We start from the raw sequence: 64957 nt of genomic DNA, 5'->3' as shown, positions 1-64957 counted from the left end.
CAGGTTGGCCGCCGCGCTCAGCGCGCCCGCCGCGGGCAGCAGCAGCGGCGGCGGCGCCTCGTCCCGGGAGCTGTTCATGGTGCTGACGGCCCGGCCCCGGCTGCGGTGGCGGTGGCGGTGGCGCCGCGCCGCGTGCCCAGTGCGCCTCCTCCGGCCCGTCTCGCCGCCCCCCGGCCCGCCCTCTCTCCGGCGAGGGAGGCCTCCCCGGCGGGGGCCGTGCAGGCGCCGTCGGGCGGGGAGCGCGCGGCGCACGCAGCAGGTGAGCGCAGGCATGGCGGGGCGGGGGGGTAGCCGTGCCCCTCCGCCCGAGCCCCAGAGCGGGGGAAGCCGCCCCGCTTTCCATCTGGGTCCTTTCAGTGCTCTTGGCTGCCGCTTGAGCGCTCAGAATGAGCGGGGGGAGTAACTTTTCTGGGGGTCTTCCCTCCCTCCCCCCCTCCCTCCCCCGAGTTGAGGGCCACGCACCAAGGCGGCCTTCTGACCTCCTGCCCCCTCCTCTCCCCTGCTGTGCTCCAACTTTGGTGTGAGGGGTGGGCTGGCCCTTGGGGAACGCCCTGAACACCAGCTTCCGGGAGGCACAGTTAACGCCAGCCGTGTGCCCTGCTGGTCTTGTGGGGGGCGGGGACGACAGCAGCCTCCCCCAACCTGGAATGATGGGATTTGCAGTCCCAGGCAGCTGGAGGGCTGAGCGAAGGACCGTCCTAACGGGTGAGGGGGCTGGGAGGGGGAACCCCTCATCGTGGGGTTCCAACTACCAGGTGGCTGACTCCAGAGCGCTCAGGTTCTTTGGGTGGTCCTGGAACCCGGAGGAGGGAAACCCACCCGTGGAACGGGCAGGCGCGTCATCTGGCAATGCCTGCTCAGTATCGATGGGAGCCACCCTCCCGGGTCAGCCTGGGATGATCCTCCGGGATCTGGGACAAGGATCCTGGCCCCACGTGCCAGCACAGTCTGCACTATGCCCAGAAGCCCCCTGAGAAGCAGCTCCCTTATAAAAAGGGGAAGGGAACAAAATGGCTCCCCCCCTCACTTTCCAAAGGTCACTTAAACTATGGGGGTGCCGGGGCTTCAGTGCTGCTTTCTTTCCACGCTCTTCTCCCTCCCTGCCGGCTCCTCCTGCAGCCCTTCTTTTTCTGCAGCCCACTTCATCTGCTCACACAGACACCTCCTCGAAGAACAGGCATTCAGACAACGCAGCAGCCCAAGCTCAGGGGTTAAAGGCAGGCTGTTGCTGAACCTTGGTTTCTTGTGTTGTCTGAGCCCAGACAAGACCACAAACCATGGCTTGTTAGCGCCGCTGTGTTGGGATAGGATAACCCGCCTTTCCAATTGCACTTAATTCACACACAACCCTTGAGTGCTGTGCTATGCTATCGTAACCTTGTCTCTGAAAACAGCTCTGCCCCTGGAGAAGAAAGCAGGGCTGCGTGGAGGCTTGGCCCACACCCAGTCCCCTCCCCAAAGCCCCACCGAGATCTGGTTGCCACTGAGGGCTCGGGAGGATGCACCTGAGTGAGGATGCGGCAGTGGAAAGGTGGGCAAAAGGGGGAACCATTCCATTTTATCTCAGAGCATTTCTCAGGCCAGGAGCTTACACAGCTTCACTGTGTAAGAGAAGCCCTGACTGGATCGGACCAAGGTCTGTCTAAGCCAGAGTCTTGGCCATCGCCCCTCTGCCTCTGGGCAGCCCACAAGGAGGGCAGCAAGGTGGTCCACCCCCCGCCCCCTGCAGCTGGACCCGGGGGGGGGGGCACTGCCTCTGCTCCCTTTAGCAAAAGTGAGCTTGCCGCACCTCTCAGTCGTCCAGCAGCATCTCTGTATGACTGCATCTCTCCGTCAGAATTTGCTGCATCTCTCCGTCATTCCACGCATTTAATTGTATGTCATGCAACAAAACTACTTTCTTTTGTATGCTTGGAATTTATTGCTAGACACTTGCAGAGAGCGACAGTTCTAGAGGGAAAGAATAGCACTTCCATTAACTTTGGCCCCATTATTCACAGTTTTAGAAGCTTTTATCATGTACCTCGTTTGTCATTTGTTTTCTGAACAGTAACATCACCTCTCCAAAAAACACATTTCCATTTCCCTTCTGCAGGGCTAGCTGCTGCATTCTATAATGTGCAGGTGAAGCTCACATTAACTGGGTTCAGGAAGCACAATAAACCACAGTCAGGGGTTCTGCGGAGGCTGTTGTTGTACTGTCACCTCTGAACCCAGCTGTGCGAGCAAGCCATGGCTTGGTAACTACAGACAAGCATGAGGAGAGCCCGTAGTTGGTTGCTGGCTTGGGAACCATGAGTTGTTCACCAGGGTTTATTAACTTGGCTGGGTTCAGGAAAATGGTAGCCAGTGGCTAAACAACAGTCCACTGTTCAATGACAACCCACCCACAACCTTGAATGGTATTGTCTGAACCCATTAATGGAGGACAGATGATGCTGCTGGAGCCATTTTTATTTTTCAGAGAAATCTCCCAGGGAAGTGAAGTTGAAGTGTTCTTGGAGTCTGTGGTGTGCGCTGTGTGTGTGTGTGTGTGTGTGTGTGTGTGTGAGAGAGAGAGAGAGAGAGAGAGAGAGAGAGAGAGAGAGAGAGAGAGAGAGAGAGAGAGAGAGAGAGAGAGAGAGAGAGAGAGAGAGAGAGAGAATGAGAGAGAGACTTTCCTTTGCAGGAGATATTTGATTAATTCTGGGTGGCATTTTGTGGCACTGAACAGATCGCTCTCAGCACCAGTTTCTGACCTGCCCAATGGGCATGCCAGTGGCTCATCTCTCCGGCGAGTTGTGATTCCAAACAGAATAAGGAGAAAGGGGCAAATCTGGGGGATTCCCAGCCCTTCCTTGGTAAGTGACTTGCTTGCAGATCAGGTTAGCTTACCTCCTTAACAGGTAGGAAGCTGAAACGTGACCCTTGAGGACGTAAGAGAAGCCCTGTTGGATCAGACCCAAGGCCCATGCAGGCCACACACACGGTGGCAAACCGGCTGCCCACAGACTCCCCCAAGCAGGACGGGAGCCGCTCCTGCCCAGCCCCTCAGCACCTTGTGTGTAGCCTGCAAGGCTAGTAGCCACGGACGGCCTCCTCCCCTAGGAATCTGTCCAGTCCCCTTGGAAAGCCACCCGGATCGGTGGCCACCACCACTTCCCATGGCAGCAAATGCCATAGTGTAGATGCTGGGTGAAGAAGGACTTTCCTTCATCTGTCCTAAACCTCCCCGCGGTCGACTTCATGGGATGCCCTCTTTGGGTGCCAGTGTTACGGGAGAGGATGGAAAAGGTCGCCATCTACTTTCTCCACTCCATCGCTGCTTTAAGCACCCCTCTCATGTCTCCCTGTCCTCACCCTTTTCCTAAGCGGGACAGTCCCAGATCTCATAACCACTCCTCAGAGGGGAACGGCTGCACCCCCCCCCCCCCGATCCTTTTTGTTACCTTTCTCTGCACCAGCTCAACTCTGTCCCTTTCCAGGAAAGGTTACTAGAAGTGAGTGCAATATTCCACCTGTGCTTGCACCAAGGATTCGTGTAAAGGAAGTGCTGAGGACACAAAGAGAAAGTTCCTCTTGCTCGCTGTCTGACCACTGCCCCGGCAGGTACATCAGCCTCCACCTGGAGATCCCAGGCTCAGCTGAATCGAGCTCAAGCCAGACATCAGCATCCTAAATGTGTATTTACCGCACCCCCACCCCCGAAAAAGATTCATGTTCCCCACGGCCTGCTTTTCATGTCCATCTCTTTTGCCAGTGCCATGAAGTCGTTGCTGAGGCGAGCTGGGATTCTGGACCCAAAAATGCATTGGCAGAAGCCGGCAGCAGAATGCCTGGAGGGTCAGGGAGAGACGGGGCTGGCCTCCAGAATTTTTTAAAAGAGGATGCAAAACCAACAAGCTGGCGGCTGCTGCTTGCTTTCTGGGATGATTCCTGGAAAGAGAAGGCACAGCTCCCAAGATCTCTCCAAAACACTGTGTTCTCCTGGAGTCCCCCAGGTACCATCTGTTGCTCCAGAGAGGCTGACCTGGCCCCTCCACCTCAGCCAGGCCCCGTTGTTTCAGGAAGCGGGGGGAACTGCACAGCGTCACTGCTCTTCAGGGTAATTTTCCTTGGGTCCAAATGTCATGATGACACATGTGCATATAAAACCCATCTGAAGCTGCAGAGAACCTTCATAAAGGCAGCTGGGGGTGGGGGAGTTGCCCATGACCCCCACAGAACCTAGAGACAGGAGGTACCCTAGGATGTGGAAGGAAACCGTGCCTGGGCATCTGGCTAGGATAAAGGGGTGTGCTGCTTCAGGGAAAGGGACTCTCAAAAGGGACTCTCTGGAGAGGCAGTGTGGTGTGGTGGTTAAGAGCTGGGACTGGGACTCAGACGATCTGGGTTCTAGTCCCCACTCGGCCATGGAGCCAACTGGGTGACTTGGGCCAGTCGCAGACTCTCGGCCCAGCCTACCTCACAGGGTTGTTGTGGGGATAAGATGGAGGAGGAGAATGATGTAAGCTGCCTTGAGCCCTTTGTATGAAAAAGACAGGATACAAATCGAAAAATAAAAAATAAAAATAAAATCTGAATGACTCCCTGAGCAATAGGAGGTGGGAGAAGGACAGGCCATGGCGATAAATCCCAAGGCACAGAGGTAGCGGCAGGAAAGGAAGGATCGACGGGCCGAGCAAGAGAAGAGGAGGCTGGATAAATCCACAGGCAAGACCAGGCCTCTGGGCATCCTTAAAATTTGGATGGGTGGCACCAAAAAGGGGTAGGGGGTGTTTATTTGATTAGGAGGCCCTTTAAGGACAACACTGCTAATTTTAAAAATTATTTGTTTGTCCAAAAAGCTGGGTGGGGGAAACTTTAAGGGGACTGTCTGCCCTGCCCTCTGAGCAGTAATCTCCAAAAGGATGAAAAAGGCTCTTTGTGGGCGGCAAAGCTGAATGCCCTGGCAGGGGAGCTGCGCGACCAAGGGGCAGAGACGCTCAGGGTCTCGGGTATCTGGGATATCCAACCTTCCTGCACTGGTCAGGACCAGCCAGCCACATCTGGGGCCAGTCCAGTGGGGGCTGGGCGCATCTTTCCTGCAGCAAGCCAGCTCAGGCGCAGAATCGGGGCCTGGCCCCTCGACGAGGAGCGATTCGCCTGAGTTCAGCTCCCTTCCTTTCCTCACCCCATCTCTGCTAAGAAAGCCCGCGAGGGATGTCCGCCCTAGCTAACCTCCTTGTAATTGCTTGTCATCCTTCTTCATCAAAGTGCTGCACTGAAACTTTGGGGCGGGAGAGGAGGGGGAAGAGCCCAGCAGCTGAAGTGCCAAGCGCCTCACAGGGTGCCCCTCCGCTCTCTGCCCACACCGCCCGGCGACTTGGAAGCACTCCCGAGAGGCGAGACTCGCCTCCTCCTGCGTCCACTCAAGCCGCCTCGCTCAGCAAGGGGCTTGGACATGGCCGGGCAGGCGGTGATCATCAGGCGCCCCTCCTGTGGGGAGAGAAGTGAGGAGGTGCAAGACGGCGGCCCCAGGAGCAGCCGGCCAGGGTGGGCAGGAGGCAGCGCCCATCGCTTCTGTGGCGAGCCGCCCTCGACTCGCGTGGGGGACGGACCATTTCGGACATCTGCTGTGGGTCGGCTCTCCAGGAGCAGCGGCCAGGCTGGGCTTCTCGGTGGCGGGGGGGGGGGGGCAGGAGGAGACCAGCTCTGCAGACAGTGCCGGGTTGCGCTTTTGCTGCTCCAGGCATTTCCACGAATGTTCCCAGAGCAGCCGACAGAATTATGAAGTAAGGCAGGGGGACAGGAAAGTGCTGCCTGGATTCAGGCCTAGGCTGGGTTGCTGAGTTCTTTCTGTGTGCTCAACCAAAAGAAAACCGGATCTGAATGCAAACAGCAACACATAACAAGAAGATCATATGAAAAGGTACAGAACAAATTCAGGAGAGGTGTCTGAACTCCTTTCTGAAAAGCTGGGAGAATAGGGACCAGGGAGGGGGCGAGAATGTTCCAGAATTGGAAGCGCTGCAGGGGAAGGCGCTTTCACACATGCCGGGCAAATGCCGCAGCCATTTTGCCGCATCTTTTCATCCCTGCATGCACACAGAGCACCCCCCCCCCCCCCCCCCCCCCGGGTGAGGACATTGCTTCGTGCATCTGGGAAAGCGGACAGCGTTCCAGAAAACCTCGTGCTGGAATAAATTTGTGGGTTCCCAGTCTCTTTGCAGAGCTTTCTGAATGGCCATAGAAAGCTGGAGGTTGGCATAAAATGGGCTACTCTGAATTCACAGTGCGTTGCAATCGCCCTTTGTATTATCTGTCTTGATGGGAAGGGACCGATCTGGCCATGGGATGATGGCCACTAAAGACCGGAGAAACAAGGAAAACCACTTCGGAATGAAAAAGCACGTGCGAATGAGAGAAGCAAAAGATGTGCAGAAGAGCAATGAGGTGGATGCAGGTGGACGGCAAGGGCTTTGCAACCCCCCCTCCCCAAAAGATAGAGTTTGGCTTGAGACAAGGGTAGGTGTCCCAGCAAGACCCCTGGGAGAAGACCGTCATGCTAGGGAAGGTCGAGGCAGAAGAAGGGAAGAGACGGAGGGACCCCGCGAAGGAAGCCACCGCTCTGAGTTTAAAGCAGCTAAGAAGGGTGGCCTGGACGGGACTTTTGAAGAGGTTTCACTCTTAGGGTCACCCACAAGTCAGGGATGAGTTGACAGCACACTGCAACAGAAGGGTAGGTGGTCTCGTACCCCCATATGTTTTGGACTATGCACCAGTCATCTCACACCACTGGCTGTGAATTGTGAATCGCAATCCGAAACATTTCAAGGGTCATGGGCTGCCCTTAAGGTGTCATAAAATACTTTGTCTATCAAATTATCGACAGCTTTTAGAGAAATACCAATAACTTACTGAAGTTATTCCAAAGCGTGGTTCTCCTTCCGCCCATCCCGCCCCATTTCATTCTCGCAAGGACCCCGTGAGGCGGGTTCGGCTGTGGGGCAGAGACTACGCCAAGGTCATCCAGGGAGCTAAGCAGGGACTGAGACCTGCGCCTGCCCAGTCCTGGCCCATCACACCAAACGCGATGCCGCAGTTGCTTTCTGAAACGGGATCAGAAGCGACTCGAGTCGACGGGAGAAGTTACATGCCCTTGGGTCACGGCGGGCTCCTAATGAATATGGTCCTGTGTACATTGTCCTGTATGTTGCAGTCCTTCTGTGCTGAGCACCCAATCACCGATTGCTTAATTGGCTTTTGGAAATGCATGAATCGCACTGGAGTCCAGAAAAAAAAAAAAATGGAAAGGAGGAAACAGGTGTCACGGGTAAGCCATGAAATACGCCAAATCAATCCACTTGATGGCAGGCATTTATAATTGTAGCATTAACAATGCAATTAACCAAAGCACCCAGTGAAACCCATTTGTGCAAAAGTTATCTGCAGACTGAAAAGCGGTTTGCTGTGGCTAAACAAAGGAGAACCTGTCACAGAATCGACTCTTGTCAGTCCGATTACAATGTTCTCTAAAAACCGACGCAACCCCATCCACCTTCCCTAGATTGCATTGGCACCTCTGAAAAACGGCTCACGCCTGTCTGTCTTGCATCATTTTAACGGTGTGATACACACCTCGTTTCAGGATGTCTGGCTGTGACAGGCAAACTCTGAGACTCAATCAAGACTTTGATAGCTGCTATTGAGCAGCTCCCAAGACAGATGTCTTGAAAACAGTAATTTGCAAAGAGAAAGGAGGCGGGGAAGGCTTTAGAATGTCAAAAATCATTTTATTAACTGGTAGAAATTTGACACCTTAATATGTGGGTTGATTTACCTTGAAAGGGAAAGATGCCCCTGGAGAGAAACTCCGGTCATGCTCAGAGGCAGAGAGGGATGCGCCTCTGTGTCTTGCCTACAGTGAGAACATCTGGAGAAGGTTCCCAGGAGATGCAGCTTTGATTGGGAAGAATTTCATTAAAATAGCAGCAGATTTTCTACTTCTTAATTTCTGAAAGCTTTTTTTGAGCAGCACAAGCTTGATGGCCGAACAGCGCATAAAGGCAAAGAGAAAAGCTTCTAACATAGCAGAACGTTTCTCACACACATGATGTATATAAATATTGGTGCAGCTGTTTCAAGCACAGTACTTTAGTGATCCACAGAACAATTCTGCATGGCAGGGGCGGGGAACTTGATGTTTCTGCCTGCAACGCCCATAGACTTTCTCCAGCACAGGCTGATGGGAGCTGGAGGCCAAAAACCGTTGGAGAGCAGGCCTGCTGCCTCCTGGTTGTGGGGATGGGACGGGAGGGTTCCCTGCAGCCTCCAGGGATGGTTCTTCTTGTTATTGTTTGTTTGCGACTAAGTCGTTCCTGACCCACCATGACCCCATGGACAACATTCCTCAGGCCTTCCAGTCCTCCACCATCCCTGGAGTCCACCCAAGCCCACACCCACCACCGCAGTGACCCCATCCAGCCACCTCCTCCTCTGCTGCCCCCTCCTCCTCTGCCTTCCATCGTCCCCAGCATCAGGCTCTTCTCCAGGGACTCCCTCCTTCTCATCAGGTGGCCAAAGTATTTGAGCTTCAGTACCTGACCTTCTAAAGGGCAGTGGGTTCTGCTCTTCTAAAGTTAACCCTTTGAGGAGTGACTGATTTGATCTCTTTTCAGTCCAAGGGGCTCTCGGGAGTCTTCTCCAGCACCACAATTAGAAGAATCCTCATTATACACAGCACGGAAGAGCTGATTCCAGGCTCACGGGATCTGACTCGCTACTGGCTAGAACTGCAGGATCAGCCTGGTGCAACAGATGCCCACTTAGAACGAGGGCACTCTGAGTCCCTGCCCCCGTCGTGGTTGCTTCCAGCTTTCTTCATTTCCGCAGTATCATTTAGCAGGGCTGGGACAGGCTGTTCAACAGGTGGGAGCCTGGAACGCTGCAGGTCTGCCCCCCGAGGTGGTGCTCTGCCCTTTCCGCCTTGCAGGCCGGGATTTCCTCCAGCCGAGGCAAGCCGTCTCCGGGGGCCCCTGCGGAGCGTGTCAGCCCGTGACTGTCCGCTCTCCCCTGCAGCTGCACAGGCGCCGGCTCCCTTGCCCCTTCCGGCTGGCTGGGCCAACGTGCGCAACCCAATACTCGCCACGGTTCATTTCTAAGCATCGCGGCGCATAAAGGTGCTTAGGACTGCAGACCTAAGTACCGTTTAGGTTCCAAAGGCGCAGGGGCTCAGTTTAAACACACATGCCCCAAACCAGAAAAACAGCCATACTTACCTGAGTGAGGAGACGGGATCTGCCATCTCCACAAGGGTTATAATCAAATCTTTGATTACAAATCTTTCTGCATCTATATTTAGGCTATTTTAGGTGCTTTATTCTTAAAAATCACTCCCACCATCTGTATAGAGCTTTATAATCTACAGTTTAGAATCTTCAAAGCACTTTACGTATATTCTTGCCGTACAACACACACAACAACCAAGCTTGATGGGTCAACGTTTTATTTATCTATTTATATCCATCATTCATAAAAATAGCCAAATAAACATCAATAGCATTAAAATGGAGGCCCATCAGGCACAGAAGTTATATATCCCATACATTAATCCATTTAGGGTCCCACCTGACCTCACCTGGGGGGCCACACAGAAATACTCCATGTAATCAGTTTTGCTTCTAGGGAAAGGCCTGGCTTGATTTGATCCTGTCATTCCTAGCCGTTCTGTCTTTCACCCACCTACCTTAAGCCCTTTGGATTGAGCGGGGTTTACCCCAAAATAAAAGCTTTCTGGCCCTCTCGGCCATGGTTCTCCTCTGCCCCCCCCTCCCACGACCCTCCCCACACTCCCTTCCACCTCAGGCCAGCCTCTCTCACTGGGAGGCAGCGGTGCCGCTGGCAGACGGCCATTCGCACTCAGAGCGGAGTTCTTAATTGCGTGCGCCAGACCCGTCTGAAAGCGGCTGGTCGCAAGCCCAAGCCCTTTTGTCGGACGCTGTGCAGAAGAGACGAAGGAGGAGGCTGTGAGGGGAACTGGGATGGAACACCTCCCCTTAACCCGGGATGCGGCCACAGCTGGGGCAGGGGCAGGAGGCGCGAAGGGGCGAGACGCTCAGTGCCTGGATCAGGCCACATCCCCTTCTAGAAGAGGGCAGGTTCAGAGAAAAGGGGAGGGGAAAGGAAGACCCCTCCTCAGATCGCAGCTGCTGCTGTGAGCAGCTTCCCGTGCTGCAGATCTCGGTTCTACCTGCCTGGGTGAACAGCCCAGGTGAGCAGGGCTGGCCACGCAGCCTCTGCCGACGCAGGTCGCCCCCCCCCCCCCCGGCAGCTGCAAGCTCAGCAAGCTCTTCCACAGGCTCAGCCCCCCGCTGCAGCGCTGGCCCTGGCAGGAACCGGGCATCGAGTGGGGCCCTGCACCTCTTTCTCAGAAATATTCTGCCATCTTGCTGCAGGAACTGACGCGCGAGTCTTTTCTCCAGGCCATCCTGAACCTCAGGTAGACGCCTCTCTGCAACAGGGTGCGGGCCGCATCCGGCTCTCCCGATTTTGCAGCCTGGCCCGGCAGAGGCCCCGCGGTGGCCAAGCCCTCCCGCGCTGGCCCTACCCTTCTCTGCCTGCCGGTCCTTGCTCTTGTGCCACTTGGGCACCAACCAAGTGGTTCTGGATTTGGGGACGGGGGCATGGGGAGGGTCCCGATACTCCGGAAGGGCCGCCACACCGTTCTTGTCCTTGTCACTTAGTGCGAGGGCTTCGTGGCAGTACTTCCTTTACGAGCACATCGCAGGCAGCCTCAGACACCCACTGTCAGCTCTGGAGCGCTGGCCCCCTCATTCGTCTTCCCGGATTCTGCATTCCCTGGAGACGTTTCTCTTTGGCTGCCATTCCCCATCATTCTTTAGCGAGATGGAGCTGGCCTTCTAATTTTGTGTCTATCAGAGAGCTTTTGAAGAGGTGGGGGTGGGGGGTGGGGTCGAGTGCCTGCACCACGATTTCCGTGCTGTTCCTTCCTCCCCAGCACCTAAATTGGAGTGCGCGCTAAAACGCTCGCCGGCTTGAACGCTCAACGCACTGAACAGCGGGCTGGCCGCAGCGGTTCCTGCCTCACACGCCACCCATATTCCCGGCCTGGGAAGGGGAGCAGGTCCCGAGGAAGAGGGCGGCAGCCCCCAGGCCAATGCCAGTGTGGAGAACCAGTGTGGTGTAGTGGTGAAGAGCACAGGACTGGGACTCAGACGATCCGGGTTCTAGTCCCCGCTCAGCCATGGAGCCAACTGGGCGGCTTTGGGCCAGTTGCAGACTCTCAGCCCAACCTACCTCACAGGGTTGTTGTTGTGGGGATAAGATGGAGGAGGAGAATGATGCAAGCTGCCTGGAGCCCTTTGTAGGAAAAAGGCAGGGTATAAATTGGAAAATAAATAAATAAATGCCATCGCCAGAGGCTGAACCCAAGGGAAGGCTGGGGCAGTGGCTTTGGCGGCAGGGCAGTGACTTGCCGGGCAAGAATCTCAAATTGCCCAGCCGTCCATCGCCGGAACATGGCCTCCAGTCACTCGGGGGGGACCTCAGGACTGCCCCCCGCCCTGACAGTCCTGGCTTCCAGGTCTGGCCCCTGGAGGCTTCCCAGAGAGCCCCCCACCCCCGGGCTCCGGTCCTCAGCTCCTCTCCCCGGCCACCAGTGGCGGAAGTTCCTGCCACAGGAAGTGGCGATGGCTGTCAGTTCAGGTGGCTTGCAAAGGGGACAGGCAGATCCATGAGGAAGGAGGCTGTTGGTGGCTGCCGCCCTTGCGGGCCAGGAGCTGCCTCCCTTCCCGGAGATGACGTGCCTGCACCTGTCGCTGAGGGACCTGGGCAGGGGGAGGCCTGGCACCCACCCTGCCCGAGGGATCCCGTGGGCAGCTGGCTGGCACCGTGTGCACGGAGCGCTGGGCTGCACAGGCCCGTGTGCCAATCCAGTGGGGTTCCTCTTAAGCCATTTATGTCCTGCCGTTTATTGTGCAATCCTATTCTGGGCAGCCTGCTGCCTCCTCAGCTTCTCACGCCGCAGTGCACGCCCCAGAGAAAAGATCGTGAGAAACCTCCTCCTATGTGGCCTTCACTGCTCAGCAACTGCAGGCAGCCTGGGAGGCTGTGGGATGATGGGAGACACGTGATCCGGAAACACAGAAACGGAAGGACCGCACCCGCTGCCCCCAGCCCGGCATCCCAGCTGCCTCACAGTGATTTTGTTGTTGTTAGTTGCAAAGTCGTGTCCGACCCATCGCAACCCCATGAACAACATTCCTCCAGGCCTTCCTGTCCTCCACTATCCCCTGGAGTCCACTCAAGCTCACACCAACTGCTTCAGTGACCCCATCCAGCCACCTCATCCTCTGCCGCCCCCTCCTTCTTTGCCATCTATTGTTCCCAGCATCAGGGTCTTCTTCAGGGAGTCCCTCCTTCTCATTAGGTGGCCAAGTACTTGAGTTCCATCTTCAGGACCTGGCCTTCCAAAGAGCAGTCAGGGTTGATCTCCTCCAGGACTGACCAGTTTGATCGCCTTGCGGTCCAAGGGACTTGCAGGAGTCTCTGCCAGCACCACAATTCAAAGGCCTCAATCCTTCGGCGCTCAGCCTTCCTTATGGTCCAGCTTTCACAGCCATGCATTGCAAGTGGGAAAACCGTAGCCTTGACTGTACGCACTTTTGTCAGCAGGGTGATGTCTCTGCTTTTTAGTATGCTGTCTAGATTTGCCATCGTTTTCCTCCCCAGGAGCAAGCGTCTTTTAATTTCTTGGCTGCAGTCCCTGTCTGCGGTGATCTTGGAGCCCAGGGAAATAAAATCTGTCACTACCTCCATTTCTTCCCCATCTATTTGCCAGGAAGTGAGAGGACCGGATGCCATGATCTTAGTTTTCTTAATGTTGAGTTTCAAGCCAACTTTTGCACTCTCCTCCTTCATCCACATCAAGAGGCTCTTTAGTTCCTCTTCACTTTCTGCCATGAGTGTGGTATCATCTGCATATCTGAGGTTGTTGATATTTCTCCCAGCAGTCTTAATTCCAACTGGAGATTCATCTAGCCCCGCCTTTCTCATGATGTGCTCTGCATATAAGTTAAATAGGCAGGGTGACAGTATACAGCCTTGCCGAACTCCTTTCTCAATTTTGAACCAATCAGTGGTTCCGTGTCCAGTTCTCACTGTTGCTTCTTGACCCGCATATAGGTTTCTCAAGAGACAGATAAGATGGTCTGGTACTCCCATCTCTTTAAGAACTTGCCACAATTTGTTGTGATCCACACCATCAAAGGCTTTAGCATAGTCAATGAAGCAGAAGTAGATGTTTTTCTGGAACTCCCTGGCTTTCTCCATGATGCAGCGTATGTTGGCAATTTGATCTCTAGTTCCTCTGCCTCTTCGAAACCCTGCCTGTACTTCTGGTAGTTCTCGGTCCACATACTGCTGGAGCCTAGCTTGTAGGATTTTGAGCATCACTTTGCTAGCATGTGAAATGAGTGCAATGGTGCGGTAGTTTGAACATTCTTTGGCATTGCCCTTCTTTGGGATGGGAATGTAACTGACCTTTTCCAATCCTGTGGCCACTGTTGAGTTTTCCAAGTTTGCTGGCATATTGAGTGTAGCACTTTTACTGCATCATCTTTTAGGATTTTGAGTAGCTCAGCTGGAATACTGTCGCCTCCACTAGCTTTGTTGTTGCTCAGACTTCCTAAGGCCCATTTGACTTCACATTCCAGGATGTCTGGCTCGAGGTCAGTGACCACCCCATCGTGGTTATCAGGGATGTTAAGCTCTTTCTTGTATAGTTCTTCTGTGTAATCTTGCCACCTCTTCTTAATCTCTTCTGCCTCTGTTAGGTCCCTGCCATTTTGGTCCTTTATCATGCCCACCTTTGCATGAAATGCTCCCTTCATATCTCCAATTTTCTTGAAGAGATCTCTGGTCCTCCCTATTCTATTGTTTTCTTCTAGTTCTTTACAACATCAAGACCCCGGGAACCAAGCAGAATGAATCTCCTTTGCCCCTAAATTGGGTGGAGAGCTCTAAGAGGCCATGTTTTGGCAACCCTGCTTAAGGATTAAGCCAAGCTGGGCAAGTAAACTGGGATGAAAGAGTGATTGGCTTCTGGTCCGGGGAGAAGCCGCAGCTGAAGAAACTGCCGCCAAGCCTTTCTTGTGCCTTTTGGAAACATCTGGCTGGCCGTTGCTGGAAGCCGGATACTGGGGTGGCCTCACTGCCCACGCTCCCCTTACGTCTTGCCTGGCAGGTTCTTTGTTTCCCAGTTTCCTGTCCGTCTTTTACCGCCTGAGCACCAGGCTGACCTGGAATGGCCCCAGTTCCTAACCGATTTGTGATGCCTCCTTTATTACTGTGCTCATTAATTGCTTCTCTTCTGGAGAGACTGCTCACCTGAGAGTTAGCCGCCGAGCCGGAGCTTAGAGCTGAGCCTCTTTTTATTGCTCCGTTCCTGGAGCATGTGCCTTCACAGGGGAGCGAAGCCAGCTGCCCACGGCTTGGTTCAAAGCCTGGATTTAACCCCTGTGAGTCAGGCCCGAAACGAGTGTGAGCCCAGAACTTGCCAGAGCGAGACGGGTTCTGGAAGGCGGGACTCACCTGGTCTGACCCTCCTTGTCTGGGTCATGAGCATTGCCCCGTGGCCACCCCAGAATGACAGGCCAAGCCAAGGACATTCCCATGTTTGCTGGGATGGTGCTGGTTGGGCTGCAAAACCCAAAGAGCCAAACTGGCGTTCGATTTCAGTAAAGTCAGAATCTGGCCATGTAATTTGATGATACCAGACTTCCCCAGGCCGATGCCCCCGGAGGCGTTGGAATGCCACCCCAACATTTCTGCCATCATTCCTGCTGCCGGTGCATCTGGATGACGATGAGAGAGGGTGTCGCTTGGTTCCTCACAAGAGGAAAAAGGCAGGATAGAAATGCGATGCCATGGAAATGCAGTAATTACATGTTCTCCAGAGATGCGTTTCCAGTACGCCAGTAGAGCAGCTTCCAAATCAATGTGTGTGTGGATCGAGGAGGGGAAAGGAGAACATGCACCCCCAGAAAATACTTAAAAAGGTGGGCATAAACGAATCTATACATCCTTGGGGACAAAATCCGAGGATTTGCACAAATCTGTGCTAATTGTGGAGCGGAGCCCTGAAGTTTGCACAAATCTAAAATTAGCTGCTGGAAAATGTAAGCCTTTAGATAGGTCACCAAGGTCACCTTGGGACGAATATATGAGCCAGGTAGAGCCTTCCTCAGACGCAAGGTGCAGACTCTAGGATGAATGCGAGGCGGTTCCCTTCACTTCCTGAAACGGCTTTGACCCCAGGAAGTGGGAGGGAGCCCGGGTGCGGCCTGGCAGGCTCTGCCAGAGCCGGGAGAGAAATCCCACGAGTTCCATGATGAGAGCCGTCATTCTTGTCCTTAGAGGGACACCCAACTGGTCCCATTTGCAGCCACCTCCACGGATGCCCTGGCCTATTCGGAGAACTCGTGGACTGGAGAAGCAGTTTGTAAGCGTTCCTTTCCTTGCTTTTCAACCATCTGCATCCGTATTTCATCTCTGTTTTCAAGGAACTGTATCTAATCTTTGCCACGTGGGTTTCCGTACCTTCCTGTTCTCAAACCTAGAGATGGAGTATATTGGCTGGACCAGCACCCTTAGTCAGAACATACGGCAGCCTTTAGCAAAACTGGAGATTCGTTTTAGGGGGTCAAAACCCAACTCAACCAAAGAGTTGGAGGAAACAGGTCCTCCAACTGCAAAACCCCGTGGCAGTAAATTCTGCCCTGGATGGCTAAAAATAGCGTTCCCTGAGGCTTAAACTGTCCTGTGATGAAGGATGGTCCCATATCATACCGCAGCCGACTCAAAGCACCTGACACAGAAAACAGGTGCATGCACTTCTCCTGCCTACCCTCCCTCCCCCCCTCGCTTTTGTCTGCAGTGTCAGACTTCAGGTTGCAGCGTCCCCGAAGCAGCGACTGCCTTCTTGTCCAGCCTGCAAAACCGCCTTGCTCTGAGAGCTTCCACCGGCACCATCGCGGCAAGCGCTGGCGAGAGTCCTGCTCCCTGGCAAAAAAAATGGGTGCCCCGCTCTCTCAGAAAGATGGGAAGCTGGGCGCAGTGAGCAAGGATTTCACGGTCAGGTTCGTGCCTCCGGGTTATTTGCGCCCCAGGCTCGGGTGAAGCTGGAGTTGATGGAAGCGCAGGAAGGGAGAAAGGCAGGTAGGTGCAGCCCTGCCACCCGCTTGCCCTCACGAAGGCAGCAGCAGGAGTCATCCGGATGTGGGCAATTAGGGGTTATTTCGGGCATTGATTTTGCTCTTGTCCAGAGGAAGTTTCAGCCTTTGAATTGCCTCTCTGGAGGAGGTGGGAAGGAGGTTCCAGTAGAGAAATTGCTACACTTGAAGCGGCACCTGCTTAATTATACGGCTCAGCCGCTTTTGTACTTTCCTGAGGAATGAGCCGCAGATTTCAGACCTGAAGGTCCACCTGGCCACTCGGCCTCCTTCCCTGCAGAGAAGATGCAAGAACTCAAATTTCAGGCCGAACTGGGCGGACCTACCTGGCTGGGATCCAGACTAACACCTGGGAAACCTTGGCAGCATCCACGTGAGCATCCTTCCCGGGAAGAGAGGGTCCCCAGTGCCTTGTAGCCGATGGCTGGAAGCAGTCCGTTTGCAGGGGGCAAATGGCGGAAAGGGGGCCGGGGAAGCAGAACCACGCCTGGCCAGCACCAGGTCTTGGGGGCCCTTTGCCAGACCCCTTGCGTGAGCCCCCTCTTGGCACACCGACCTTCTGGTCAGTGTTGCCAGGGCCTCTTCCTCATCACGGCTGCCGGGAGCACAGAATCTGCAGCACCTGGCGCTTCTTCTTCGTACCACCACTGTTCCCTGGGCCTGAGGAGGGGGCTGAGCAGGCCGCAATTTGGAGGGGATTTTCTTGGGGGGCCTCAGCAGGTGCCCAAGCATGCTGGCTGCGGGTGCCAGCCAGTCACCCCCAGCTCAGGGTGGCACTGTGCATGACACCTTCCCAAAGGCCTGTCCGTCACAGCCCTGCTCACGCTTGTAAACGGTGCCAGCTCTGCAGCTGCCTGAAGAAGTTCATGAAGGAAGGTTCCAAGGAGAACTATTTCACTTTCCAAATACTTGAAGGGAGGCCAGGAACTCTTCTCCTGGGGTGGTGTGAGCTGATGTCCTGCAACTGCAGGGGGTTGGACTCGATGACCTTCATGGCCCCTTCCAACTCTGCTATTTATGATTCTATGATCACCCAAGAGTGCTGGACATGGAGCCATGGGCTTAAGTCCCAGGAAGCCAGATTTTGGCTAGGCATCAGGAAAGTCTCCCGACCGAGAGCTGAGCAGCGATGGAACCCATGACCAAAGGAGGCTGTGGGCTCTTCTACCCGGGAGGCATTCAAGAGGCGGCTGGACCCCCTTCTCTCAGGGGTGCTTGAACCTGGAGCCAGGCTTGGGCTTGGTGGCCTTATGGGACCTTTCTCTTCTGTGATCCTGTGATGCTGAACTGACCCAGAAAGCCCGGGGGAGCCTTTCAGCCAATCATTTCCATGGACACCCAAGAGAATTGAGAAGGCTTTTTGACCTCTGTAAGTCTGATGGTTTCCCCAGCAACCCACGGTGCTTAATAGGCCCACTTCTCTCACAGGTGCCACATGCAGCCAAGGCAAAGGGTTGAAGCTGTTTCCTCTGTTCCAGCCATCCAGATGTTTTGATTCTCAGCTCCCAACAGCCTCAGCCAGCATGGCAAATGGCCAAGTAACTGGAAGTTGTGGTCCAAACCATCGAGAGGGCACTGCGAAATGCGTTGCAATCTAGCTCTTCCCAAAGCGTCAGTGTTTTGAAAAGCAAGAATAGAATAGAATAGAATAGAATAGAATAGAAGAGGAGACTGAAGCCCCATCTAGTGAAGCATGAAATCAGTGGATTGCCCCCCCCCCCTTATGCTAACCATCAAAGCAAAACCTTCCTAGCTTCTAAATCGGTGGAGGGCAGGGCCAGGCACAGAAAGGGAAAGCAGCACGCAATGCACAGAGGGGCCCAGGTTCCACAACCTCTTGCCATTCCCCCTGAGCTGCATGGAATTGTAGTCCGGCACATCTGGAAGGCAGCTGTTGGGGAAGGCAGCTCTGGAGTTGCTGCCATTTACATGCCCTCTGAAAGCGCAGCCACAGGGAAGTTTAATGTCCCAGATGGGCTTCTTATCCCAGCCAGCGAGCTGGTTAAGCCTTCTGGAGAAGCAGTGCGTCATTCCGGCTTCCAGTGATTTGATGGACGAGCTTAGCCGCCCGGGAGAGCCGCCTGGACTGGCCGCAGGGGGGCAGCCGCTTTGCCTGGCTGCTCTTTGGCCGCCTGTCATGGTGAGCCGGGAGCAGAGGGCCTGGGGGCAGGTAGAGGGTCCCACGGCATGATGGCTTTGGCCTGGAGGCTGACGGTGGCGAGGGCGTGAGCACCACGGATGCAGCACGCCTGTCTCACATTTCGGGGTGGCAAAGAGAGGGGTTGCCTGCGCGGAGAGGAAGGCGGCCTCGCGTGCGAAGGTGCGACGGAGCCCGGAGCAGGTCGGCTGCAGGCGTCATGCTGCAAGGAGCCATTTTTCTCCCTTGCCCTGGGGAGGTCGTCTTGATGGACTGACGGACTGATGGATTGCATTTATATACTGTCCCATTACTGGCATCTCGGGACGGTTTGCAACAAGCACAAATAAAATAAGTTTAAAATGGTACAGCACCCAGTGATAAGTATAAAGCGAGAATTAAGACCGATCAACCATTAAAATACTGGGGAAATAAAAGGGCTTTTACCTGGCGCCAGAAAGAAAACCACGCTGGCACCAGGCAAACCTCTCTGGGGAGTGTATTCCACCATCATGCTCCACGAGCCTCGTGTTCAGCTCCGTACAGGCTTTTTCGTGCGGCTTTTTCGTGCGATCCGGTTCTTGCCCCTCGCCACGGTCACGCAATGTGTAAAGATTATGTTGTAAGACACAAATTATTATGTTGTGAGCCGCCCCGGGGCTTCGGCAAGGGGCGGCATAGAAATGTTTTAATAAATAAATAAAATAAATAAGATGAACCCAGTTAAGGCAACCGACTAACAAAACTTTTGTGGGAAGGCCCAGTGACAGCATGCAGGGTATCAGGGGCGCGCTTGTCCTCCTGAAGTAACTCTGCTGCAGCCCTTTTTTAATAGCCCAAGTTGCTGCTAAACTGCTGAAAGCGCTTCCAGATACTTGCGCAATCTGGGCTGGCTTTCTCGGCTTGTCTCCAGGGAGTGTTCAGAACTCATCTGTCAGAGTCTGGCGTTCTATGTGACTGCTTTTTGCAAGGTGTGTGGAGCATGGAGAGAATGTTAAATGCTCCTGTCCCGGAGAACATGGGAGAACAAATGCTGGGCAAGGCATGGAGCCACCAGCTGTAGCGGCAGATGGATCCTGATTGCAGCTGTACACAGAGCTGGACCTGGGGAGGAGAGGGCACCTTCCTCTTAAGGGACAGCTGCCTAAATGAGAACACCCCACCGCATCAGAGAATCATAGAACAGCAGAGTGTGAAGGGGCCAGAAGGCCGCCGGGCCCAACTCCCTGCTTGGTTAAACCATCCCTCTCAGATGTCTGCCCAGCTGCATCTTGAAGGCCTCCAAGACGGGAGGCCACTGCTTTCACTGTATTTCTCTAACAGTCAAGAAGTTCTTCCTGATGTTCAGCTGGAATCTGGCTTCCTGGAACTTGAATCCGTCATTCTGTCTCCTGCACTCTGGGATGATCAAGACGAGACCCTGGCCTTCCTCTGTGTGGCAACCTTTCAAGAACTTCTACAGTGCTGTCTTATCTCCTCTCAGTTATCTCTTCTCAGGGATAAACATGGCCAGTTCTTCCTGTCTCTCCTCACAGGGCTCTGGCTCCATTCCCTGGATCATCCTTGTTGCCCTCCTCTGAACCCTTCCCAGCTTGTCTGCATCTTTCCCAAACTGTGGGGCCCAGAACTGGACACAGGACTCCAGATGAGGCCTCACCAGTGCTGAGTAAAAAGGAACCAATACTTCACCTGATTTGAAAGTGATACTTCTAGCAATGCATCCTGAGATAGTGCTTGCCCTTTTCTGCAGCCACATCATATTGTTGACATTCAGCCTGCAACCTACGGCAATTTCAAGATCCTCCTCATTGGCAGTGTTGTTGAGCCAGGAAACCCCAGGCTGGTTTAGTGGGCTCACCTGCCCTTTGGAAGGCTTCGGACATCTCTGTGGGAATATGGATTGCGGCAGCGTTGGATGGACTGGCCACTTCCTTCTGGCAGAAGCCTAGTGCCCACTTCCTAGAAGTCAGAACATAGAAACAGAGTGAGTCAGAAGGGGCCTCCCGGGCCATCTAGTCTGACCTCCGGCTCCAGCAGACTCCCCTTATGACATGCCTACCATGTGCACGTCCAGCCTGTCCTTGAACACCCACACCGATGGGGCCTCAACAACCTCCCGTGGAAGCCCATTCCACGCCCTCGGGGTCCTGACTGTCAGGAAGTGCTTTCTGGTATCTAAATGGAACCTGGGTTCCCTGAGCTTTGCTCCGTTGGAGCACATCCTGCCTTCCTCTGCAGGGGAGAACAGGTCTCTGCTCACCTCCGTGTGACCCCCCCCCTCACATACCTGTATGTCACCAACAGACCCCCTTGGCGTCTCCACTTCTCAAGGCTGAAGAGACCCAGTTCCCTCAGTCTCGCCTTATACGGCATCCCCTGCAAACCGGCCACCAACCTTGTGGCCCTTCGCTGCACTGACTCCAACCTGGCCATATCCTTCCTGTAATGAAGGGCCCAGAACTGAGCACAATACTCCAGTTGCGGGTGCACCAGAGTTGCATAGAGGGGCAGTGATACCTCTCTCGATCCAGAAGCCACACTTCTGGCTATGCAACCAAGGGTGGCGCTCGCCCTCTTGGCCACCGCATCACACGGGTGACCCCTGTTCAGCCTGCAGTCGACCAGCACCGCAAGAGCTTTTCATGAATGTGGTCATGCGCCTGCAAAGCCATTAACGGCCCTCAAGGCAGGCCTGTCTGCAGTTAGTTTATTTTCCATGCCACGACGATACATGGGGTGGGGGTGGAGGAAAACTCTCAGGGCTACCAGCGTGGGGGTTGTGGCCACCAGTCCTGCACAGGTGCTTCCGAGGGGCATGGGGATGGGTTCTGATTCGCATGCAACTTTGGCTATCGGCTGGTACAAACACGGGAGAAGTGAATAATTCGAAATGGAGAGGCGCTGAATTTCGGAGCTGTGCAAGGCGGCACAGGCCCAAGGCTCAGAGCGGCTCAGCAGCATCCAGGCAGCCACTGCAAAGGGGCCCAAGCTGGTGGCACATGGGCCGGCCGGCCGGACTTGATAAACCATGTGGTGCTGCAGCCATCTTCAGAGGCAGCCCCACGCGAGCACGCTGCAGTAGGAGGTTACCAGAAAACGGCTCCGTGAAGTCCTGCAGTCGCAGTGCAAGACGGAGGGGGCCTGGGGAAGCGGACCGGATTTTTGCTCCGGTAAATCCGGCCCGGCTCAGCACGCGGCGCCTCTCCGCTCCGCATAAATTTGGAAATGGCGCCATCTACTGGTCCAGGCTGCGGGTGCACAGAGGCGCTTTCACGCGCTGGCTCAAAAGGCGCCATCAGCGAAGCCGGGCTTTTCTTCTGGCCGACCGGTCAGGGTTCGCCAGGCAGAGATACACGGACTCTAACCTGGCTGGCAGGATGCGCAGCCATTTGCACCTCAATGAGTTGCTGCACGCCTGATCCCGAGGGCAGCACCGCGTCCCCGTGAGAGCGTCCTCTTCCACCAGTTTCCCTGTCCCCTTTAAAGGCTGCCCAAGTTGATTGAGGGCAGCTACTTCATCTGGGAGAAGAGGACTTTGCAGTTCAAGTAGTACCTTCTTTTAATGGTCCAGAATAGAAACAGAGAAACAGAGCGAGCCAGAAGGGGTCTCCCGGGCCATCTAGTCTGACCCCCGGCTCCAGCCAGCTCCACTCATGACATGCCCGCCATGTGCATGTCCAGCCTATCCTTGAACACCCGCACTGGTGGGGCCTCGACCACCTCCTGTGGAAGCCCATTGCACACCCTCGGGGTCCTGACTGTCGGGAAGTGCTTCCTGGCATCCAAACTGAACCTTGGTTCCCTGAGCTTGGCTCTGTTGGAGTGCGTCCTGCCTTCCTCTGCAGGGGAGAACAGAAGTATCACATACAAAGCCCTAATAAGAAATCACGTAAAATTGATGGGTAAAGACAACATTTCCAGAACCAAGCCGAGGGTTTCACAGTGATGCAAACTGCGTATTTTGCCCGCTTTGCCAGGGACGCCTCTCTTCATTTTGTCCCCAACTCAGCAGGGTCATTGACTGTGGATAAGGAGCAAACTCCTTGAGATTTACATACCACTGAAGGAAAAGATGAGAAGACACGATTTCAGAATCCTCTACTGAAAAATAATTCTGTGCCAGGAATTTTATCGATTGACAATTTCCTCCTTGACACTTTTTTTCCTGTAATACAGCATTACTTGAATTATTTGCCGATTCATGATCCAGGTAAATACAGACACTGTATATTGCTAATTTTCAAGGCAAGGAAAATAGATTGCACTGCAGTCCTTCAGCAGATCTTTTTATGGTGGTTTTACAAGCCCTTAATTTAATGCTACATAATTTGGCCAAGGCAGCTACTGCAGCCAGTGTGTTTCCCGATGTTTACTCTGAATGAAGTTCCATTGATCAAAGGTCCCCTGTGAGGTTAATCGGTAGTTTCTCCTTCAGGTCATGTTGTGTGTTCAGTTGCCCAAATCCAATACTTCAGATGTGCCTTTCTACAGTTTCTCGGTCTTGGCTGGCGGGATGCCAGTCGTACCACAAACGGGACGCTGCTGGGGTCCATAAGAGACCGTCTCCTGCATTTCTTTCCTTTGCAAGGGGAAAAGGCTTGCATCTCCAGATTCAAACTAGAGTCGGGGTAAGTGAAGACAGCTAAACTCCACCCCATCTTCCTGATTCAAATTATCCCTTGGAGCCACTGTTTCTACCGCGTGGAGCAAAGTATTGGAGCTTGTATGTTCCCTGCCCCCGCCCTACAGGACGAACAACGGGGAATGAATGGGGTTGAGAGAATGGCATGCCTACCATTGTATTCTGGTATTGTGGAAGGTTTCAGCTTGGCCACAGAATCATAGAGTCATAGAATGGCAGAGCTGGAAGGGGCCATGAAGGCCATCTAGTCCACCCCCTGCTGGTGCAGGACACCAAGTCACACCCTCCCACTCAGGGGGCTGCCCAATTTCTTCTTGAATGGCTCCAGTGTGGGAGAGCCCACCACCTCTCTAGGAAACTGGTTCCACTGCTGTATTGCTCTGACACTGAGGAAGCTTTTCCTGATGTCCAGCCTGAAGCTGGGTTGCCGCAACTTCACTGGATTATTCCATGTCTACATGGTGGTTTTCCCTTACAGTTCCCCAGAAGCTTTTCCCAGGCAGCCAGATCACGGACTCGTTTTGAGTGTGTTGCATGCAAGGAGTCGGCTGCGTTCCAGGAGAAAGGTAACGAACAGCCTGCTTTTGCCAGTCCCGGAGAGACTGTTTACGTTCTTCTCAAGAAACCTGGTTGCTTGGGGAGGGCTGCCTGGGCCCTGCCTGATCCAGGAACTCCTTTAGCGGAAGCAGCTCAGGACTCCGTAAAGGAATGTGCACTCGGCCAGAAGCTGCCTTAAAAGTCAAATCTTGGGGATGCCTTGCCAGGGGCCCCCAATCAGGGAAGCAGAAAGGTGGTGTAGGGGCACCCTTTGGCTGGCTGAAGTCTGTCATGAGGGGTCTACTCAGGAGGAAGGGGCTACTACAAGGTCCAGCTGCAAGGGATGTCCCAGCTGAGAACTAGGAGGAGGAGGACCTGCTGTAAATGGCCCAGAGAGTTTGGGCACTTGGGTGCTGCACCGTCTCGCAGTGAATAAATGTCTCCCCATCCTCTAGCAGCCTCTGCCAGGCCATTAGCTCTTTTGCACCCGTTTCCTCTCACTTTGCGCTCATGGACAGTGGCCTTTATGGGAGGAGAAGGTTGCAGCCATCGCAGTTTTAATAAGGATGTCGTAAATGACAAATGTTCCGGGTCAGCCCCCGGTGGATGGGGCTGCTGGGAAGAACAGCAGAGCCAGGAAATGAACACAGAGCAAGAGAAGCTTAGTGGGGGAAGCAGCGGGGTGGCCGCTCCCAAGGAAAGCATGACCTCACCAGAGCCCCCACACTCTTCTCGGGTGTCCTCAACCCTGCAGGAGTCAAGCAATCAAGGAGAGATTTCATAGCAGACGGAGCAGTGGGCGAAAGTCCTGCAGGCTGCAGGCACCCAAGTAAAACAGCAACAGAAAAAGTTTGATAGATTAGGAACTGCTTCTGAGTTCCCGAGATCTCTGCCATCGTTGGAGGAAGAATGTGGGGCTGGATCACCCCTCTGGCTGGTGCGGCTGCTGATATTCTTCTTCTCAGGTGAAGACGGCCTTGCAGATCCATTTAAATTTATGCAGGCAGCTGTTGTCATTCCATGACTTCAACACTCCGGTTTGGAAGTGGACACAGTCTTCCTGCTGCTGCGGTGCTTGATCCCAGTTGTCAGGTTGTCCTGATGACCAGAAACTTGAAAAAGCAAGAGGGGTGGAGGGGAGGGGGTGTTGTGTCATGGCGAGGAGACCAAAAGACTTCCCCATATTGGTGGGAAGCAGTGCAGGAGCCGTGTGATCACCCGTCAGGCACATCCTGGCAAAACCTGAGTCCCGGGGAAACCAGGCAGAGCTCCTTGTCACAATGTGTGCAACTGGGGTGTGTGTGCAACCTGTTGGGAGCAGGAACCGTGTGGTGCAAGCCGGGGCTTCAGCTCTGTGGCCGCTGCGCAGGAGACCCGCTCCCCGGCGCATGTGCTCTGTGCCGGCAGCCTTCGTTTGTGCTGCTGCAAGTGCCGTGGACGAAGGCTGCCGGCTGCCCCACTGAGGCTCGCAGGCTGGGAGGGGCGGATTCTGCAGGGCTTCATCGCAACGCTCGGGCGAAGCCAGCCAGCGTCTCCTCTCTCATCCTCCTGCCAGCAGGTTTGGACTCTCGGGTGTCTGTGCCTGCAGAACTGCCGCATGGCACGTGCCAAGCGTCATCCAGTGCCTCCCCGTATTCTGGGGCAGGGCTCCTCCTCCACAGCCCTTTCCACTCCCTAGAACTGCCGCACAGGCCAGCCAGGCAGGGAGCTCTGGCACCAGGAAGTTGCCCGGAGAGGAATTGGCTTCCTGCGACTCAGCAGGTGATCTGAGCCAGACTGCAAGGAAAGGGACAAAACCAACCCAGGCTTCCTTGGGGCCGGGACATGGACTTCAAACATGCTGCCATATTCGCATATACTATTAGATCATATAATCTTGTGGCTGCCTAGTTATCCTGCCTAGAAAGCTAGAAATGTCTCGTGTTTCGCACTGACAGCTGGCAGGAGTGCGGAGCGTCTGTCCAAGGCACCATGTCGCCTGGGGAGCTGGCAGCCCAATCCGCGTTGACCGCCAAGGAACACCGGCTTGTTTCCCTCTTTCCTCCCATTTGTGCAGAATGAGGAGCAACCTGGAATAGGTCTCTGGGCGGGGGATCATCAGGATGCCAAGTTCCAAACTTAGAAACTTTATAAACATGGATAGAAATGAGGGAGAAAACAGATAAAACATTCTACGTTCTAGATAGCTTGCACTAGACCATTCCAAATTTACTCGTGAGGTGCAAAGTTCACTCACGCTGTTCAACAGAGGCTCTCCAAAGCCATCGGGCACAAGCCTCATCTTATCATCATGCAGACCTGCGGTGCGTCCTGGCAGGCCTTCCTGCACGAGGCATTTATCACGCGCTCGTCATGGTTGCTCTTCAGACGACTGTCGCCCTCCAGTTTTGCTTCTTTGTCTAACCAGCCCTTTCTAAGAGGGATTTTTTTTAAAAAGCAGGACGACTGTGGCATTTAATTGTGGAAGAGAGAGAACACCATTCCCTCTGTGCATTTGCACTGTTTTGCTGTACCAGAAAGGGAACTGCTGCGCTTGTGATGCTGAGATCTCGATTCTGCAGTGGAACTGAAAATACTCACAGCAGACCGACAGCTCCGTATTTTCATGCAGCTGCTTCCCTGTCCTTTCTTCCCTTTCTTCTAGCGCTTCCTCTAACTGCTCTTCCCTCGGCACTTGCTTCCCCCCGCACCTTATTTGATGAGTTAACTGTTGCCCTCATCAAACGTTGGGGTTTGTCCCACCCCCAGGGGCTTTGGAGCCTTTCACCCCAAACCTGTTTCAGTCTCAGTAATCATGACGCACGGCCCACCGCAGAGGTGGGAGCCTTCTCTGCTTGACTTCTCCACTCCTTCGAGGAGGAAGGAAGGCAGTTGAGAAGGCTGGCCTTAAACGCTCTGACCTGGAGCTGGGTTCCGATGTCATAGAATCATAGAACAGTAGAGCTGGAAGGACCCATGGAGGCCATCTAGTCCACCCCCCTGCTGCTGCAGGACACCAAGTCACACCACCCCGTTCAGAGGGCTGCCCAGTTTCGCCTTGAATGCCTCCAGTGTGGGAGAGCCCCCCACCCCTCCAGGCAGCTGGTTCCCCTGTCGTCTTGCTCTGACAGTGAGGAAGCTTTTCCTGGTGTCCAGCCTGAATTTGGGTTGCTGCACCTTGAGCTGATTCTTGCGCTCTGATTTATGACCTGAGAAATCATCTATGCAGCTGCGCATGGCAGAAGGGAAGCACTGGGAAGCACATTTCTGCGTGCGGCAGCCGACTGCAAAACCGCCCGGGTTGAACCTAGTGGCTGGGCTCCCTTGTCCCCCGCAGCCGGAGGGGTGGGTGGCCTGCCTTTTTCTAGCTGAGCAAAACCGCTGATGCCACGGAGGGCTCGCCAGAGTTTCTACCAAGTTCAGTTGAACATCTCACACGAGCTGTTTTAGCTGTGTAAGTTATTTTTGCCCTTTGAACGTTAAAAGCTTTAATGTTTTCTTTTTCATCTCACATTTGCAATTTGGAAATCCTGTGAACTGCCCAGGGAGCTTTGGCTGCTGGGGTATGTAGACGCGGCATGAAATAAATTGATATATAAACTGGAAGCAGAGACATCACCCTGCCAACAAAAGTGTGTATAGTCAAGGCTATGGTTTTCCCACTTGCAATGTATGGCCGTGAAAGCTGGACCATAAGGAAGGCTGAGCGCCAAAGGATTGAGGCCTTTGAATTGTGGTGCTGGCAGAGACTCCTGCAAATCCCTTGGACCGCAAGGCGATCAAACTGGTCAGTCCTGGAGGAGATCAACCCTGACTGCTCTTTAGAAGGCCAGATCCTGAAGATGAAACTCAAATACTTTGGCCACCAAATGGGAAGGAAGGACTCCCTGGAGAAGAGCCTAATGCTGGGAACAATTGACGGCAAAAGAAGGAGGGGATGGCAGAGGATGAGGTGGCTGGATGGAGTCACTGAAGCAGTTGGAGTGAGCTTAGGTGGACTCTGGCGGATGGTGGAGGACAGGAAGGCCTGGAGGAGTGTTGTCCATGGGGACACAATGGGTCGGACAGGACTTCACAACTAACAACATAAACTGGAAAGGGCTGAGCACCTGCTAAAGAGGATCGGCCCTCTGGTTCCTTCCTCTGAAAGGTTTCAGACAGGGGTCGCTTGCACATCAGCACCAGTGGCAGAACCAACTCCCCCCCCCCCCCCGCACCACCTCCCAGCCGTGACTGCTGAGCGTTGCCTACCTGTTTGTCTGGTTATATATGGTGCCATCTGTCCAAACCCAGGTGCCTTCTTCCTCCTTGTCTGTGAGCCCAATCCAAAACTTCTTCCCACCAGTCTCTTTGAGAAGATATTCCTGGAACGACAGTGTCAAGCCACGCAAGAATATTTGTGACCCAACAAAGAAAGAACAAGGGGGGAACAGGGGGAGAGTGGGGGCGGGGGGGAGAGCGAGGGAAAACTCTTCTTAAATCAGGGCTCAGGCATAGAATACATCTAGCATTGTGACCTCTAAGTTTGACAAGGATTTGAAAGGGTGAGAACTGCTGGCCTCTCTCCAGATGTGTGGCTTGGCTTGGGGGTTTGCAGGCAGGTGAGTAATCCCATTTTATACCAGCTATATGCGGAAGGACACACTGCAAAGGTCAGCACACATGTTCCCAAAGATCACTGCCAACATCAGCGCTTCTCTTTCAGCTTTATGGGCCAGACCATCACTCTTCTCCACGTCTGTTGAGAGGTGGAGAAGAACCCCATGCAGGTTGGGTTTCCATCTAGGCCTGCATAAGGTTGCACCTGTGCAGTCCTGGGTCCCAGTCTCAGCTTTTAGGTCTGTGCATAAGCGATACGCATCCTATCCTGGGGGTCTAGGGTCTAGTCTAGCTAACACTGGGCTAGTCCTGAGGGTATATTGGTGCTGACACATCATTGTAGCAAGGCGTGAAGTATAAGATAAAATGAATAAAACAAAATGAAAAGCAATCTTGCCTTCTAACAAGGAACAAGAGTTTTCCTTTATTAAATTGCAAGTTCTCCCAGGTCTGTCAATGAGTTTTTTGTGGATGGGTCCCAATGGTAAGGCTATTTATGCACGAGCAATCCATTAATCAATCCATTAATCATGTCGTGAGTGGAGCCGGCTGGAGCCGGGGGTCAGACTAGATGGCCCAGGAGACCCCTTCTGACTCGCGCTGTTTCTGTGTTTCTAACAGTAGGTCAGAATCATGGAATCCTAGACTAGTAGAGCCGGAAGGAGCCAGAGGGCCGTCAGGTCCAGCCCCCAAGCTCAACCGTCCCTCCAGCTGTCTCCCGAATGCCTCCAGTGTGGGAGAGCCCTCCCCACACAGTTCTCGGATTCTGCGGTGTGGGAGGGCAGGGCGGAAGGTCCCCATCGCACGCCCTGTGGCCAGTATGGGTGGGAAAGGGGACTGCTCACCATCTCTCTCTGGGAGGTGACAGAGGCCAGGTGTGCCCTGTACTCTGTGCAGGACTCCTCCGCGTCCTCCCAGGACTTGGCTGCCTGGGAGAAAAAGTAGAAGCTCCCGTCGAAAAACTGCCAACCGGCAGAGATCACTCTCTGGACATCCCCTTTTGGAGCAAAGGACAAGATGGTTTGCCTCATCGAAAGCAGAAGAGGGAAAGGTGGCCACACCGGGATGGTCTGTCCTGGGCCAACAGCCACGTGGCTTCCCTGGCTTGGGGGCTTCGTCTGGCCTCCAACACCCATCATCCGTGGCCAAGTAAGCTTTTGGCTGCCAGGCTCTCGCTTAGGGAAGGCGATAACAAAGAGCAAGTGGTGGGCGGCAATCAAGGATGGAGGGAGCAGCCCAAGACCACGGTCGTGTCGTTCCTCGATAAGTAGGGGGTTGTGCAGGGAAGGTGGGCAGAGGAGCTCACCCCCCGCACAGTCTCTCCCAGCCCGCCAACCTCCAGACGTGTGGGACTCCAGCACCCATGCTCCCCCTCCCAGTGGCTGGTTCTGCTTCCTCTCTGCAACTCGACCCGCACCAGCACTGGCGCTCTGCAGATGGGCTGGAGCGCAGCTCCCCTCCTGCCCAGCCGGCAGGGCCACCACGGGCTTTTCCGATTCCCTTGGGCGTGGAGTGGGAGGCGGGGGAGGCCAGTCGCCCCCGTGGGCCAGCGGGGCTTCTACTCACGGTAGCGTTCTTCGGCAGTCCCACTGGTGTTCTTCAGGTGGGACTCGGACAAAGACAGTCCCTCACTGAGGGCTTCCAGCAGCTGGGCAGACGAGAGCACCGACCCTGGTGGAGTCAGGACAGGAGAAGGTTTGGGGCGAGTGAATTTGGAAGGACGGCCGGGGCGATCCTGCCCGCCTTAATGCGCGAGTCCCATTCAGCTCCCCTCCCCTCCTTCCAGCCAACATGATGGGAGTTGGACTCCCACGCAGCTGGAGGGCAGCAGGTTTGGAAACATCCCTCCGAAGCACACGCTGCTTATGCTCCAGGTTGGGGTGCTTTGTACACTGAAGGGGGTTTGGTCCAACTGACAAAGATCCTGCTGTTTGTATTGAGCCGTTTGATGTAGACCCCACTTCTCTACTAAAACAGACACTCAGGATGGCTTTCAAAGACCAGCTTCGAGTATTAAAACACATCGCAACACACGAAAAACGTAACAACTGCAGGATAAAAACAGCACGGAGCATCCTACAGGCGAAAACCTTCCTGAGGACCATGGTCTTTGCCTGCCATGGGAAAGACAGCAGAGGGGGTGCAAACCTCGCCTCCTGTGGGAGGGAGTCCCACAGCCTGGGGGCCACCACCAAGAGGACCCGTTCCGCCTCGCCCAGCAAATGTGCCTCCGACATCGGCAGTGCTGAAGGAAGGGCCTTTCCAAACCGCCTCCAGGGCCTGGAGGGCTGGGCTGGTGGGGGCAGGTCGCCCTCAGGGAGCTTCGTAGGTTGTCCGCCTCAGGTTGCTTTCGGAACCGTGCAGGTCCTGGTAGCCCAAGTGCTGCAGGTGGGTCTGCTATCTGACCAGCTGAGCTTGGGCAGCTGCAGTGCTTCGCCCCCGTGTCCCAGCAGGGCCCTCCCACACCCCCGGAGTGGAAGCCACCATCTATTTTGTATTTGCCAGGTGGAAGCCGAGTTGGGTGCTTCGGGGACATCATGGGGAATTCAGAGCAATGCCTTTCCAGCAGCTCGGCAGGATGGCTCTGCGACTCTGCAATGGTGTTCTTGCTTTGCGCAGGCTCAGGGGCACTCTCTTTGCCAGCCAGCCAGCCAGCGCCGGTCCAGCAGAGCTGCAGCCAGGCTGCTCAGAGGCGGCTGCCCGAGCTTCACCCCTTCCAAGGGCCCTGGGCACTTGGAAGAGAGGAAACAGAGTTGCGGGTAAGCAGATGAAAGGTGCGAGGGCCGCTGTACTTACACAGAATGACCACCACGGCAGAAAAGATGGCCAGGAGGAGAACCAGGAGAACCAGGAAGAGCACGATGGAGATGGTTTTGGCGTGAGATGAGGCACAAGCAGATTTCTTTTGAGAAATGTCTGGAAGCAGAGAGTGGGAAAACAGTTGCTTGCCTGCCTGCCCGCCTGCCTGCTTGCCTCCCTCCTGTGGGATTCCGGCATGGACAACCAACACCTGAGGCCAAAGAGCCCCACCTGTGTCCCAGGAAGACCATCTGCTATGGTGCCAAAGCGGATGGGATTTGTTTACTTTTGGGACGTGAGCAGGAATGGGCGGCACCTGCCAGTTCTCCTCCCTACGCTGCCCTCCTCTGGAATGCCCTTTGGTTTCTGGCTCGGCAGCTATTGTGTGGATGGGCCCAGGAGTGGTGCAGCAGAGCCTAAGGGCAGAAGCAGGTGGAGGGCCGAGTGTGTGTGTGTGTGTGGGGGGGGGGGGGTGGCCCGGAGTGAGCTGTGTGGGAGGCAGCAGTGCAGCTTTACAGGCAGGCGAGAAAAGAGGCACCTCCCAAGGGGCGCCTCCTCTGCTACGAGGCACACCGAGCTGGGCGCGGAATCGCCCCCCTTGCTCCCGATCCCCCCCGGAAAGCAGCCGGGACCAGGGACGGCCCCGCCTCCCACTGCTCCCCGGGGCTTCTATCACTCACTGTCCCCACTCCATTTTTCTGGGACCTGCCCCCAGAAGCAAATCGGTTTGCTTCTGGGGGGATGTCGGGATGGCTGCCTCAAAGGGTCTTTGTGGCCAGCGGGTGATACCGATGTGGCTCTGCACATCTGGAAGACGCCAGCTGGGGAGGGCTGGCCTGACAGCCGTACCCCCAAGGGGGGCGGGGAGGTGGGCCGTGAGGCTGGCTCCGCTCCGTGTGGCCTGAACCTGGGCGATGGAGGCCACCGAGGGAGAGGTTCCACCGCCGGCTTGGCAAGAGTGGCAGAACCGTCCTCGGGAGCTACCGGTGCGAGCAGCCCCAGAAGTGCCCACGCAGCCTCGGGAGCGGCTTTCTCCCCACCAGGAGCCGAGGCCGTTTGCAGCTTGGTGTGGCTGCTTGGTCTCCCCCAACACCCATTTCCACCCCCGCCCCCCGGAGATCAGAAAGGGTGCGCTGGGTTTTGGTTGTGCGCATATTCACACAAGCGACAGGTGCGTGATGGCAATTCGCTGCTGTCTTGCCACAACTCCCTCCTGTCCACAATTGCCCATCTGGCTGAATAACTGGAGGGGCTGCACCGCCAGTGGGCGCCACGCTGGGGAAGGCAGTGCCGCTGCGCCGCGGCCGAGCTGTTGTCCACCGCCGGGCACCAGCAGATCTGGGCAGGGCAGCCGGAAGCATCTTGTCGGAACGGAAATGGCTGTTATCAGGCCCCTGCTGCACCCGGCCTCCAGGCCCGCGGAGGAAGCGCCACAAATGCAACACAACTTGTCGCCTTTTATTTGTGCCCTTAGCTGTGGCATTTATGTGCCGCCCCACGACCACGTTCTCCACGTGGCTGGCAGAATAAAAGCAAGCTAGAAAAACAGATGGGTCCACAAGCGCCTCTCAGTTGCCGTCTCTGAAAGGCCAACATGCCTGCGGATCTTGGCCTTCCTACCGTTGCCATGGTTGTGCTGCAGGGGCCGCTCTGCCTGCCCAGCAGGGGCCGAAGGGGGCTGCATGAACCAACCTGCTTTTGCCCCTCAGACACATTTGGGGTGCAGGGATGCAGCGGCCCACTATCAATATTCTCCACCAGCTCAACTCCTCCCTCTGCTAAAGTCCTGTGAAGCTCGGACTGAAGCCTTTCCCCTAACAGAGTTCCTTGCCCTTCTGCTCCTCCAAGCCAGCTCTTTCTGGTGCCGCTTCTGTGTTGCGTTTGAGACAGAGAAACACAGAAACAGCGAGTCAGAAGGGGTCTCCCGGGCCATCTAGTCTGACCCCCAGCTCCAGCCGGCTCCGCTCACGACATGCCCACCATGTGGACGTCCAGCCTGTCCTTGAACACCCGCACTGGTGGGGCCTCAACCACCTCCCGTGGAAGCCCATTCCACACCCTCGGGGTCCTGACTGTCAGGAGGTGCTTCCTGACAGTTAGGAAACCTGCACTTCTTTCTGGAGAGCGGCAAGCGACGGAGCTCGGGGGCCTGGCATGCCCTCCGGCTGACTTGGCTTCTTTCGTTTGCCCGCTGCGCTGGAGTTTTGCAGTTGCTTTTTGCTTCAGGCAACTGTTTTCACTTCAGGTTGGTGCCCCGTCGGTGAGGACAGGCTGGACATGCACATGGTGAGCGTGTCATGAGAAGAGCCGGCTGGAGCCGGGGGTCAGCCTAGATGGCCCAGGAGCCCCTTTTGACTCGCTCTGTCGCTATGTTTTAATGGCCAGCCCTAGTTCTGATGCCTCGTATTCTGTATTCAGTAAGCAACTCCTATTTTGTCTGAGAAAAGCACGGCACCTGTGCCTTATTAGCAAGAGTAAGAGCAGGGAAGCCCGTGTCCTTACCATGGTCTTCAATATTCATGGAATTCTGATAGAAGTTCTCCTGAGCCCTCCTCCTGCCTTTGGTCAGAGCCTTGGACATGGCTGCCTCGCCGGCACTGTCGCCATTGACTGGCTGTTCCCCTTGCGATCCAGGGTCGTGCCATTATGTCATTTGCATCTGTCAGGAGTTTGCTGTCACGGCATTTTGAGGCTTTCCAAGCTGCAGGCAGCTGAAAACTCGTGGGTTTTGAGGTTAAACACTTCCTGGCCGCAGCTTCTGCTCCTCTTGTGTCCTTCTCAGGGCTGGAAGTCATACCCACCCGTTTTGGGGCTCAGCTCTGGTTCTGAAACTTCATCAGTGCTCTCTCCCTCTCCCTCTCTCTCTGCATGCTCTGGAACTCCCTCTCTGACTTCTTACTATCCTCAGGAGCACCCTTCCCATGGGCCGAGGCCAGCCACACAAAAAGGACAGCCTGGACAAGCTTTTCTCTGATCTTGCTCTGGGCTTTAGAAGCTTCTAAGAAACACCTTCAAAACTCAGTGTGACTGCATGCCTCGATCCTGCAAGAAGGGTGTGTGTATCGGGGGGGGGGTGTCTCACCTGGCCTTGCCCTCCACTAGGGGTGCAGGACTTCAGGCCTGGGGTCTCAATCCAGCCGCCCAGGAGAACGCGTCTAGACCGAGCCCCCTTTCCTGGCTGGCCCCCCTCCCCACTTAGCCCGTGGCAGGATTTTAAATGGGGGCGGGGGGACAGTCCTCAAGATTCTCTTTCATCCCCAGTGCAACTCCACAGCCACATGGAAGTGCTGGGAGAGGTTTGAGAGAAATTTGTGGCTGGACACTGTCGTTCTGTGGAGGAAGCCGTGGCGGTTTTCGACGGAGGTCTGCGTGCCGTGCCGGGTGGGACACAAGCCAACTGCCGGAGGCTAAATTTGGAATGCACAAGACGGAGTTGCTTTAGGCCAGCGGGGCCAGGGGTGGGGTTTTACTCTGGCTCTGCCTGAAGGAGCTGGCATGCAGCTGGGAGGGCTCCTGGACCAGCCATGCTTGAATATTTACCTGCAAATTGAGAAAGGGAAATATCCCCATTGAAGGCCTGGTCTAAACACACATGATGGAGCAACCGTACTGAAGCCCAGCGGGTCCGAGTGTGGTCAGAAATCCAGTGCTACCCTGCACTTCTATGAAAGAAGAGGAGAATTTAAATGTGGTATATCAAATTTCCTTGTGCTGTTTTTGTTGTCAGGTGAAGACCCTCTTGTTCATCTGGGCATCTTCAAATAACATACATTGTCCAGGACTCTCAGATTTGAAATCTGCATTTTATTTGATCACCACACTTGTATCTTATCCTGTATCGGTGTCACTTTGATACTGAACTCATTGCAAGCTGTCCAGAAAAGTTTGTGCTTATATTTCTGAAGCAGCATACAATGGCCAATAGCATTTCGAAACTGCATTTGGAAACAATTTTGCTTAGAAAATACATTTACAAGGACCAAATGATGTTTGCAATTCCATATAGGATTGCAAAGGGTTCTCCGGGGAACTGAATTCTGTGTGATGAGTGTTGACCGCCCACAGCAGGCCAGCCAATCATGCCACAGCACCGGCTGAATGGGAAGAGTTCTGGAATGTTCTACATCACAGGGAAAGGTAATTGGAGCAGCTGAAGAAAGAAGCAGGTGCGGGAAGAAACAGGTAGAGAGGAGATACACCGACTGAAGTCCTACCAGATACGGACAGAGGCAACTCTGGGTGGGAATGGGATTCCTATAAAGCTACCTTGGACTGGGGTCAGGGCATTAGTTATCAGGACGACTTATCTGGCCCTGGGTGCTGCAGTCTCACATTCCAGCACTCTGGCAAAGACACCAAAGGGAACCATAGAAACAGAGCGAGGCAGAAGGGGTCTCCCGGGCCATCTAGTCTGACCCCCGGCTCCAGTCGGCTCCACTCACGACATGCCCACCATGTGCACGTCCAGCCTGTCCTTGATCACCCTCACCGATGGGGCCTCAACCACCTCCTATGGGAGCCCATTCCACACCCTCGGGGTCCTGACTGTCAGGAAGTGCTTCCTGGCATCCAACATGAACCTTGTTTTCTAAGCTTTACTCAACTGAAATGCATCCCGCCCTCCTCCACAGGAGGAACCAGGCCTCTGCCCACCTCCGTGTGACATCCCCTCACATACCTGTATGTCGCCAACAGACTCCCTCTGAGCCTCCTCTTCTCCAGGCTGAAGAGACCCAGTTCCCTCAGTCTCGCCTCATACGGCATCCCCTGCAAACCGGCCACCAACCTTGTGGCCCTACGCTGCACTGACTCCAACCTGGCCATATCCTTCCTGTAATGAGGGGCCCAAAACTGAGCACAATGCTCCAGCTGTGGGCACACCAGTTTCATCTGGAGTACCTGCTCCTCAGTTGTGGCCACTGCCAGTTTTAGTTTCACCTGCGAATCTGATCAGCAGACTGTTCACCCCTCCTTCCATGCCATTTATGAAAAGATTGAACAGGATCGGCCCCAGGACAGAGCCCTGGGGGACCCGCTCGTCACTGGTCGCCATCCTGATAATTCCACACTCTGTGAGATTATCTCATTACAGAAAATCCCATGGCATAACTTGATGGTTATAGTCTTCAGATATCACGCAGCTGATGGCAGGTAGCTATAGGCCCTTGGAATAGGTCCACATCGAGGCAGTGGATGGACAGGTTCCTAGAGCCCAACTTCCCAGACATTCCACAGCAGGATGAGGGACCCACGTGGCGTTTCGCTGCTCCTGTGCCAAGCGAAGGGATCCTAGAGACAGGTGGGAATTATCCGCCCCCTGCTGCAGGGAGCAAGGCCAAGTCTGCGACCTGAGCCGGAGCCTCTGGGTGCCACAGGATCTCGGTTGCTTTTCAGACAGAGAAGGGTCCGAGCTCTGCTGCTCTTGAGACGAAGGAAGGGATTCTAGAGAGGCATCAAGCACAAGATCAGTCCCACCACCGGACAGCGCCATCCCAAGGCATTCAGGAAGGGGGAGAGGCCATTGTTGGGAGAAGGAGCCCCATGACCAAAAGCATGAGAGAAACAGGGGTGCTCGTGGTCATGGGTCCACTGTGGGAATGTTCGGCAAACATGCGCTCCCCTTAGTCACCCTCGCTCGCGGCTGCCTCCTCTCAAGTCTCCTGCCAGGACTTCTTGGTGGAAGCTTGCTCCTTGAGGAGGTCGCGTGGTAACGACCTGCTCCGTTGTGCAGCCCTTGCAGCGGAGCTCGAGATGGGACAGCGGGCCGAGTGAGCATCGGGCATGGGGGCCAAGCCATTCTCCACAGCCACCAGTGGTAAGTGCCTCCCCTGCTATCGTTTGCGCTCCCAGGACCGAACGCGGCCCCTCCACCAGGGTGGCTGCTCATCCTGCTTTGCAAGGGAGCACTCCCATCGCTCCGCCTGCCTACCTGTCCGTCTGTCTGTCCACCCATGCATCCACCCACCCTCAGTTCTACGTGCCTTTTAAAGATGGAGAGTAGAGTGTGCCCTGGGGCTCCGGACGAGGCCCATCGGGGTGAGCACAGCTCCACCAGCCTGTCTTCTTCCACAGCGGGGTGAGAGAGATTCCATTTCTATGCGACTCGAACCCATTCCTTCTCAGTTTGCATCAATCCATGCAAGTCACCATGGGAAAATGCTGTGCAAAGTCGGGTGCTCATCACCAGAAGGTTTTTTAGGGTTGCACATTTCTTCTTTCATTGTGCAAAACTACTATTTTTGCAGGAAGCATGCTCTGTTTTGTGAGGATGCCATACAAGGCCACTTTCCTTCTGAACTTTGCTTGCTGCCTTGTTCCTTCTTTCAGCCCTGGGGACTCACGAGGCAGGGACAGCCCCTCTCACTTCTGGCTCCTTCCTCGTCTCCTCCTGGGGGTGTTCTGCGGCCCACTGTTCCCTCCCCTCTCGGTTTCTCCCGCTGCCCTTCCTCTCTTCGCCTCTCATCCTTGCTGTTTAGGCAACTCTGGCCCTCTGCAAAGTCAGGTTTCCTGTGCTGGGAGACAGGCACCTTTCAACAGATCATTGCTGTTTTGTGGGGATTTCAACCTGCCCTCTTTCTTTCTCTTTCTCTTTCAAGAGAGAGCAGGGCAGATTTGGGTGAGAAGGCAAAGACCGTGGCCCACATCAACCGTCCCAAGGTCTAGCCCTGCCACGTGCACCCCAGAGATGGACCAGGAATAGAGACAGCGGTGCCAAATTCCAACAGAGCATCCCTCACACAAGCACCCCGTCCCTCTCATGCGCTGCCGCACTTTCATGTCTGCTGCAGACGAATCACTGTTGGTTACCTGGGGTTACCTAGCAACCTGCCTGGGGTGTCCATAAGTTATATTTCTCACCGGGAATCCTGGGCCCAGTTCTGGGCACCAAGATTTAAGCAAGATGCAGAAAAATTAGAGAGGATCCAGAGGAGGGCAAGAAAAATGAGGCAGGGTTTGGAAGCACTGCCCTGTGAGGAGAGACGGAAAGAACTGGGCATGTTCAGCCTTGAGAAGAGAAGACTGAGGGGGGACATGGTATCCCTCTATAAGGACCTCAAAGGCTGTCACAAAGAGGAAAGTCGAGATCTCTTCTGGCTGATGCCAGAGTGCAGGACATGGAAGAATCAGGTCAAGTTGCAACAACCCAGGTTGAGCCTGGGCATCAGGAAAAGCTTCCTCTCTCTTGGAGCAATACGGCAGTGGCACCGGCTGCCTGGAGAGGTGGGGGGCTCTCCCACACTGGCGGCATTCTCAGCCACCTGAGTGGGGTGGGGTGGCTTGGTGTCCTGCAACAGCAGGGGGCTGGACCTGGTGGCCTTCATGACCTCTTCCAACTCTCCCATTCTATGAGTCGATGAGTCTATAAGCCCAGGGGGCCAACGCATTGGCTGAACCTAGCGCTGCTCCCATGGGCTGGTTTATAAGACCCTCTGGGCCGACGTGCAACCCACCCTAGTTACCCATGGCTCATTAATTAACCCACTGTGGTTTAATGTGTTGTCCAATCCAGTGTAGCTTGCTAAGCCACGGTCAAGCCAAAAATGAAAGGGACTCCTTGGCAAAAGATTGTTTCTGCTCTGGCCAAGGGGTCCAGCTGGTGGGGTTCCACTGAGGGCTCTGCACCAGCAGAATCTTCTGCACCTCCGATGTGCTGCAGTGGAGTCCTGGATGGGGCCCAGGGGGCTCGTTCGTGGGCCTCAGTCCCAGGAGAGTGGGCTGCTAGATCAAGGTGTTCTCTTCAGTTCCCGGTACTTTGCACCACAGGAATCCTGAATGAGCTTCTTTGGACTGACCTCTTGTTCTGCCTGGCACCGGATTCCTACTTGGGCCTATTTCGGATTGCTTGCCTGTGTTTGAAATTCGGCATGCTCTCAGACACTGCTTTTAGAAAACTCACTATTTGACGGACACTCCGGCACCTTCTGATCTTGGCCTGCTTGCCGTAAGCGGTTCTCCCTGCTTTTCCCTTTCCTGCGGATCAAGGATACAGGCGTCTAAAATACAGTGCTTCATTGAACCGGGCCGACCAGGCAGGGCTGGCTTTGCAATACGGAGCAATTAATAACGAAGTTATTGACAAATAGTACCAAAGTTGGCTTCCCTCTGGCTGATGGAAAGAGCTCTTGCCCATGTCAGGAGCTGACTGGAAACTGAAGCCTCCGCCTGCCTTCCCTCCAAAAGGACACAACTGCACCCTAAGGGAGGCCCGTGTTGCTTGGGGCGAGACATTATAACGTAATTGGTCTGCTTAGCAACGAACAGCTGGGCTGATGCGCTCACACCCTCCGCGTTCTGCAGTGGCTCCCCCCAGACCAGTCCGATTCTCGCCAGCCACTTGGTCAACCTCGCTCGCTCACCCCGGCATTTCGGCAACACGTTCCAGGCCCTCCTCCTCCTCTTCTAGCCCCCCTTCAGAGTCTGCGCTTTCTATCTTGGAAGGCTGTGCTGTGAGAGAAGTGGGCCCAGCCCCTGCACTGCCTTTTGCCGTGGGAGGTGGACTGGCCCCTCCGGCTGCCCCGGGATCCTCAGGATCAGGCCATGTATGACACACGCTCAGCCCCACGGCCTCGAAAGGCCCCGGCCTGACAACACTGCGCATCGTCGGGCAAGTGCAGCTGATGGTCTCTGTGCCAGAGATTGTGCAACAGCCGAGTCAGAGTTCATTGCTCGAAAATTGTGCCTGACCCTTAAAAGCTTTTGGTGGAGTGTATCTGGGGGCAAGAATGACTGCTTCTTCTCAGATTTTGACTGTATACCCCGCTTTTAATCCTTTTATTCACCTAATAGTTCATAGCCCAGATACATGGATAATATTCTTTTATTTGCCATGGTAGCCGGAACACCCTGGAAGGGTTTTACAGGTAGATTAACGTTCTATATGAGCATATGCCTTTAAAAAGTTAGACTGCTCCTTGGTATATTATTAAGACAAGGTTCTGCAACCTTTTGGGTTGGTGGGCCCATCTGAAATCTTGAGAGGGTCACGGGCGCTCTCACACAATGGCTGCTGGGGTCGGGGTCGGGGGCTTGCGTTCACCAAAGGGCTAACGGGGTTGCCGTGGATGAACCTGGAATGTGTCTTTCCCAGAAATCCAACTGGGAATGCTGTAAGAAAAGCGACCTACCCAGTAAGAGGTGGGATCCGAGTTCCACAGCACAAAACCTCTCCTTGGTCCACCTGCAAAGATGATGGACGGGGCAATTTCTCCAATTAAAGAAACTCTTGAGAAATAAGAGACAGTTGTGAGGGTCAGAGTGCATTTAATTTTTACATACAACCCACCCCTAGATTAAATATTATTTAGTGAATGTTTAGTAACTCTTTATAACAAACACATGTTGTTTTGCAGAGTCACGTAAAACCGTGGCCAATAAAGAGGGTGCCCAAGCTGTAAAAAGTCGTAAGCGATTCAAGAGTACGTAAGTTACTCAAAATTATGTAAGCTACTCAAAAGTGCGCAAGTTACTCACAGATGGTTCTTTGTGCACCTGAGGAGGGCAGTGGGAAGAAGCGGTGTGGCACAGACCCCGCTCTCCAAAGCAGGACTCTTCCAGTGGTTTCTCGCTCCAAAAGCAAGCAAATTTCATACCTCTGCTTGCAATGCATGGCTGCGAATACACAGGCATCGAGCTTGAGGCTCTTCTCACGGTTTTTCAGAGATTATCCCCATGTGGGACCAGCACAGGACTGACCCCCCCGCCCCCGAGCAGGGAGGACGCCCGGCTGTCCCCACTCCCGAACGTGAAGAGGAGCGGCTGCAGCTCGGGGAAGCGGGGCGCTCCTGCCGGCAGGAAGGGCCGCAGCTGCCAGCCCTGCTTCCGCCGCGTCCCCCAAATGTCTCACTCTGCCAGGCCCTTCTGAGGGGGTGGGGGGCACCGGCGGTGCCACGTTCTCCAGGCCGCCTCCGGCCAATGTCCCGTCCTCAGCGAGGGCCCCCTAAGCAGGACGCGGGCTGGCTGGGCCAGAGCCCCGGCTGGGCAGAGCTCCCCGCGGCCGTGCCGGGGGCATCTTTGCTGCCCCGTGGCGGGGGTGAGCTGAGGACCACACGGCTTGCCGGGGGGGCTGCCCGCCTGCGGCTTCCTCGGTGCGAGGGGGAGGGGGTGGCAGAGGCCCCGCAGCCCAGCTGCCTGCGGCAGGCGGAGGCTGGCTGGTGGGGTGTTTGGAGCAGCTCCCCGCCCCCATGGGGCCCCCAGCAGTGGCTGCATCAGGGGCTGTGGCCCTCCTGGGGTGCCAGCGCCCCTCTGGGCTGAGGATGCGCCCCGCTCGCCCCGGAAGCACGGGGCAGAGGTGCATCTCTGCCTTGGCATGGAGCGGAGTGAGCCGTCAGCTCGAGACCGACGGGGACTTAGCCGCCTCAGGGCGAGACGGAGAACGTCCGCTGGTCCCCAGCTGGTCGCGCAGCACTCTCGGGGCTGCCAAATGAGTGCGAGCGCCTCCGGGAAGATCCCCGCCAGAGCTGTTGCTCTGCGGCTCCCAGCCTGCGGACCACATCGCGTCGGCTTTGATTTCCCTCCTGAGCTCTCTGTGGTGGCACCCCTTGGTGGGTGCTGGGACAAGCATCAACGGGGCAGCCCCGGAGCTTCATCTGCATAACGCCTGCGAATCGGATGTGATAGACGAGATCCCTCCCGAAAGCGGAAGGGCAGGTGGCCGATCGCCACGTGTCCGAACGCAGCTCCTAGCACTCCCGCCTTCCGGCCGCGGTGGCAGGGGCATCTGGGGGCCGGAGTCCCTCACGTCCAGAGAGTTAACGCCTGGAGAGATCCCACCTGCCTCCTCTGCTCCAAGGCATGAACTGACTTTCCAGTGCAGATGACCTCACCCAAATTAGCCTCTTTAGCACAGGGCTGTTTTCTGGGAAAGCCCCATCCCTGGTGGATGATGAGGGAGGGCCTGCAGGCAGAGGAAGGGGGAAAGCTCTCTGAGCCCGGGAGAGTCGTGCTGGCCAGAGGTTTGGGGCCGGAGCTCAGCCTGTCCTTCTGCTCCTGCAACACGCACTGGCCGACCAGGTTCGTACGGCACGACAACCTCTCATGGGTCGCGTTGACCAGAAACACACCAGCAAGCAAACCCACATTGGGCCTGCCAGGACAAATTTGAAATGGGTTGCCATCCACCGAGACCCCTCCCGGGGTGCTGCTTGGGCACCTTGGGGGGTCTGGCAGCACCCGTCAGAAAGGGAGTGCTGGACCTTAGCCGTCGAGCCAGATGTCGCCATCGCTCAGGGCTGGGGAGGGTAAAAAGGGGAAGGGGGAGAACCCCGCAGCAAGGCAGCCTTGGCACGTCAGACGGGGGAGGTGGGGAGGCTGTGCTGGTCCTGCCACGGTGGCCCCTGTGACACCCCTGGCGAGGTGCTGGCGGAACAAGCAGCCCAGCTTGGCTGGTTGCAGGGCGGACGACGTGACATACAACCTCGCCCCTGGTGGGACACCCCCTCTGCCAATTGTTCCCGCTAGCCTCAAAGCAGGACCCAACCTGTCCCAAGTTGCTGCCCCCCAGAGGTCATGGACCATAGCCCCTGTGAGCCCCAGCAAGCACGGCCAACAGTCAAGGATCATGGGAACCGTAGCCCCAGGTGCCTGGTGGGGAGCACTGGGTCCTATCCCTGCCGCAAAGCAGGAAGGATTTATGTACTTGCGCACCTGTGGGATATTGGCCTTTGTTGAGGTTGTTCAGTCGCAAAGTTGTGCCCGGCCCTCACAACCCCATGGACAACATTCCTCCAGGCTCTCCTGGCCTCCACCTTCCCCCGGAGTCCACCCAACCCCACACCCACCCCCCAGTGACCCCATCCAGACACCGCAACCTTCTCCTTCCCAGCATCAGGCTCTTCTCCAGTGAGTCCTTCTTTCTCACCAGGTGGACAGAGTATTTGAGCTTCAGCTTTAGTATCTGTCCTTCCAAAGAACAGTCAGGGTTGATTTCCTTTAGGATTGACTGATTTGATCTCTCTGCAGTCCAAGGGACTCTCAGGAGTCTTCTCCACAGTTCAACAGCATCAGTTTTCAGTGCTCAGCCTTCCTTATGGTCCAGCTCTCACAGCCATACATTACAACTTTGACTATACGCACTTTTGTGGGCAGGGTGATGTCTCTGCTTTTTAGCCCACTGCCTAGATTTGCCATCGCTTTCCTCCCCAGGAGCAGGCCTCTTTAATTTCTTGGCTGCAGTCCCCGCCTGCGGTGATTTTGGAGCCCAGGAAAATAAAATCTGCCACTACTTCCATTTCTCCCCCATCTATTTGTGCCTTCTCTCTCTCATTGTGCTTCAAGAAACACCACGTGATATCCTGAATAATGCTGTGGATTTCTTCCAAACTCGTAATGGCCTGTATGCCGCCGCCGCGACGTGCGTGGTCCTGGTTTTCATCACACTTGGGGTGTTCATCTTTTGTAAGTCCGACTCCTCCAGTTCCAAAAAGCCATCGGAAAGACTGGGCCTCAGGAGGGTGGGAGGAGCCCAGCCCTCACCAAGCCCTTGGGCTCCCACGGATTTCTGTGAGTGGGGGAGGCATCACGAACCCCCTCCCTTTGCAAGGGGACGATCGCCCGGAATTCCTGCTCCCGGCACTCTGCGGTGCTTCCCAGGAGAAGAGGGCAGCCAGCTTGCCTGCAGGCGTTCCTTCCTTCCTTCCTGCCCCGTCCATGGCACAGCCAGCAACACGAAGCCCCTCTCCACTTCCCCGGGCCCGGCCTTTCCCAGGGGCTTTGTACGGAAATGCTGAGAAATGCTCCCCCTGGCAGTGGGCACCCCGGTCCCTCCCCTTGTCCTTTCCCGGGAGTGTTGGTGGGCTTGACCCAGGTTCAGTGGCCTTCTCAGGATGGACAGAGGCCAGGGCTGTGGAGGGAGGCAGCCACTGACAAGGGGGAGGTCAAGGGGGCTCCGGGCGCTTCTCTCCAGTGAGCTGGGCAGCAGTGAAAACGAGCGGCGGGTGGCGAGGAAGGGCAGCAGAGACCCAGAGCGGGGGGAGAGGGCAGGGAGGACAGCGAGGTGGAGGAGGGCTTGGAAGCCTGGGCGGTGGATGTGGAGCTGCATTTGTGCGAGAGGGCAAGCGAGAGCGCATGCTTATCCATGGGAAAGTTGGTTGGCGATTGAGGCATGACAGAAGAAGAGGTGGGATGAACAGAGAGGAGACGGATGAGGCAAAGAGCCTGGCTTCTATGGAAGCGTTTCTGCTGGGTGCTGAACGTGGCAGATTCAAAGCAGCTGCCTAGTTTGTTGAGGCTCAGGCCCCGCTGACGCCTGGTCAGAAGTTGCTTGTCCCTGTGACTTGCAAGGGCTGCAGCGGCAGCTGGTTTGCCATGGCGCCGGGAGAGCTTCCCCGATTGCAAACCTGCGCACAGGCCTCCAAAGCTGCCTGGTCCCACCTCATTGCAGAAAGAGCCATGCTTTTGCTAGGCTCCCTCTTTCTCCAGGGCCCTGCAGCGGAGAGGGCTGCAACGGCTTGGTCCGGGCTGGCCGTGCCTCCGTAGGAGCAACAGCCTCTGCTCGCTGCCTCTGGTTCCAGTGGCGGCAACAAGCACAGGTGTCTTTTGCTGACTTCCATCGGTGAATCACAGTTGGAGGGAGGTGTTGCGTCCTTGGTCACCAGCAAACATGGCAGGCGTTATCATCCAAGAGGTGCTTTTGCACCCCCTTCCCAGCTGGGACCCTAATTGTGATGGACTCACTAGCTTGGGCGTTAGGGACCCAACATTGCCCTGGGAGTCAGTGGTGGGCAGCCGCGGTGGTGGGGTCTGGGACCCCTTTTGCTTCCCCCAGTGAGCTCCCACCTGCCACTGCTGGGTTGCGAAGTTTGGTGACTTGCCTTTGAATTTTAGGGGAAAGTTCCCAAGGGTTTAGCAATTTTCCACTCCGTTTTACCCTCTGTAGAGGTTTGTTGCAGTGACAAATGGCCGGATTTTGCAGCCACAGTTTTGGCTGGGTGGTGGCAGCGGGTGGGGCGGACACGGGAGGGAAGCAGAGGCGGCCAGCAGCCCATGAGTCGCAGGCGGCCAAAAACAAGCCCCTTCCTCACTGGATTTTATCATCTGGAAAGAGGTCTGAAACGCACGCAACAAATGACAAATAAGGTCATAGCAAGTTCCTAAATGCCTCCATTTCTCTCCATCCACCTTTCGGAACAGCTGGGTGCGTAGGTTACCTGATGTTGACAGAGGTGTGCCTGCCGTTCTGAACATCGTCGAAAGTGCTCATGCTAACTTTAAAGGTTTTTAACCGTTTGGGACTTGGGTACTTTATGGACCCTCTGTTCGGAGTTTAGCTTTAGTGCTGCTAATTTTACTTCATTGGTTGCCCCATCACAGACCCAGCCAAGAATTGCTCTAACGCTGGGTCTCTGTGTGTTTGGTTGTTCCACGCTTCCATCGGTCTTCTCTGCTGACACACATTCTGGGAAGGCTGGGACGTCCAGTGCCTTTAGGAAATAGCGGCTGCTGACCCCATCTTCCTTCGGGTTTGAGTCAGCCTCAGCAGGGCCACGAGTCGGGGAGTGTCAGCTCAAATGCAGCCCAGGCACCAGGTGCAGGGGAAGCCGGGTAGCAGTGCTGTGCTCTCAGGGCACAAACGTTGTGTATTTCTAGTGTCATTTCACCTTTTCTCCTACCTCCTTGTTAGATAAGAAGGAACTGGGGAAAACAGCCGCACTGCGTGCAGGAATGAAGACGTTTGAGAAATTTGTGCAAGCCAAGGATCCGAAGCTTCGTTCCAAGACCAGTGAGCCACATTTCAGGGCTGGAGTGTCCTCCCCTCCCCGCACTGCACCCTGGGCGCTCTGCTCACCTCTCAATGCAACTGGTTTCCAGGCTCAACTCTGGGAAGCAGTGGGTGCAAGGAAAGCTCTGAGCCCACCTCCCCAGCAGCAACATTCTCCCTTCCTGCTCTCCCTCACACATGTGTAATGGGGGAGACATGTAGGCTTAGCCTAGCAAAGCAAAATGGAAGGGTAACGCAGGGCTGCTGGTCTGCTTTGCTCTGATGTTGCAAACGTTCTCAGCTTTTCTCTGAGACGGAGGAGAGACGGGCGGCTGGCCCTGCAGACCCCAGGGGGAGAGGAAGACGAGCAGCGGTGGCGAGCAAGAGCACTGCATGCTGGGACGCAAAGCAGGGCCGACACATTCACACACCGAAAAGACGCCAAGCGGTGGTCCGTCAGGGTGCACGTCTGAACTTTCCACACCACGTAACTGGACTACCCCGGTCTTCTCTAAACTGGCACCATCCTGATGCATTGGACCACAACACCCATCATCCACCCCAGCACTGCCCCTGGGAAAGATGGGCTTTGTAGTCAAACCTAACTGGAGGGCGCCAGGTTGGGGAAGGCCATGCTAAAATTTCAGGAGCTATACTGAAATTTTCACCTTTGTACACCCACATTTTCCTTCACTTTTGCCCCCCTGTGGGCCGCAGAAATTCTGTTTTGAGAGGCAGCCACTTGCTGAGATGCTGATATTTATGTCCTTTCTTTTTTCTTCTTGTGGGGGACTGAGCGCAGCTTGCATGGTCCTCCCCATTCCATTTTTATCCTCACAACAACCCTGTGAGGAGGGTTTGACTGAGGCTTCATCGCTTCACCACACAGTGCAAACACGGCCACTGCTCCAATCAGGCTTAGCAGAACTCCAGCTTCGCCGACTTGCTCTGCCGTGCCTACAAACCCCGGCAGCGTGATCGACGGTTGCAAGCCGTCCAGAGACACAGAGCGATCGGACGGGCTAGAACTATCCCTAAATAAACAAATAACCGATCTATTTGAAATGGAGAAAGCTTTTGCAGAGGTTTTCTGCACCTGTCCTGCACGCAGATTCTCACACAGTATTCTGACCATTCATTTCACATCTCCAGCAGCCGTTCACAACCGTTCTGGGCTACCTGCAACGGTCCAATGACCCTTCTAAAGAACCAAGAGCTGCCTCTACCTCCAGGATGGCCCAGGCCTGGTTGCGGGCTCCGGATGCTGAGATCCGGAAGAGCGAATCCTGTCTCGTCCGAACTTCGGCTCTCCAGATGCAAGCACGCAGACATGTGCTTCCACGAGAGGTCGTTCAGGCCCCACCGGTGCGGGTGTTCAAGGATAGGCTGGACGTGCACATGGTGGGCATGTCGTGAGCGGAGCCGGCTGGTGCCGCAGGTCACACTAGATGGCCCAGGAGACCCCTTCTGACTCGCTCTGTTTCTATGATGCTCAAATGCCAAGTTAAGGGGTGGTTTTTACTACTGCTTCCCACGTTATCAGCCTGTGCAGCTTGCACATTTCCTCCTGAGACCCAAGCGATCGTTTACGCCGCGGCTGTGTGGACAGGAACCAGGCTGCTGCTGCTCTGCTTCCAAGCGCCAGCACCAGCCACGAGGGGGAGAGGGGGCAGTGAGAGCCGCCAGTGACGGCAGAGGGGAGGACGCACACCCAGGACCCCGGAAGCCTGGAGCCAGCCCTGCCTGGCATGATACACGTATATCGCAGTACGCTCAACGTGGATGAGCGTGAAAGCTTGAGAGAAAAGGAAGCTGGAAGAAAATGGAGGTGTTCGAAACGTGGCACTGCGGGAAAGCTTTGCGAAAATGGACCGCCCAAAGCTGAGCAAAAAGTCAGCCATTGGGATGGAAACGCAATGGAGAATGGAAATCTCTCCCATGCCAAGGAAGTATTTAAAAGAGGTCGGAAGGGAGCGTTCTGTGTGTAAGGATCTGCAAAGCCATCTCACAGACGTAAATATTGCGAAATAGGGAACGTTTAAGAAGATGTGTGGTTGAAGGAATGAAAAGGAGAATGGAGAGCAAGCGGTGAAAACAAGAAACAAGGCCAGAAAAAAAAAAAGATTTCCACTTTAGAAATAGAAGCTTAAAAGTAATAGGAACCAAAGAAGGAAGACAGTGACAAATGCCTGAAAGTGTAACATGAAAACTCTGAACAAACAGAAAATGGAGGACAGAGATATGTTTAAAATAAGAGGCAGAGAGGTGGGTGCACAGAATATGCAATTCTGAAAAACGTTTTAGAAACACACAGTTAGAAGAAACCTCAAAGGTCATCTAGTCCAACCTCCACTGCTATGGCAATCTAGCCTTTGCTTTAAAGACCCTCATGAAGTGTCTGGTCTGTCCCACGGTCAACCAGCTTATACCATCAACAGGTTCTGTTTAATCTTTAGTCAAAATTCCCATTCCCATAATTTGAACTTGTCTATTCAGGTCCCTCACTCTGGAGCTCTAGAAGACAGTTTTGCTCCATCATACCTGCGACAGGTCTCCCGATGTTTGAAGATGACCCTCTTGGTTGTCTCTTCTCCTCTTCAGCTTTTCCTCATAGGACTTGTCCACCGGGTCCCTCACCCCCTTTGGACATGGCCCAGTTTTTCGATATCTTCTTGAAACTGTCATGCCCCAAACTGGCCACATTTCAGGTGAGGATAGACCACCTGATGTGAGAACTGAATGTGCCCATGAGCAAAAATGGTTGAATCGCTCCAAATTCTAGCTTGCAGCTAATTCTGGCTGACTGTCAAGATCCGAGGCCAAGGACCAGCATGGCAGCCCTGGTAGCTGCAGGAGCAGCTGCCAGGGCCCTCGGAAGCACTACCTGGGAGCCCTGGGGTAACAGACATAGAAGAACTGGCTCCCCCGCCCCGAAGCTGCCTTGGCAATGAAGGTTCTCTGACTTGCTGGAGTGCTCCTTATTCGTTGGACTCTTGGGCCCTGTGCCTGGACTTTGCTCGTACTCCTTTTCCTCCTCCTCCTGGACCCCACCTGGCTTCTTCATCCTTGCTCACTCCTTCTCCTGGTCCCGTCCTCAGGTACCAGCTCCCCCTTGGCATTGTCTGCTCGGCTTCCTGACTCCTGGCAGGTTACGGACCACACGTTCCTCGAGGACTGACTGCATCTTGCTGTCTGACTCCTTGCACTGGCCTCGGACTGCGAGACTACGATTTCAACTGAATCTTGAGCCCTAACTGGGTCGCCCTGGTCCTGGTACCCCTGCCAGTTAGTCAGCCAGCCATGCCCGGAATGCTGACGCTCATGTGCCGATCAGATCATGATTCTTTCCTGTTCTAGCTTTCCAGGTTGTGCAATTCATTAACCCCCCACCCCCCCACCATTGATCAAAGCACATTTGTGTGTATTTTTCAAAAGCATGCATTTTTCCATGCACCTTTTTGGGCATGTGGGCATCATGCCGCGTACTTGTTTTGGTCTGTGGATCACATTGCTGTCTTGGAAACGCATGCACACGGAACAAGGATTGTGTTGGGGTCTGTGCTCGGCTTGAGAGGTGCAAATTGATTGTATCTTGATCAAAACCGAAGCAAACAATTCCTCGGCCCCTCAGACTGAGAAAACCAGAATGCAGCAGTGCCTGCCGTTAGTTCTCAGGATCAAAATGTGTTGGAGAAACACTGTAGAGAGAACTGACAAACCCTTGCTAGGAAAATAATATAAGCGGGGGGGGGGGGGGGCAAAAAAAGAAAGCATTTATAATAGCTCCCAAATGCTTCCATAAGTAAAAAGAATTCCCTGTGGAGATAGTAATGAAATTCTCCTGTTCTGGTCCCTGAGCTCAGGGACCCCCCCCCCCAAAAAAAAACCATCCAATGGTCTTTGGTGGCAGAAAATAAAGGGATACACTGAGGGGTCTGTTTTGAGTGGGAGGGAGGAACATGGCGTCCCGCAGCAGCAGGGGGGTGGACTCGATGGCCTTCAGGGCCCCTTCCAATTCTGCTAGTCTAGGATTCCCTGATTCTATGATTCTCTCTCCCTGAGAATTTATATCATGCCCAAATTCTGCCTTTTGGTTTCATGCCGGAGTGGAAGGGATTTCATGCAATATGTCTGACTTGAATTGTTCAACTCTTTTAGATAGTGAAATACTCTTTGAAGCACAGCAGCTGGCTGACCAGTTGTCTGTGTGGACCATGAATATTGACCGGCTGAACACTGCGATTGGTAAGTTGCTTTGAGACCGAGATGATTCGAAGGGTGGTTGGATGGGTCAACCCTGCCTCTGCCCCTGTGCAAAGTTCACAGCATTCCAAAGTTTCTGCCACAGATGCCAAATTGATTTGGTCAATTACTTTGCTTACTGCGTTAAATATATTCAGTGTCCTATTAAGCAAATTTCTCTAGGCGTGTTACAATAATGATAAAAATACAAATTGCAGCCTAATAATAGCAACAGTATAAAAGGCTGAACATGCCAACATGTCAGTGCCAGTGTGGCGGAGTGGTTCAGAGCACGGGACTGGGACTCAGGAGATCTGGGTTCAAGTCCCCGCTTGGCCATGGAGCCAACTGGGGGACTTTGGGCCAGTCAGACTCTCAGCCCAACCTACCTCACAGGGTTGTTGTTGTGGGGATAAGATGGAGGAGGAGAATGATGTAAGCTGCCTTGAGCCCTTTGTCGGAAAAAGGCAGGATATAAAGAGAAAAATAAATGAATAAAATAAGATAAACATGGCGCAAAATGTAATATCACACTGCAAGGGCTAGGAGAGGAAGCACTTGCTAAGGACTAAGGCCATATGCATTTTAAAGTATTGTGCAGGAACGGCGCATCACAGAAACCCGTGGCGAGAACAGCAGTCCTAAAGGACCAGGCCTTTGAGCAGTTGCTCTGATCAATAATGGTATTTCCAGACCGTTCAAGCTCACTCTGTGCTTCACAGCAGCAGAAAAAATTACTGCTGTTACTGTTCATTGCATTTCTCTTCCACCCCACAGCCAAAGCTCCCTGGACAGATTACGGCAGTTAATAAAAACCCCAATTTTATGATAAAAATATCATAAAATCAGGAAAAACCCCCCAGAAGTTTACAACAGCCAAGAATGGCTCAGCAAAACACCCAGTGTGTCCACCCCCCCGCCCCCCGCCCTGCCCCTCAGTCCCTGGGTGGCCAGGAAAGTCTTGAAAGGTCCCAGAGGAGGGAGCCTTTAAAATATAATGAAAAATACAAAATAGCAAAAAAAATCATAAAAATGCAATACATAATTTAAAAGCCTAATTTAAAGCCAACTTTAAAAACCTATAAAAGCTTACACAAATTAAGTAGCTGCGTAATGCGCCAATATGATCTTAGGAGTCACTAGATTACTTGGGATGGAGAACAGTCTTAACCAGCTGCTGAGAAAAACCTTTGAGCTGGCGCCAGGCGAGTCTTAGCAAGGGGCTTCTTCCGTAACTGGGGGGCTGCTGCTGAGCACCTGGTTGCCACCGACAGGCTTCCTGGGAGGTGGCGTTCAGAGGCGGATCTGGGTGGATCATCATGTCCGGGTGATCATGGCTGGGAGAGGTGTTCTGCCAGGTTGAAACCAGCGCCTTGGAGTGGGCGGGCAAGCACAGAAGGGGCCAGCGCAAGCACCGGAACTGGTGTTACGCGTCCCAGCCTTCTGATCCCCCTCGGAGCAGTCTTCAAGGGCAGCCCCACATTCAGTACGCTGAAGTAATCTAGCTTTGAAATGCTGTCCAGACAGGGGCACAGCTGGGCCCCCACCCAAAGCTGGCAGAAGGCCCTCCGTGCCTCTGAGGTCTGGAGTGCCCAGAGTGGCTCAAGGACAGCCCAGGCATGAACCTCTCCTTCAAGGGGAGCGTGGCCCCATTCGCAACAGGCTGGATTCCTGCCCTCCATTTATTCCGATCCACTGTGGCTCATCGGATCGTAGGAGAGCAGAGGAGAAAGAGGCCGGAGGGCCCTCAGGCCCCATCCCCTGCTCAGTGCGGGGCACCTGAAACCAAGCTACCTGGGGAATGTAAACCTTTGTGGAAAGTGTTTATTTTCCAGGGAAAACTGGTCAGCTTTATCCTGGTATCAGAAAAAATGGCAGCGTCGTTACCGGCTGACCTTCCCTGTGGGGACAGGAATCCCAAAGCGGGAGAGCGAAAATTGCAAAGGCCTTTCCCATGGCCACATTTGAAGTCTTACATTGAGGGTATCCTCTCAGAGGGGCTTCTGTGGATGACCTCGAAATACTGGGGGTGGCATTCCAGCAGATACGGAGCCCCCAGGATGTACAAGTGAAAGCTAGAGCTCTGCGTTGGACCTGGAGGTGCCCTGGGAGCCCCTGGCTGGTGGGCGCAGAAGGAGGGGATGGGGTCGTGCCCACTGGGCCGGAGATGTCCACGCCTTCCTCTGGGGGTGAGCGGTCCTCGTTTCCACCCTGCAGCGGACTCCCCTCATGCGCTTCATCTGGAGGGGGAGGGCTGCTTGGAATCGTGGATCCAGCTGCATAAGGAACGCGCGTTCCTTTCTCACCCGGTGCTCTCCGGGCTACCACAACGCAGCACGTTCGGAGAGTACCTGGAGGAGAGCGAAGGGCTCTGCACCAACGCGAGACGTTTCTGCCACTTTTTTACACCTGCCAAATAAATTCTGCAAGCTTTTAATAGAAGCCAGCCAGGAGAGGTCTAATTTTGCGCCGACCATGTTGGCCAGTCTTCCAGTTGTCCAACCACATCTGGTATTCTTGGCCACCTGGATATGTTGGCGTGTTGTTTGTTTAAATGCTTTCCAGATTGACTGATGAAGGCCAAAGCAGGCTCACAAAGAGCCCCTCTCAGTTAAACAGGTGAAAGTTATGAATCACTGGGAGAGCCCTTCCAAAGGGCTGGATAATATCCAGAATTTCCTGTTTTTTATCATCCTCTGTGCTGGCATGTAACGAACAATCAGAATGTATTATCCTGTGACTTCTAAAAGCAAAACTGGCCTTCACTGACTTGCCTTTCTCACACGTTTCCCCCCTTTTCTTCTGTCCCCGTTTTTGGCTTGGGTGAAAGCTGACATTAACCGAAGGCTCCAAAAAGGCTGGATCATACATGATGGCAACCTCTATTCGTTTAAAAAAAGGGCATTAGGTCAAGAACAGGCAAGACAAAATTGCGAGGATGAGAATTCCACCTTGGTTTCTGTGGAGAATGGAGCGGAGGAGGTAAGCAGAGCCGTCTGGTACAGAAAAAGCAGGCTTGTGCTTTCCAGGGTGCAGATCACGTGGCGGCCCAGTCTTTCGGGTGCCTTCGTAGCACTGGGGCTTGGCTAGCTCATTGCTTGCTACTCCTCTCCTTCCGGAGGAAAAGCAAGCCTTGGGGTTTGCTCTACAGGACCAGTGCTCCAATGCACTCATTTCCCACATCCTCTGACTTGCAGGGGCTGTGAGAGGTCAGAAATGCTCGCCTTTATGGGGTGGTTGAAGTGTCTCTTCCTCTTTGCCCCCTCCCCACTTTAAGAACAGCATCAAAACGTCTGCGATGCCTTAGCTGTTATTGTGGCAAAAAGGGGAAGAGGTGGAGAAATGGACCTGACACTGAAAAGACGAGCACTCTCTGCCCACCATGCAAAGATCAAAGGGGTCTTTGAAAGGTATTTTTGACCCCGGCAATTTGAAAATGGTTTATTGCAAGGAGAGGGTATGGGCAACTTGTGTTTTCTGCAATAACTTAAGGCATCAGCAGGCCGAGCAGGTTGAATTTGTTGAATTTACTCACTTCCTCCTCTGTGAGCAGAAAGTGGCAGTTCAGCTGCCACTGACAGGCCCTCTGATGTGCCTCCAGGTGCTTCCGCGAGGTGGCCTGCGGTTGCCAGAATGGGGATCCCATGAACAGCTGTGACTTTCACGATTTCCCCACTCCCCACCCAAAGAAGAAGAAAACTGCGCTGCTCAAGGTGGGAGGGCATTCCAACTGCCCCCCAAGCCGCTTGGGCACGCTCGGAGCGGCTGAGCCGGATGGTTGCCCAGGGGGCCCAGGGGAGAGTGGCAACCCTTCTGCCTCCCCTGCCGAGCGGTGCTGCGGCCTCTTTTCTGCATTGCTGGCCACCCAGGTCCAGCTGACAGGGCAGCCCGTCGTGGGGCACAAGCCACCCTGGGAGGCCACGTTGGCTCGCCCAGTCACTGGCCCCTTTCTCTCTGTGACACTCCCTTTCCTCCTCTCTCTGTCACCCACACCTGTCCAAGCGCTCTGAGTTACGCTGATGGGTTGACAGAACCTTCAGGGGGTCTGTGGTGAGCCCAGGAGGTGGTGAGACCGACGGCAGCAACTTGCAGCTTGCGGTGCTGGCCCAGAGGGGATCCCTGCCGTGGAGTCAAGAGGAGTCTCCTCCAGCTGTGGGGAGAAAGGTGATCCCAGCCTCCGGATTGCAGGGAGATCTTGGCAGCTGGGGGGTGGGGGCTTGTGCGCCTCCACCACCACAACCCCCTCGGGCTCATGGCAGTGCGCACAGCTGTGATTGATTGGCGGTGGTCATCTCTGCTGCGCTCCTCGGGCCTAAGGGGAGATGCCGCCAGCCCCCCCAAGAGCCCCATGGACAGTTTTGGGCTGGGTGTCGGTGACGCTCACCTGGCTGCTGGCAGCAGCTCCGTGTGTCTCCACCCTGAGCTGGACAAAGCTGTTGGAGCCCTTGGGAACTGGAAGTCACCTCCAGCGCCCCAGCCATCCTCTGACAGCTGGCATGGGGGGTAGAGAGCGGGAAACACCCAACCGCCACCCTGAGGTGCTGCTTGGACATCTCGGGGCCACCGTCAGCTAGCTGGGCTAGCTGCTTGGCTGCTTGGCAACTCTTGCCAAGTGGTGTGATTGTTGTGGGGCTTGGCACAGGTCGTCGTGTTTGCATGGCATGCTAACTCATTGTGGGTCAAATAAACCCAGCAAAAGAACTGCCCAGAGTGCTTTGGCCATGGGCGCATAGCAATGGAAGTGATGATGATGATGGATGATGATGACAAACAATGGGTAGGCAGCCATGGTAAGACCCAATCATTGGTGCCAATGAATGGCTTCATGTCACGTGACAACCAACCCGCAACAACGGTCGATGGCTTTGGCATGCGGTGTGAATCCGGTCGTTGCCTTTGTGGGAAGAACCACTGGCCGGAAAGGCTCTGAGAAAGACCTCCCGATTCGTGCCTTTCGCAGGACTTTCTAGAAGCACACGTCACCAAAGACGACGTTGAATACTGGATTGGACTCTACCGGAGTGGCTACACTTGGGCATGGATTGATGACTCTGAATCAGAACTGGAGTGAGTGCATGAGCGACCCTTGTCTATGGCCTGTGGTAGAAGTTGTCTCAGAAATGCCGTTCCTTCTGCAGCCATCCTTCTGCCATTCTATTTTATTATTACTATACAGCACCTGAACTTGGTTTTGTGTTCTCTCTGTCCCAGGAGGCGGGCTTCCTCCTTTGCACATTCTAAAGCCACAGACCATGTCCCTTGCAAAGCATCCCTTACTGACCAAAAAGCACAAAACGCCCAGAATGAATCTCTGCGCAGGCACAGAATGTCTTCTCAAACCCAATCTAGCATTCACCTCCAGAAACACTCCTTCCGAGCGTGCCTGGGCACCCTCCCTTTGGGAGGGGGCCTTCCGGAGCGCCTCCTCTCTGCTGGAGATACATCATGGGGGCAAGAGCCAGGCATGCTTTGCCTGAGCCTGAGAACCTCCCCCTTCCAAGTCTCCTCCCACCAGCTGTATATCTTGGCCATTCTCGGAGGCTGCACGCCCACCTGGGGAGTCCGGCCTTGGGACAAGACACTTCCCTCGTGTCGGTGCCTCGGCTTGGCTCGCATTCCCAGACTCCCCGCCGTCCTGCTTCCAATTCCTCCGAAGCCCAGCCAGCAGTCCTCCACAACACGCACCCGCAGCTTCTGCCCTTCTCATTCCCAGCATGCTGGAATTCCATTCATCTTCCTCTGTGTACACTGAGCCTAGATTCTAGCGCAAGGTTTCGTTTCATCTCCATACAATCCGGCCTTTTATACATTATCGAAAGAATTCCATCACCCAGTTCTATCAGCAACAATTAGCATATGGCCATACTGAGTAATTGACTGGGGTGCGCAAGAAAAAATAAAGCGTTTTCACTCTATGTATTTTTGTTATGGACACAGAAGTTCTATGACCACCAACCAGCATCTAGACAACCGTGGGAATGCTTAGAGCCACAGCTAGGGAGGTATGAAGAAATGGTTTTGGGGTGGGGATTCATCCGATTTCTTGGGCTCACCTCCCCGGTCTCCGGCCCGTGTTCCCGCAGTCACAAGTCAGATTGCCCACTCGGAACTGAACCTGCAGGAAAGCTGCACCGGCGGGTATCCCTGCTCCAGGCTGACTTGCGGCCTTTGCTTGCGGTGCACGTGACGTGGACGAAGGTTGCTGGTGTACAGCTGGACGTCCACTAGCTTTTGCAGACTTCTTCAGTGTCCTGTGTTCGGTGTCCAGTCCTGACAGTCAGGATCCCAGGGTGTGGGATGGGCTTCCACGGGAGGAGGTTGAGGCCCCATCGGTGCGGGTGTTCAAGGACAGGCTGGACATGCACATGGTAGGCATGTTGTGAGCGGAGCTGGGGTCAGACTAGATGGCCCGGGAGACCCCTATTGACTCACTCTGTTTCATTTGGCCCCCTTGAGGTTGGATAATGGGGCCAACTTCATGACTTGCAGTCTGTGAGAGTCAGGGTGGTGTAGTGGTTTAGAGCATGGGTCTGGGACTCAGGCGGCTGGGGTTCTGGTCCCCACCCTGCCATGGAGCCAACTGGGTGACTCTGGCCCAGTCACAGACTCTCAGTCCAGCCTGTTATTTGGGAGATGAGACAGAGAGCAGCAGCAGAAGGAGAATGATTTGAGTTCTTCAAAAAAGAAAAAGACAGGATGCAAAGCCAATCAATAAATAAGTTTGACCCCCCCCTCCCCCTGCCAGAAAGCAAGCATCGTGCTGATCGCATTGCCCAGACCATCAAATGGCCTTAGACTAACTCGGCTCTCCTCCAGCCGACCTCACGCCACAAGGCTGAGCGCCATGCCCGCTTGCCTGTCTCTGAGAAACCCCCATCCCAAGTCCGCCCGAAAGCGGCACATCTTGGCCCTTCCCAGAGCTGCCTGCGCACCTGGGGAACCAGGCCTTGAGAGAGGTTCCTCTGCCCCTCAGCATATGGAATTGGTCTGCCTCCTCATCCTCCAAGTCCCATCCAGCAGGCCTTGGGAACGCGTGCCAAGAATACCTGCCCATCTCATTCCCAAAACCTTGGTTCGCAATCATCTGTCGGAAGACGGGGCACCTGAGGGACTTTAGTTCCAAAATGAAGAGCACATCAATTTGTTCTTCTTGCTTCCTTGGTAATGAACTAACTAACCTCATGTACAGTTTCCAGAAAGAGAGCATGGCTCATGTGTCGGAGTGTGAAAACCTTCTAGAGGTTGCAGAGGAAAGTAAATGCAGCCTGGATTGATGAGCACTGCTTTTCCTTTTCAGATACTGGGCCGTAGATGAGCCAGACTTTTCTACCCTTCCAAAGAAACACACGGAAAACTGTGTCGTAATTGACAACAATTGCCAGACATCAAGGAAGTGTTGGCATGATATTAAATGCAATAAAAAGAAATACTTCATTTGTAAGCTGAGGCCAAGAAGAGTCTGGATGGAATGAGATGCTTCGGGATAAACTCGGTGGTGTTGCAGGGCAGGATGGACACGGCCATCTCGGGTGCAGAAATTGCGTGCGGAAGAGTCTCGCTCTCTGGCAACGGCCCTCCAAAGCCACTTCCCATTTCTGCTTCCCGGAGGTTGGAAAGCCCTTTTGTAGCCCTAGACGCCCAAATGGCCACAAAAATAAAGAATGGATTAATTAAATCTGTTGTGAAGATCTCTGTAAGGTTGCATCAGATCCATCTTCTACTGGAGGTGTGGGCTAAGGACCTGCCCAGGACCCCGTAGCTGTGCTATCTCTGGCTTTTTGCTAGCTTGTTTTGCGCTTCTTTTGTGCTTGCAGGTAATATTCTCATGTCTTCGACTCTGCCTCTCTTCTTCATGCTGCTTCAATCCACAAGGTATGATTTGCTGTAGCAAGGACGAAGCAGGGATGGAAGCGAAAAAGGCAGCTGTTCCTGAAAAGCAAACCCCCACATTTATTTATTTATGATTTATTTGGGATATTTCTAACCCGTCCAATCATGATGCATCTCTGGATAGCTTACAAGCAAAATTCAATAAATACAACAGCATAAAAAGATCATAAATACCCCAGACGATAATAAGACTAACAACCCATTTCTGAAGTAAAACATAATTAAAATCCTTTAAACATTAAAATCTGGGTGAATAAAAAGATCTTGACCTGGTGCCAGAAAGCATATAATGTCGGCGCCAGGCGGACCTCTCTGGGGAGCGCATTCCGTAGCTGGGAATTGCCCAGGATCATGCAGCAGGTGGAGCATGAGACTCGCAAAGAGCCCTGGGGTACATCCCGGTCCCCCATTTTCCTAGATCACAGAAGTGTGTTGCTTTCGTTATGCAAAGAGGCGCAGGTGTGTGAGGGTAATGGCTGCCATCGTTGCAGGGCCATCCACTTTGCCAGAGGTCCTATGCCTGGCCATTTCTCCAGAAGAAAGCCGGAATTCCCTCTTATCTCAGCCACATTGCCCAGACCAGGACAGCAGGTCTGAGATCCTGCCTCAAATGCATCCGGTGTGGCTCGTGGCCCAGGAAACTGCCTGTGGAGCATTCATGAGAATCTCTACATGTTGCAGTCCCTTTGGCGAAAATGCGCCGACGTGTTCTCTCCTTCAGTTGCAATGAAATCTGATCTGGCCAGGGCAACTTCTTCTTCCTTCTCTTTTCTCCTCCTATATTCTTTATTTACTTATTTTATACTGTTAATTTTAATTTTATATTATTATGTTGTATCTCAGTGTATTTTTTGTATTTAGTGGTAATTTATTATGTTCTATTGTATTTCAATGTATTTTATTGTGTTGTAAGCCGCCCCGAGGCTTTGGCGAGGGGCGGCATAGAAATGTTATAATAATAATAATAAAAATAATAAAAAGCCACATTGAAAGAGTCTGACATGGTCCTGATATCCACCGAAGACACCAGGAAGCTCGCTGTTAGCCTCACCCTAGCAAGATGAACCTACTGGGTCGTTTTCCGATAAGTATAGCCAGGCTAAGGCCGATAGCTTAGGAAAAACTGGGGAATGGGTTTATTGTCCTCCACAGTCAATCAATTTGGCTCTCAGAACGATTTAATTCCAATGGCCTCTCCAGAGCGTTGCATGAAGGTCGTATTAAGTTGGCAGTTTATGCAAAAAACCCTAGTCCACCATTTTAATTCATTGGAGCACGATTCACTTTGAGAGCACAGCTTGTGAAAGCCAGCGGAAGTTCTCTGTTCAGTGGGCGAGCGTCTGAGATGGGTCCTTGGATGGAACGCTGTGCCACCAATGCGTCCAGCCTGGGCAGGCAGCAGAGCAGAAGGGTTCTGGAATGACTGACATCACAGAGAGGCGGTTGAAGCTGCGAAAGGGAGGAACACCTGCAGGAGAAACAGGTAGAGAGACACATTATGTAATGATGGATATTCCTTGTTACCCGAAGAGCAGCAGAACTGGGTGGGGAATGCTATTTAGACAAGGTTTCCTACCTTATTCTGGTTCAAGTCATTGGGGATCCGTAGCATTGTTCCGATCATTTTACATGCGGCACAACTTGGCACACTGCTCCCATGAAGGTATCAAAATAGCCAACTGAAAATGCAACGGCCTCAGAGTAGAGATAAGTATGAAAACCAGGACAACAGAAGATGGGGGAAATGGCACATTATGCAGCTCTTGGAAGAGCCGGGAAGCCTCCGTCTCAGCACTGCGGGGGTCTCCCGGGAAAGGGCGGGCATCATCTGGGGAGGCTGTACCCATATCCTGCGGGTTTGCGACTGCGTGACAGATACCAGGCGGTTTCGGGGCATGTGTGCGTGCACTGCAGCACTACACACCCCACTGGAAGTGCTCCAGAGGTGCACGTGTCGCTGTGGTCGTGCTCCTTGGATGGGCACCGAGATCAGGTGGGGCGTGCGGGCTGAGGCCACCCCAGGGTGGTGCTGCCTCGCCCTGGCATGCAGCACTCCCGGCACATTCTGGAGCAAGCCTGGGGGTGGTGCTCCGTGGAGGGATTGCGCTCACCCGGTCTTGAGCGGACCTGTGTTCGCGGGTAGGTTAAACATATGATAAATAAGCAGCAATAAAATGGGCATCCCATGATAAGAAATTGCTTTTTGGAGAGAGGTGTAAAGATTGCAAAGCTCTGAAGCTGCTTGTCCCACTAGCAGCCATTTCATGACATGCCCTGACTCCACCCCGCACCCCAGCCCCGTGGCAGTGGCAGCAGAGCATGTCTTGTTGGAGACTTAAGTGGGGTGGGACATGTGCCCCCGCCCGGTCCCGGGTCTCCCTGTCTCGCCATGTTGCAGGGGACATTCCCGGGGAGAGAAGCCAGAACTCTCAGCCTGTCGTGAGGTCGTAACTCACGTCTCCAGTGAACTCACACAGCAGCCGGCAGTGAAGCTAAAGACTTTTACTGCTATTCACTGCAAGATTCACGACGTGACCGATAAGCTCTGATAAAAGGCCCCTTTCGGTTCCGTTGCTCCCTCCTTTCTGAGCTACGTCAGGAGACCGCGTGGCATCAGACCTTCCTGCCTCGCCTTTCCATTCGAGGGTGGGACAGACCTCTGTCCTGTCGTCGTAATTGGACTTGTCGCCTTAAAGTCCCCCTAATTTGGGCATCTGCCGAATTCCCCGTCATGTCTTCTTGCTCTCCTGAACTCTGCTCAGCAACTTCAGAGTCAGGAGCCGGGGTGGGGGGGGGGGCACTTGTTCAGGCAGCTCAGAGCTAGGATGAGAGGAAGCTCCTCTTTCGGACGCCTCCCCGTCAGTCTGCGGGGAGGCCATTCGCTCAGGGGCTACGGGGTCAGGCTGTGGGGAGGCTTCTTGCTCAGCAGTCTCAGAGCCAGGCTGCAGAGGGGCCGTCCGGGCGCCGGGCCTCAAATATAAGTCCCCTTGTTCTAATGCCCGGCTCTCACTGTTAGCTCCTGCCTCTTCCTCACGAGAAGACTCTCTGTCGCAACGTCAGGCATGACAGAGCCTCACAGTCATCCCACCCCTGCACCGCCCCCTGAACCAGCCTCTTGGCTGCCCCTCTTCACTGCCCACCCTGAATGTCGAGCAAAACGTTTCCCGGAGACCCCTCTTGGTTCGCCTGGACCCGTGTCCCGAAAGGTGTTCTTCTAACCACCTTTTCCCTCCGATACAGAATGAGCTGCCACCCAGACTGAGAAGAAAAAATGGTGCGGGAAGGTAGGTTGCATGGCGGGAACGCCACCAGGAGCACACGGCAGGGGTGGCTGACCCGCCTTCAGCTTCCCACGGATGGTGACCCCGGGGGAATGTGGCGGCCCTCGGCTGAGTGCCAGGTCTAGAAGAGAGGCGCTGCTGGTGCGAACGCTTTGCGTGGCCGGAGGAGCACAGCAGTAGAGCAAAGGGGAGGGTTTTGGGGGGCTAAGAGGACCAAACGATCCTGGGAGCAAACAAAATAAGGGCTGGGGCTCAGCTAAGGCTCTGAGCTCAGGAGAAAGGGGAGAATGGAAAGAGGCATAGAAACAGAGCGAGTCAGAAGGGGTCTCCTGGGCCATCTAGTCTGACCCCGGCTCCAGCCGGCCCCGCTCACGACATGCCCACCATGTGCACGTCCAGCCTGTCCTTGAGCACCCGCACCGACGGGGCCTCAACGACCTCTTGTGGAAGCCCATTCCACACCCTCGGGGTCCTGACTGTTGGGAAGTGCTTCCTGGCATCCAAATGGAACCTGGGTTCCCTGAGCTTTGCTCTGTTGGAGCGCATTCTGCCCTCCACTGCAGGGGAGAACAGGTCTCTCCCCACCTCCGTGTGACACCCCCTCATGAAAGGGAGGTTTGCTCTGGCTGTTTCAGCATTTTTGCACGGCAGCTTGCAAGGCTGGGGTGAGAACATTACCCAAGGCTTGAAACCTGCACGTATCCCAGCTGGAATGCCTGCCGGCTGTCTCTTCCCTAGGGAAACCTCTGCGCCCCCCAGTGGGGTGACCCATTGCAAGTGTGCCTGATGCTGCAGGTGAAGCTGTTTGGCTCAGTGCCCTTCTCAAAATGGATCTGGATTTATTCAATCCAGTAACGGGGCAGAACCGCCTTGGCATGAAAAGTATATTCAAGGGAAGGAGAGTGAAATGTCAGCTGTTCTTTCTTTTTGGACTCCTAGGATCACCAAGAAAGATCATTACAAGGCCTTTTTGTCTCTCAGCGGCTTTGGTGTTGAGTCTGATCTTGTTTTCTGCCATGATCGCCGTACTGTCTTTGTGTAAGTTTGAAACTTGCATTCATTTTAATCGTAACGGAAGAGGGCTTCCTGGGCTCACACGTGTAGAAACAGTGTCTGATGAAAATTTGAGAACAAAAGAAAAGCCATATTTGAAAACATATGAGGAAGTGGCATTCAAAATACTTAAAATTCATCGCAATCTGAACAGAACAAAGTAACTTCCACCACCTGACTCGCTGGCTCATTTGTTCATTCGTTCATTATATTTTTATACCACCAGATAATGAAAACTCACTGGGCAGTTCACAAAGCATAAACCCATAAAATACATGCTAAAATTTTAACAAGTCAAAAATAACATAAAAGTAGGGGGGAAACCCCCATAGTTAAAGCCAGCAGCAGGGTCAGGATTTTAATATCCAGCCCTTTGGCCTCCTTACATTGTCGGCCAGTGGGAGGGGCATGGAAACTACTGGAGCTCCAGCTGTGACCCCGGGAAAGCGCTCTGAGTGGGGGCACTGCAGCTGGGGTGTCCCACTCCAGCCTCCCCTTCTGTGGGAGGGCCTTGGGGGAGTTTGGGGTGTGTGGTGGAGGGACTGGGGCTGCTAGGACAGGGACACATCTAGCTGGTGCTTCAGCTCCCTTTCTGCCCCAGCCTGAAGTGGGGCAGTTGGATGGCTAAGAACAGCCAGGGTGGGATGAGAGAGAGGTGGAGATGACCCCCCCCCCGCCATTTTCAGAGGACGCTCATGTTCCTCCAAGTTTGGAAGCGTGGGAGCGTCCAGGGGAAGAGCGCTCTCCCTCTCTCTTTAAGCTGTAAAACTAAAATAGTGTGGGATGATGATGATGATGATGATGATGAAGGAAAAACTGGCTCTGTTTTAAGGAGCCCACCAGACGTGTGGAGTCCCACACTCTCCTTGTCATCCACCCACTTCACCTGGGGGGAGAGGCACAGAGAGGGGCCTTCACATGGGGGAGGCGGCGAGCCTTCAGGATCAAGCTTTTTAGGGCTGCAAAAGGTAATAACAGAACTTTGAACTGGGGCTGGAAATAGACAGAAAGCCAGTAAAGATCACAAGGAACTGGACACCTGGATCCCAGAATTGCCTGTTTTGGCCAGCTGTATTTTCCAGGCTGTTTTCGGTGGCATATTCCGCATACCCTAAACTGGGACATGTCTCGCCTCCCAGTCCCCCTTCTGGAAATGCCACTTCCTGCCACGGTGCAGAACAGCTCTAGGTTAAAGATCCAGCGGAGGGTCCTCAGGGGTCTCCGTGCAGCGCTATGTATGTGCGGACAAAAGTCACACTGTCACACACCCCTCCACCAGGTGCGAAGGAAAACGAACATATAAAGTCTTTACCTGTCGCAATGGAACGAATTAGAAGCTTTATGATCGGAAGGGAGCCAGAACTTGAAAACCGGGAAGGTAAATACAGGCTGGGGTCCAAACCAGTCCTGACCTCTTTCTCTTGAGACACACCTTGTCCTCCGTTCTCACAGCTCCTCTGGGAGAAAAGCTCCTGGAGATAAGGAGGAACCTCTCTGGGGCCAGTGAGATATGAAGGATCGGTTGGGCACCTCCGTCCAGGCCACTACGTCCTCACATCCCCATAAGGACAGCCTGGCATGTTGGAGACTTTTTCATCTGATGCCATTCTCAAAAAAAGACACGGGGGTTGTGAAAGCCTGCCTTAAAGCAGCGGTGGGCTTCCTTTTCCATGTGGATGGATGCCCAAAGTTGAGAAGAGTTCGAGTGAGCTTTCCTATAGCTCTCTTTTCCCTTGAAGCCAGCTTTAAAGACCCTTCCAGAAATGGTCTTTTAGCCCCTTGGCTCTTCTCCAGCCTGGTTTGACGTCTTTTGCTCAGGAAGAGCAGATGGGGACAAAGCCGCGTTTGGGCAGGGACTGCCCTCTCCCCCTCTCCCCCCTTCCCTCTTTCTCCTTCACTAACAGAAATGAAAGCACAGCATTTGCATAGCTTCTCAGACCCGTCAGCTCAAATCGTTGTAAATCTTTCAGATGTTGTGATCCTCGCTGAAGCTGATATTGCAACACATGAGCTGGTTGTGTGGGCAATGAAGATTAAAGAACTGGAAGACGAAACAGGTGAGTGACTGAATGCAAGTCATGCCGAGGGGCCCAGGAGCGGGAGGAAATCACCCCATGACTGCGCTTGCGAAAAACCCCGAAACAGTTGAATGTCTAGGCAAGGACACACCAGTCCTGCGAGACAAGGAAGCGCACAGCAAAACTTCCTTCTTAAACACTGGCCTTGTCCTTCCTGTTCCCCTTGGTTTCCACGGAGAAGCAAATAAACACAGAAACCCATGACTGGGGGACACTGAAAATGTACCCCTTATTTTCTGTCTAATAATGTGTAGGGTTGTGCCCTTTGGTATACCAAAGAGCTGTGATGATGGGTCATTTACATGCAGGGATAAGATCGCTGCTCGGTCAGAAGCATCAATGAATTCGATGCAACGGTGTTAGATAAGCATGTTAAGGGTTTCTAATTGGGTCTGGAGTGCAGAGGCGATTGAACATTCCAGTGAACTTTCTTTGATCTTCTTTATTAAGTTTGTTTGGATTTTTATGTCGCAATTGCTTGAAGGTGCCCTCCTGTTTATGTTCAGACAGAAAAAGTCTATAGCTTCCAGCGTGTCCCAGTCAGGGGCACCAGGCGCTACCGGACGGCTTAGGACCAGCAAACTCCAGAAGGGCTCGGCCAGGCAGCGGAGTCCAGACAACCAATTGCAGTGTTTCAGAGGAGGAGGGCAGGAAGCAGAGGGGCTGCTGGGGGGCGCTGTAGCCGGGAGGGGCCTGCCCTCTCTGCCCCCAAGGTGCCACCAAGGAGTCCTCTCCAGAGTTCCTCTCCTGGCCTCCTAAATCTCCTGGCGCAGCTCTTTCCAGACTGGTGCTCCCAAGGGCGCACCAGTCCCCA

At 54.3% G+C, this 64957-nt stretch overlaps 1 protein-coding gene across 1 annotated transcript; it reads right to left on the bottom strand.

Annotated features, from left to right (window-relative positions):
* Positions 1-23397: 23397 nt before the first annotated feature.
* Positions 23398-33828, bottom strand: LOC123022518 (C-type lectin domain family 4 member F-like). Its single transcript, XM_044428266.1, has 6 exons — positions 33407-33828; positions 30902-31021; positions 29672-29776; positions 28951-29102; positions 27758-27870; positions 23398-24639 (listed from the first exon to the last, which is right to left on the bottom strand). Exons 1-6 carry the CDS (start codon positions 33483-33485, stop codon positions 24489-24491), a joined length of 720 nt encoding a protein of 239 aa, XP_044284201.1. The 5' UTR covers positions 33486-33828; the 3' UTR covers positions 23398-24488.
* Between the last annotated feature and the right edge of the window lie 31129 nt (positions 33829-64957).

Source organism: Varanus komodoensis, unplaced genomic scaffold, assembly GCF_004798865.1.
Source record: "Varanus komodoensis strain SLA01 unplaced genomic scaffold, ASM479886v1 scaffold2, whole genome shotgun sequence".
Taxonomy (NCBI): domain Eukaryota; kingdom Metazoa; phylum Chordata; class Lepidosauria; order Squamata; family Varanidae; genus Varanus; species Varanus komodoensis.
Note: the sequence above shows the minus strand (reverse complement) of the source record. Positions and strands in the feature narration are given on the sequence as shown.

Coding starts and splice junctions, on each gene's coding strand:
- LOC123022518 (XM_044428266.1), bottom strand. CDS start 33,485: ATGTCCAAGGCTCTGACCAAAGGCAGGAGGAGGGCTCAGGAGAACTTC. Junction 31,022..33,406: donor CATGAATATTGAAGACCATG/GTAAGGACACGG, acceptor CTCTGCTTCCAG/ACATTTCTCAAAAGAAATCT. Junction 27,871..28,950: donor TCACCTCCCAGAGAGAGATG/GTGAGCAGTCCC, acceptor CTGTCGTTCCAG/GAATATCTTCTCAAAGAGAC.